We start from the raw sequence: 72,089 nt of genomic DNA on the forward strand, positions 1-72,089 counted from the left end.
TCTGAGCTCGGCGCTCTTTCCTACAAGTCGCCTTACCGCGTCTTCCATCAAGACAGAGCGGTCCTTCGTACCATACCATCCTTCCTACCTAAGGTGGTCTCGGATTTTCATATAAACCAAGAGATCGTGGTTCCTTCCTTCTGCCCGTCTCCAGCAAATCAGAAGGAACGGGCGCTGCACACTCTGGACCCAGTGCGGGCCTTAAAGTTTTACCTCTTCAGAGTTCAAGACTTTCGCAAGTCCGATTCCCTGCTGGTACTTCCCTCAGGCTCCCGTCGAGGCGCATCGGCTACCAAACAATCCATTTCTCGCTGGATCAAACAAGCTATACAAGGTGCATACAAAGCCCGGGGTCGATCACCTCCGTCCAGGGTCACTGCCCATTCGACCAGGGGTGTGAGTACGTCCTGGGCCTTCAGAAACCAGGCATCAGCTGACCAGCTATGCAAAGCAGCGACTTGGACCTCTGTCCATTCTTTTGCAAACTTCTATCATTTTGACACCTTTGCGGCATCTGACACTCGCTTTGGCAGAAAAGTGCTTCAGGCCGCGGTGGCTGACACCACATAAACCTCTTTTTTCCCACCCGGTTGTTAGGGGACAGCTTTGGTAGGTCCCCATTGTCCCTGTGTCCCCCAAGCTGACTTTGAGAAAAGGAGATTTTGTGTACTCACCGTTAAATCTTTTTCTCTTCAGTCACTTGGGGGACACAGGGCTTCCCTCCCTGGATTGAGGTTTTCACTTCCGTCAGACAAGTTACCTTTTTCTTGTTAGCAGTTATTGGCTTTTTTGAAAAGTTTTCATTGCGTTATGTCATATCCTGTTGACTTTGGTACAAACTGAGCTCTTCTCCAGCCTGCTGGGGGTATAGCCAGTGGGGGAGGAGCCAGTTGTCTTTTTTGTAGTTGTGTCCTGCCTCCTAATGGTACTAGCTATACCCCATTGTCCCTGTGTCCCCCAAGTGACTGAAGAGATTTAACGGTGAGTACACAAAATCTCCTTTTTTAAGGCCACTTTCTGGATCCAAACCAATAATATAACTTCTTATTTAAAGGTCTGTATTTCAAATTATTCTTAAAGTGATACTGACACTAAAAATTTTCTTTTCAAAAGATAAATCTACATTAAAAGTTACCTATAGGTCATGTTGATCGTTTCTCACGCATAGTTCTGCTTTTGTAAGTAATTGTTATTTGAAGTTCCTGAACCTGACTGTCCCATCTCAGCCTGTCAGAGTTTCTAATGCTAACGACTCCTGCTGCACAAATATGGCAGCCTCCTTATACAGGGGCATGGGGGTAAGAAAGGTAATGTAAAAGCATCTGGCGAATACCTTTATGGCAAAATTATAAATTGTATGCAAAGACAATATTATGAGAAATATAAAAAAAAGGTTATTTTCTGGTGTCTGTATCTCTTTAAGCACAAAAGTGCATTCAAAAACAAACTAAAATGTTAACATCTCCTTCAAAACAAATTTCCCCAAATGCCAGCCAATCCACTTCATGCTGCTGCTCTCCTATGCTGTACGGGGGAGCTTGAGGCTTTCTGTCTGTCTTTCCACTGTACAATTCCAACCAATCAGCAGCTAGATGGACCAGAGGGCCCCGTGCTGGGGCAGGAGCAAACTCTATAGTAGTCAAACAACAGCAGTTTATATTAGTTTGTAGGAAATTAAAGAAAACTCTGCTGCACTTATGCAATGCAGCATCTATGTTAGAAGTAATTTTTGAACTCCAACACTGCCCCCCACCCACCATTGCTTTTGTGTTTTTTTTAAATTTCAACACTTTTTAGATCCCCATTTGTTCACCTTCCAAACACTTTTTTTTAGTTTAGTTGTTTTCAGACTGTTCCCCAGAAATAAAGACTTTTTTCAATCACTTTCCATTATTTATTTTTTTACTGTTTTTCCAAAATCTAAGTTTAACATTCTTGTCTCCGGTTTTTCAGTCTGGCAGCTCAGTAATTCAGGTACAGACTCTAAACTGTTACAATTTTGCAACATTTAGTTGATACATTTCTCAGCAGCATCTCTGGAGTATTAGCAACTATTGTATCAATTCTAACAGCCGCCTGTAATGTTAGAAATGTATCAACTAAATGTATCAATTTAGAGTACTTTACAGGGTCGGCGACCCACCTCCTAGAGCTGCTTTAGAAGCTGAAAATGATACTAAACTTCAATATTAGAAAAACAGTGACACATAGAAAATAGTAACTGGAAAAAGTCGTTATTTCTGGGGATCTATCTGAAAACAACTAGTTTGAAGGTGAACAACCCCTTTAACAGGAATATTGTATTATTGTGTTTGAACACTAGGTGGCACTGATGTGCTTTGCTTTGTTCATTTTCATTCTCTCGCTCACTCTATACTCTAAATATAAATGGAGTGTGCACATAGATTGAGATACAAACTTGCATCTGCCTGGGCCTCTATGAGGCCTGACCCAATGCTACAACAGTGAAGTCCTGCACACATGAGACGCAGCACATAGCATCTCAGATGAAGCACTTTCTTCAATGTTCCTCAGTACTCTCCCTATTAGGGAATAATGGGGTCTCAAGTCTAATCAGCCAGTGGAACACATAGAACACTTCCACATTGGACTGCAACTGTAAATGGTACAAGATACCCTGTAGAAAGTGCTTCACACTGCTAGGATTGTAACTAGACGTTTACTGAGCATTTAGCCTTAAAATGATCTACTAGCGATAACATTTTTCTTTAGGATCCATAAAACAACCAATATGTTTTCTAATATTCTCCATTCTGTAATGAGTTTAAGTTACATTGTGCAACAGGGAAGGGGCAGTCAGAACAAGGTAAGAGACGTATTTAAGAACAACAGCAGATGGACTATGAATAGGCTGGAAATGTGCCTGTGTTTACACTCAGTCCTTTATAGCTACAGCTGATTATAAATAAGCTGATAAGGGCAATGAAATATGAGTCTGTGTCTGCAGACCAAAGCACTCGCTCATATACAAGTTTGCTCCTGCCTATCTTTTGCTTACCTAATTAAATTGTGAAGAAATTGATAAGCTGCCTTTGTAAATAAGTTAGCTGTAATCATTGGGGCAAAGTTAAGCTGGCCATAGATGTTGAGATTTTTAAAAGATCAGATGTTGATCGCGAGACCATGATCTTCTCCGAAGATCGTACGAATTTACCATCAACTAAAAAGACCAATTTGGCAGGAAAACAAAGGGGAGCTGCCTGCTTGGCCCTGCAAACATAGATAGATTGCACTGGGACCGACAAAGATTTTTTGACCTGGCCGATCAATTTCCTGACAGAAAAATCGTAAGATGTACGATCGTTCGAATCCCACTAACCGCACGATAATTTTGAAGGATTGGTCGGACTTCCCTAAAATCGGTCGTTCGGCAAGAAGAATCATCGCGTCTATGGGGAGATTAAGGGTTAGTCCACACGAGGAGATTCGGGGAGATTTAGTCTCCTGGCAACTAATCACCTCTTCTTCTGGGCGACAATCTCCCCAAACTGCCTTCGCGTGTCTTCCCATCCGCTATAATGAAAAGTCGCCTGCGCTGAAGCACACGTGGCGTTTTCCGAAGTCGTCCGAAGTTGCCTCACGAGGAAACCTCGGGCGACTTCAGAAAACAAAGCGCACCATGACTGGTGAAACGTCTTCAAGAAAAAAACACCGCAAGTCCAGTTGATTTGACTTATTTCTTCAGCTATACCATGACCTGGATGCATTAGAATCATCACAAACATTAACCAGGTGGCAGTTTAAGGCCAAGAGAGATACCATGCAAACAGTTCACCTAACAGCTTCCAGATTGAGCACAGATGTCCCAGTAGCTGAACTGCTGATAAATGCATCTGCACTTACTGTATAACATGAATTGCAATCTGGAAGTTCGTTCCAGCAACTGAAGATTCCAGAGAGATGGGCAATAACATTGAGGTATTCTAGTATGTCATGTTAAAGTGTAGCCTCCATGGTACTGTTAAATATCTGTGACATAGTTGCATGACATAAGGTATATTAACCTTCTGGGTTGATCTTGCCAAGACTCCTAGGGGCACATTTACTAAGCTTGAGTGAAGGATTCGAATGAAAATAAATTTCGAAGTAATTTTTTGGGTACTTCAACCATCGAATAGGCTACTACGACCTTCGACTTCGATTCTAAGTAAAAATCGTTTAACTATTCAACCATTCGATAGTCGAAGTACTGTCTCTTTAAAAGATACTTTGACTACATACTTCGCCAGTTTACACCTACCGAGGTTCAATGTTAGCCTTTGGGGACCTTCCCCAACACTTTTATACGTTTTTTATGATCAAATAAAAATCCTTCGATCGATCGATTAAAATCTTCGAATCAAAGGATTTTATCGTTTGATTGAACAATTTTTATTTGATCGTTCGTTCGACGTATTTGCGCTAAAATCCTTCGAATTCAATATTCAAATTAGAAGGATTTTACTTCGAGGGTTTATTAAACCTCGAAATTCGACCCTTGATAAATGTGCCCCCTATTGTAGTATGCATACTAAATAGAAAAGCATCAGGATAATTACATGAATTTAGATTTCAAATATTTTCTTTGTTAACTAGGGATAATTTGAATTGCATGTTGCTGAGAATATTTTCATGTGTGACCTAAACCGTTGTATTCTCTTTGTGCCTCAGTCAAGTTCACTCATCAGCTAACTACTGCTGAAATTCAAAGGTCACCATGGGATGCTAACAAATACTATACTGTATTTCTTCATACAAAAAACACCACTGTAGTCACTTTGGCAGTTGATATATGAATTGGATCCCATTGCTTTTCCACTTCACTCATTTTTGCACTAACCCATTGATGCTCTTTTTCCCTCGGGCATCTTGAATGACAGATTTCATTGAGAGAGTCGCAAATAAAAGGCTTCAATGTTACAGAGATCACTTCCAAGGGAAGTTCATTGCAAGGTGCCAAGAGCTCCAGAATAGTTTTGACCCACACAACATACAGAAACAAATTTATGGCAAAATCTATTCAATCTGTGGCAAACTGCATATACTTTTGCAGAAAATTATGTGAAAAGCCATTGAATTTGTAATCTAATTGTAATTCAGTTTGAGTCATCTACTTTGAAGTTCTAAGGAGAGCACTGAGTAGCTTTTTATAGTCGAAGAATCACAAAAATGAAATATAAGCTTCAGCATACTGAAATATGAAATTTTCTAAATACAATCAATTAAAGTATCTGAAATAATCAAGTTTATGTTCACTATTCCTCTCTCAGCATCTGTTTCTCTTCATTCTGTCTTCATGCAGCAGTTGGGTGTCAGATAGTCATTGACAGTTATAGCCAGTATATCTTAAAGGGGGGCTCTTTTGCCTAGAAGATGTATTAGAGCTCACTCTATTAAGATAGATTACATCATGTCTCTCTACATGCAGGATTTGTGCAAAGGGCAGTTATTTTGTTAGATTTTGTTTGTACTGGAATCAGTTATTTAAGTGAGCTCTAATTTACTGGAAAACAGTGATTTGGCCCATATCTAGAGTTGCCACCCGGCCGGTATTTTTCCGGCCTAGCCGGTAAAACACCTGCCAAGGCCGGGGCCGGTATTACAAATTTAATTTGTAATACTCTTTAAAAAAAGCCCCTTTTTTCCAGCGCTGTGCGATGTTGCTCCGCCCATTTTGTGGCACACCGCGTAGCTCCGCCCCTTTTAGCATCTCGGACCACCCCCACTGGCCAGTAAAATTTTTAATAAAGGTGGCAACCCTACCCATATCCACTGTGTATCTGTGCGAATTGACAGGACTGGAATCTACTTAGCAGAGTGCACACAAGCATTTGTTCTGTGTGTGCACTTAAAGGCAGATTCCAGTGTCCTTACTGCCATTTTTAACACAGAGGAAAAAGATAAAAATGTTCCCTAGGCCTAAGACCCATGTCCTCCATTTCTAAGCACAAATTTTTCTTTTAACAGGGGTGAAAAGCTTCAACTCATAAAAGTAACTTTTTTGTCTGCAGTATTATTCATCCTTGTTTGTTTTGAACTAAAAACATAGTGGAAATCAATATTTTAATTTCTAGAAGAGGTGAAGAATTGTTGTGTTCTTCTGTACAACTCCAATCTTATTACTAAGTGCAATGTACCAAATCAGAGCTTTTATTTGCTGTTTCTTCAGGCCACAGAGCGACTGTATATCCCTGTGCACACGCAAGCTATTAGTGTTCTGCCCATCAGCAAGTCAAGCAAAAGAGGAAACAAAAAAATTTCTTCACAAGAAATAACCTCTAAATTTGGAAAGGAAAGTGATGCAAATTAAAAAGGAAATCATAATCACCATTAAGCAATCCCCAAATGTATCCAACTGTAATCTTTTTGTTATATAGTGACACTTACCTGTTAAATATTATTACTGTGCAAATACATTTATTTGCAAATATCATTTACATCTGGAAGTAATGGATTAGACCAATACTATTATTTGCTTTTTTGCTAATGTGTTTAAAGGGACCAGTCCATAGCTGCATACAAACATAGTAATTATGCCTAGGAGGAGCCAAGAAAGCTCCAAATTACTGAAAGGCTGACTCCCATAGACTCCATTATAATCAAAAAATCCAGATTTTTAAATTGATTTTCTTTTTCTCTGTAATAATAAAACAGTAGCTTGTACTTGATCCAAACTGGATGCAATTAATCCTTATTGGAATCAGAAGCAGCCTATTGGGTTTATTTAATATTTACATGATTTTCTAGTAGACTTAAGCGGTATGAAGATCCAAATTACAGAAAGATCCATTATCAAGAATACCCCAGGTCCTGAGTATGCTGGATAACAGGTCCCATATCTGTATGGTATATATGGTAACATGGCTCTGGATAAGGGTGACATCAGTATCAGTTTCTTGATCAAAAGAGTAGTTACCTAACCCCTTATAGATAAAGTTGATATAGATACTCACCATTTACCCTAAGAGCTTTACAGGGTGCCATTTTGAGGTATCGTCTGTATCACCCACAAGATGCATAAACGATGTTACCGTTTACCACGCTGCAAGTCTAGAATTCAATCAAAAGAGACACTATTTTCACACTTTTTCCACAGATCCAAGTAGATCTGACACTTGAAAGTACACAGTAGAAATATTCTTATCCATGCTCAGATAGCTAGGGGAACTTGCATATAGCGATAAGGCTGATAAATCCACTACAAGTCTATCATTCCTGGGTATAGAAATAGACAGCTAAAAACATTCTAAAAGCATAAATGTAGGTTATCTGGTTCCCAATTAAATGAAGTGCACTGTGTGTTATCGGAACCTTAGATTTCCTATAGGGTCAGAATTTTTTATAGGGTTTTCTTTACACTAGAGCACATCATGGGGATTGAGAGGGAGGCAATGCCTGCAAGTTTAGGGGGCTTTTGGTAGGGGGGGGGGTTGTAGTTCTCCTTTAAGCTCCACTGGAGCAGGTAAAGGATGTATGATCTCTGTAAAGTGCTGCAGAATGTGAATATATCAGTCTTTTAAAAATGAAAGAAAATTAATAAAAAGGTAGAGCAAGGCGATAATGCTAAGGAGATAATTCCCTTCTTGTCACCTGCTGTGACATTATGTAATGTGACAGGATGGTTCCCTATCTAAGCACTGCACAGCAATCAGACTGACATTCGGAGAACTTTGCAAGCTCACATAGGTGCCAAAGGCATCTCCTATAGCCAAATGTCTTGGTTAATCCATTTCAGGCTTCTTCATGTGTAAAAGTCTGCTAACTTGCGAACGGCCCACTCAGGACAGGGAACAAATTATGGAGTGCAGAAAATTATATTGTGCTACATTGTTATTTATTTCAGAAGAAAGAATACCCAGTATAACAGGGCCCCTAGTGGCTAGTATGCTCCTGTCACGTAGAACGTAGATGTTTAAAGGGATACTGTCATGGGAAAAAAAAATATTTTCAAAATGAATCAGTTAATAGTGCTGCTCCAGCAGAATTCTGCACTGAAATCCATTTCTCAAAAGAGCAAACAGATTTTTTTATATTCAATTTTGAAATCTGACATGGGGCTAGACATATTGTCAATTTCCCAGCTGCCCCATGTCATGTGACTTGTGCTTTGATAAACTTCAATCACTCTTTACTGCTGTACTGCAAGTTGGAGTGATTATCACCCCCCCCCTTTCCCCCCCCAGCAGCCAAACAAAAGAACAATGGGAAGGTAACCAGATAACAGCTCCCTAACACAAGATAACAGCTGCCTGGTAGATCTAAGAACAACACTCAATCGTAAAAACCCATGTCCCACTGAGACTCCTTCAGTTACATTGAGAAGGAGAAACAGCAGCCTGCCAAAAAGCATTACTCTCCTGAAGTGCAGGCACAAGTCACATGACATGGGGCAGCTGGGAAATTGACAAAATGTCTAGCCCCATGTCAGATTTCAAAATTGAATATAAAAAAATCTGTTTGCTCTTTTGAGAAATGGATTTCAGTGCAGAATTCTGCTGGAGCAGCACTATTAACTGATTCATTTTGAAAAAAAATTTTTTTCCCATGACAGTATCCCTTTAACAGTATTGGGCCTTTGTAGAAGGAGACACTTCAGAGTGGATGTGGTGAAGACTGGAATGGCGTGGAAGAATGGGCCAAAATAACACCCGAGCAATGCATGTATTAAATAAGTTTCAGTATGCGTGTTCAATATGTATTCCCTGTGTCATAACACTTTATTACACATAATTTATGGATTCATTTGTTTTGAGTTCTTTGTATGTGTGGCTTACTTGGGTTGTTGCCGTCAATTTCAGGTCAGTAGTCCCATTAGAAATATATTTACTGAGAAAAATGTTGACATGATCAATACTTATTTTCCCTGCTGTGTATGGGCACTTGTAAATTGTGGTCACCTTTACACTTTGCAGGTAATGATTAAAGTCTATATTAAATCATTAACTGGCTCTGACATTAAATGACCCTGGGAAATTGAACTGAAATGAAAGCAGATTTTTTTTTAATTGAGGAATAAAAAAATGACAGCACTTGCAGTCTTATGACAGAGTAGTCATTGGAACTATAGCCTGCTTATTTTATAAGATCTAATGTAGCAAATCAAATACCACAGATGTACAGGGCCAATTTGCCACATTTACAGATGAATCAGAACATAGGATGATTTTGAGACAATGGAAGGCAACTTCTGGCATATGGACTACTAAATGTAGCGGGAAAAAGATCTCTCAGTTGTCCATAATTTTGTTTTGAAAAACACTATCAGCATATAAAATATGAGTGTAAATAATGTACTGGCACAGTATAAGTCTTGAGCACAGTGACATTTACAGGCCATTTGTATAAACACCACATATTCCCCCTTTAATAGGAAATCATTTGTAGAGCTATAATAAACAGCAGCAATTAAACAGTATGCATTTTAAAACAATATTATACATTCTTCACATCACAAAGTCCTTGGTCCATGCAGATGCAGGTAACCAGATAGCAGCTCCCTAACACAAGATAACAGCTGCCTAAGTAGATCTAAGAACAACACTCAATAGTAAACTTCAGGTCCCACTGAGTCACATTCTGTTACATTGAGTAGGAGAAACAACAGCCTGCCAGAAAGCAGTTCCATCCTAAAGTGTTGGCTCTTTCTGAAAGCACATGACCAGGCAAAATGACCTGAGATGGGGCCTACACACCAATATTACAACTAAACAAAAATACACTTGCTGGTTCAGGAATTAAATTTTAAATGGTAGAGTGAATTATTTGCAGTGTCATTTAGTAATAAAAACAACACCATAAAAATCATGGAGCTGTAGCACCGTGCAATGCATACAGTACAATATATTAAAGTACACACAGGGAGGACAAGTCACATAATAAATACAATCACTATACACGTTACACAGAGCTTATATAGGGTAGGAGGCACTGTAGGAAGGAGGTCCCTGTCCTGTAGAGCTTACAATCTAAGTGCCGATGTGATTAACTAGTGATTGAATAGTTGGGAAAAACATACAATTAGAGAAGATATCAGGCAATCTGAACTAATTAACAGGGTCCCTCACTAGCCACAACCTACATATTTCATAATTCTTGTCTGAGATTCATAGAAAGGCAGATTATGTCAGATTCTGCAAATTGTTCTTATTCTCACTCTCTGTCAATTCTGAATGAAATAGCCCCAGAAGCCCTTGCCTCTCATGTACTGATGTTACAGATAGAAAGAGATTCCCTTCAGTGAAAGGACATAAGTGCAAGCAGCTCTGTGTGTGAGTGTGTGTAAGTATATGTGTGGGGGCGGAGGCAGGACACAGACTGGGAGGGAAAATACATGAAAGCTCCAGAAAAGCAGAGACATCCCCATCAGAAAGTGCACAGCTCCATTGCCCTAATGACTCTCACAGGATGAACAGGACACCGTAGTGTCTAACTGCTGTGGCTGAAGAAAGCTTTCACTGGAGCTGTATGCAATTGCAAATGATGGGTAATGAAATCTGTGACTCTCTGTAGAGGCTGAAGTAGTCATGGTTGCTGGAGTGCCTGTGTAACTTTAGAAACTTGATTTTTGGATTGTACAAATTCTGCTTTGTCCTGGCATTATTAGCTGTACTCACTGGACTGTACACCCCTGAGAGAATCTACAAGCCCTTTGGTGTGATGAGGAGATCCTCTGAGTGATCGTTTAAGGGGCTGCAAGCGGCTGCCACCTACTCAACCTGGAACTGTGGATAAAGTGATTGGAGGAGGCTTGGTTGTTCCTGTCCAACATGAAGTCTTTGGGGATCATCTTGCTCATTTCAGGGACTGGTAAATGTCTATTTTAATCCATTCATTGGAATTTGCTTTGAACAAAGTCCACTCAAAAGAAAGCTAGAAACATATTTGGGTTAGTGGGGAACTAGTCCTAACAGTCAATTCTGAGTATTTGTCTTAATTGGTGACTTGAGGTCTGGAAAAGTTTTAAGCATTGCTTATTTTAGGATCTGATCAAGGCAATCAGACCACCTGCTTTGCAGGGAGAGTCTCCCACATGAACAGGCGGATCACTCAAGGACTGGCACTTTGACAGTTCCACCTGTGTTACTAGGATTATAACCTGCACCGGTGTCAGACTTTCCCAGCACTATTCAGGCGTATCCTGATCAGTCTGGCACAAACAAAACAACTCAGCAGTTGGCACAAACAAAATCTTATGCTGGGTAGTGTGTGTTGCTCAATAATGTATCATTTACATTTAAATGCTATTCGGTCTCTGCTATTAGCAGCTGTGACCAAAATGACTAAGATTTGTTCTAGTTGCTGCCAATTAAAATAGCAATAGTGCTATATAGTGCTCATACAGTGTTACCTTAACTTTTTCTCAGGCGGCCAAGAATTATTTGTAAAATTACCTTGGTGACGCAAACTTTGGTTTATATACTTTGTTTTCATTACTTTTTTTCTAAAATTTCACTATTTTCATGGAGATCATGGTGACCTACCCTTAACAGCTTGTGTATAATGTTTGGAAGGGAAACTGCACAATTCTTACAAAATATTTTTACAAGAGGTTCTGCAGTAGCTTAGTTTGCCTTAGCTGAGTAAGCTACTGGATTTGCTTTCCTACCATCTCTGTATAAGAAAACATAACATTTGTTATAATATTGATGCACACTGAATAATTTTTCAGCCCAAAAATCTTTGTCAACATGTCTGTTGGTCCTGTTTTATATCACAGACAACCAAAGGCTGATAAGAATGTTAAGAGTTGTAGTTCACCTTTATCTGAAGGGTTACAGGCTGCCCATCCCTGTTTTATAGTGAGCAAAGCATCTCTTACATTTAAACTTACAGAATGAGCTCATGTAATGTCACCCTGTGTTCTACTCATTCAGTAAAAGGTAAAATAATCTATTAACAGACAGTTTGGCTAATTACATTTGGCATTAGGAAATGTGATAATATACTGCCAATATGCCCAATGAGGTTAGATTGGCCTTTCGTTGCTTACAGAAGCCAGGACGTAGCCCCATGGGTATTGTTTCCTTTAATTGCCAGTGGATAATATGGAAAATGTACTGTGGAGCTCAAATACCCCACTGGGAATACCATCTCTAGATACTATGTTAATATGTTTTGTCAAGTAACATATGTCAGAAGCTAAGAATGTGGATGGGAAGATGCCCTGGAGAATAGCAAAATGGATTTACAGTATAGCAGTATATTGGTTTCACTATACCAGTAAATGTAAATACACAGGTATTACAGAGCTTAGTGCAGTTCCCCAGAACACTTGGATCACTAGGAATCTCAGACATATACGAGTTATCCAATATTTGTGGCCATCCCTCTAGCAATGGATGGGGGGTGTACTCGTACAGATCTTCTTATGAGCACCTTCCAGACTAAGACAGCTATGCCAAGTATGATGTTTCAGGTATCTAAGTGGTTAAAATGTTATTACTGTAAAAAGAGAAGCAGTAGTAACATATTGTTAGAAGGTTATTATGGACAAGACACCTTTTTATCTGGATTATTGTGTTTATTCAAATGAGAGGTAGCTCAACCACAGACTGTCCCATTTACATATCTCTGTTCATTAATATGTCTAAGAGCTGTTACTATGTAAGACTTTTAGGCAATTCTTAGACAATGGAGAATCCTAGCTCTGCAAGCCAAAAATTATTTAGAACCCATTACTGAATTACTGACCCATAATCTATTTGCAGGGCTATCTAACCTGAGAACTGGGGGTAAAATAAGGAATATTATAGCCCCCAAACTGCCCATAGACTTCATAGACTTTTTTGTATACAGATCCAGGGCAATTACGTAGCTTTGGCACATAAGGCAAGGTTTGCAGTCTGTACCATCACCCACCCATATAACCACACTTTTACTTGCTATCTGGCAGTATTAGTACTAGACCACACCAACTTACACAAGAAGGAAAAGGAGCTGTTATTCATAGATAATTGTATTGTGGACAATCAACTATAATTAATAATTGATGAAATTGGTCCCCACCTTCCAAATATGGTTGGGCTCTAGGCACATGCCTCTGGTTCCTACCCATAGTTGCAGCCCTAGTATCAAATCATCTGGCCAGAGAACATTCCCTGTACTGGATTGTTTTTTCCTTATCCTGTAGGATAACTACACGCCATGTTTCTACTCCATCATGCAGTGGTTGTGTTTTTGAATTAACAATTGCAAAAAATCTTACCCGAAAACAATCTAACTAAAATATAGAAGTCCAACTGACATTAAATGACCTGTAGAAAATCCCAACTCTGTTGTCGTTCGATTAAAATGGAACTGGGGCAACAAGCCTACAGGAATGAAGATTGGCCCAATCTTAACTTTTAGCAAGAAGGCTAAGCATTATTTGTGAGCTATTCATGAATATGGGACCTAACAACTTTACATCATTCAGTCACTGGGCCCATTGGACAGCCAGGTCAGCCATGCCAGTTGTCACGAAATACATGAGCAATATAGCAGGACTGGGTGCAACTGTCCCACCACCTGCAGATGTGGCAATTCTCTCAAAGAAATATTCAGCACATATACAGATAAAATATAAAGATAAAATAAATAACACAATGATAAATGTATATTTTGTATAATAAGAGGCTTTAAATAACTAGCACTAATAACATGCAACTAGCTGGTCAGTGTTCTGTAATAACAATAGATTACGACTTGTTCTTCATATTGCCTAGGAGTAGAGATGCTGAGCCCATAAACAATAATGAAGTTCCTTTTCCTGAATATTTGGCTAAAATGTTTATTGATTGTAAAGATTCTGCTGTTTTTAGCTACACTGTATATATATGGTACAGGTTATAGATGGTAGAGGTGCCATTCCTATTCAATAAGAAGCAGGCAGAGACTGATGTTAAAAGAGCACCTTATTCTGTTTATATATTTTCAGGGATACTGACATATACTATTTTCTATGTATACAAAGTTATCTGCTGTACCTTACTTACAGGAACAGTCTCTGTTTTAAACCTCTTTTCTAATAAGTGCTTGTTTTTAAATCCAACCAACTACATTTAAGTATTTTATCTATCTATCTATCTATCTATCTATCTATCTATCTATCTATCTATCTATCTATCTATCTATCTATCTATCTATCTATCTATCTATCTATCTATCTTTCTATCTATCTCTCTATCATCTGTGTGTGTGTCTGTGTGTCTATTTGCCTGTCTACTTGTGAGTTTGTCTCCAAATCTTTATCAGTCATCTTCCATCTTTGTATTTGCCTGTCTGTTTATCGCTTAAGGTTTATGGATAAAGTCACTGGACTCAGGAATGTTACTGAGTTGGAAATTATCCCAGAATGAACAGAGAACTGTTCCAGTGCCTACTTAGAAATTTCTGTAAATCCTGCCCCCCCCCAAGCACAGATAGAGTCTGGGAACTGCTAATTCCATAGAAAGGATGTTTCCACTTCCAACAAATGGAGGGGGGACTAACACCCCATGCTAAAAGGATTGTAGTGATCAAAACACACCATGTGCCAATGTCTTTAGGGGTTAATTTGTGCATCCTTTTTGTGGCATAAGTGCAGCTTGCAAATTGCTCTGCATCATGTAAGCAAGGATGTTTTGCCTTTTTTTAGTATACTAACCTGAGATGAAATCTATTTTTTCATTTTATCCTGTTTAGGATAATTTGCCCTTCAGATGACTGGACTACCCTTTTAGTAAAACAGTTCTTTATTCCATCTTACAGTTATTGATTTGGCAGTGCTACATACATTGCTTAACCACACACCAGCCACTCCCATCCATTTAACATTTCCATGTCCTTGACCTCTTGCCTACCAAAAGAAGCAAAAGAAAAGCATGGTAATTACTTACCTCATCTTTCTATGAGGTCTTATGAACAGATTTAACTTGCATATTAAAAACGTTATCCTGAAGTACAGATCCTCATTCATTCTGTAGATTGTACAGTTTCTCACTGAAGAGGCAGTCCTAACACTCAGGGAGCTGCCCCTGCTATTAAAGGGCACCTGTTGTCAGATATATTATCCCCAACCAAAGGTGTGGGCTAATAGAGCCTGCATTCCAGTTGGGGGTAACAGTAGTTTTTTTTAAAATAATTTCCCCCCACCAGCGCTAGAACATTTCCAACGTGAGTCGGTCTGAATGCATGCGCACATCACGCTTCTATTGTCACGCACATGCACAGAAAGAGCAAATTGTGGCTTTTGCTCATTATGTGCATGCATGTGCTCCAACATGGCCGCTTGAACTGGGAGCTCCCTCCTGATGCAGGTGTCCTAGCGCTGGCGGGGGACAATTTAAAAAAATAAAACAAAAAACTACTGTTACCCCCAACCAGAGAAAGGCCTTTTAGCTTCACCTTTAGTTGGGGATAATATTTTTTGGCAACCAGCCCCCTTTAAGCATTTCATTTACAGCCCCATCTAGGTGCTGATTCACACAATATCCCTGGGCTATGCCCCCACTGCTGCTTTGTGTAATTGCAACATTATGTGGGGGCTGTGATAGCGGATTGTAAGCCTGTGACTAGCCTGACATAAACAATGGTAGCTAAACAAAACTAAAGAATGCCATAGAGGACTTAAAAGACCAGTAACAAAAAAAAAAATTAAATTCTCCTCTTCAGAAATGGCGACAGGGCGACGATCCATCGTGCGGAGCTCGATTTTTCCTCCCTGACTATCTCCTATAGAAGGCAGGGAGGAGAAATCGAGCACCGCACAATGTATTGTCGCCCTGTCGCCGTTTCTGAAGAGGAGCACAAGCAGAGATTCGGTAAGTTATTTCTTAATAAAGACTTTGCAAATTTGAAGTTAAAAGTGTTTTTTTTCCGTTAAGTACAAACAAATTTTTTTTTATGTTAATGGTCCTTTAAGCTGCCCATATCCATGCAGATTCTCATGTATCGGTGTATGGTGAATGATCATCCATAGCAATCTACCGACCTACCACTAACCATTACAAAAGTTATGTCCAACAAATAGTAGTGAGTCACCCAATGATATTGTCAGATAGGCCATATATGCAGAGATATTATCGTTAGCTGACAGAAATCTTCTAAACTATCGATTTAAGCTGGCCATAGACGCACAGATTAAATCATACAAAACAAATTTTCGTTCGATATTCGGGGCGTGTATGGTGGGAAAAGAGCCGACCAATATCGGCAGAAGACTTGGATATCAGTAGGCTCAAAGATCGGGCTGGACGGAAAATTTTGATCGGGCACCCAAACATCAGCCATTGTTAGTGCTGAATCGTCAGATACACTTCATCCTATTTGTTGCCTGCATTTTTTCGTCCTGAAATGATCCAATGGAAAAAGTTTGTATAGTTCAGCCATAAACCACTGATTGCCATGGAACGAAAATTGTGGGGATGATCCACACGGTCCGAAAATTGTACAAATGCAAACCTTCATTGTATACAACTTTTGTTTGTATCTATGGCCAGCTTTATTGTACAATTTAGTACTTGTATTCTGGCCTGACAATTGCAACCAGTATCTGTGTACCATAGATATATATAAAAAAGAAAATTCCAAGTCTTAATTTGCTAGGAGAGGCTCACTAACTAGCAAGATGCCTCTCCTCTGAGTGAAAGCTATCCAGTGCTAGAACAGCCCCACGGAGACTCTTTAAAAGGTGCCTGAAAACCTTTTACCTTGATTAGAAACAATATAGAATTCCACTCATCACTGACAGTCTTCTTTTAGTTCTCTGATTTGCAACTCCCATTGCATTTGAAGTTTCCATTAGGTTCAAATAGACACAGTGGAATTCAAGAAATACAGGTATGGGTCCTGTTATCCAGAATGACCTGGGGGTTTCTGGATAAGGGATCTTTCTGCAATTCGGCTCTCCCTACTTTAAGTCTACAAAAAATTAGTTAAACAATACATAAACCTAAAAGCACTATTTTATCTCAAATAAGGATTCATTATATCTTAGTTAGGATCAAATACAAGGCACTGTTTTATTATTACAGAAAAATAAGAAACAATTTTAAAATGTAAATTATTTTATTAAAATGGAGTCGATTGGAGATTACCTTCCCGTAATTTGGAACTTTCCGTATAATGAATTTCGAGATAACACTTTATATATTACTTTATTATTATAAGGATTTTTATATAAAGCCTCAATTTACAGAGCTGCAAAGTTGAAATTAAAGATGCACTGAGCAAATATGGTTAATAACACAAATATTTGGCTGATGGCTTTAAATGTGGACAGCAATCTTAGGAAGTATATGGTATTTTCAGCCTTGGAGGTTCATTTACATTGAACGATTTGATCCAGTCTGCCCAGTATGTTTGACTCATGAGATCTCTACTATTTTTTCATGGTTGGAAGCAAATAACAAGCAGCTGTACGGGGGCCAGAAAGGATCATCTGCATAGTATGAGCTGCACACTATAAGGTGATGCGACATATCTTGTACTGTATATATTAATTGACTTGGAATGAAAACTTGTATGCTATTTATCACGAGTTTAACAAAGGTGGTATAAAGTAAAATCTATTAAGGAAGATTAACGGCATAACATTGTAGTAAAGATAAGAACATATTCAGAAAAGTCTTACTCCAGTTTATGAGTTTCTTGCATGCACAGTGTGTTCTTTGTGTCACTTTTATACAGCTGTAGCCAAATTCTAGAATAAGAACAAGACAACCTTGATTTGTTTTGGAGCATAATCACAAATATTCAGATACTTCAAGCAAACTATCGCCTGCTGCTCCAGATGTCATATCAGCAAAGGTCACTTTTGCTCAAAGCTCAGGGCAAATATGCACAACACGCAGATCACAGGTTATAAATTAACCCTATTGTTTTCCCGATAAGGGCAGTTTAACCAATATATATGAAGGCTACAGCTGATTACTGTTAAGCAAATGAAAGCTTCTCCATCTGGAGTGATGTGGTGACTGATCCTTCCATCTGGCCTGTAGGGAGTGGGTGGCTTGCAGTTCAAGTGACATTAAGAAAGGTGCCTGTCACCAGCACATAATGTTATTTACATAGCTATTAGCGGAAGGTGAGATCTGCCCTGAACATGGCTTCCAAAAACAGCAACATTTGATTTCGATGACAGAAAAAGGATTTGAAAGCACTGAAGCACGTATAGGTATTAATGCATTACATTTATACAAGTCCATGGTTTAAATCTGCCAGAGTCTGAGCTAACCAGGTGTGTGCAGTGACAGCCACGTGGGACTCCACTGATTTATTGGCCAGGTACATAAATTTCCTCAGTGTCAGTGGAATGAGTATGGACAAAGCTTACTTCATAAAATGCATTGATCTACTTTGGAAAATGAATGACTGCCAAGGGTACAGGCACTGAGCAGATATCACATATGTGTCTCCTTGTTAAGTTAAATAAAATTGGGACACAAGATTTTAAAGCATCAGTTCTCAATCTTTTATTTCTCAAGGCCTTACCTGTTGATCACTCAGGCCTTACCTATGTGTAGCATCATAAATTACAATTAGAGTTACAGATGCAGAGGCATCAGCAAGTGCCATATATGAAGAACAAGGACTCCATTCAGGCATTCAGCTATAGCTTCATTCCTTTTAACTTCTTCTGTCATATCATTATGAACTATAATATTATATTATTAATATTATCCTGTCTAGATTTTTGTTTATGCCAGCAGAAACCTACAAAGCTGTCCTTTTCTAATTTCTAAAGGATACTTGTACAAGTAGGGTTGCCAACTTTTCTAGATAAAAATACCGGCCTTCCTATATATTAATCTTTTTTCCCTATTAATAATATTGGGATCCGCCATCATTTTTACCAGGAAGGCCGGTAAAATACTGGCCAGGTGGCAACCCTATGTACAAGGTGCCTTGGATGGCTGTTTGCCATCTGTGACTTAACTGATCATATTCCTTTCTAAACCCAGCCCCCTCTTTTCATTTAACATTAAAGTCAAGTTAGTAAACAACATCATCCTACCTACATCCAGTTTCCTATGTCAGGTGTCTTAGATGTCACTTTATACTCCTCCCTCACCTTCTGATCTCACATTGGATCCCTGACCAGGATCTGTTGTTTCTTTATTTGGAAAGACTAAAGTCTTGCACGTAGCCCCCTGTCAAGAGGTTCACAAATACATTGTATCCTGTCCTTAAAGCCCTGCATTCCTCTGCTGCCAGTGGCATAACTAGATATAACTAGGCCCCACAGCAAATTATTGTCTAAAGGCTGACCAGTTTTACCAATATATATTAAAATTGTATATGAATTAGGGCCTCATGGGCCCCCCTGCAGCTGCAGGGTCTGCTTCCTCTGTAGTCGCTGTCTGCTGCTATCTTTATATCTCCCCATGCTCTACCTCACAGCCCTTTAATTGGCCATACACGAGCCAATAAAAATTCAGCAGCTTATTGGTGTGTGGGGCCCTCCGAACGATATCTGGGCCAGGGTTAAAAATCCTGTCGGATCGTGGACCATATCTGTTCGTTGATGCTGTCCCGCGATCCGACCGTCCGTATTCGATACATTATGATCCGATCATTGGGCCCTAGGACCCACGATCAGATAAGCCGATATTGCCCACCTCAATGTAGGCATATCAGGGAGAGATTGCCAAATGAGTGGATCTCTATGTGCATGGCCACCTTTAAGTTCAGATTTGGACAATCTATTGACCAAACAGTTCTACCATCTTGACTAGAAAAGCTTGATTGTTCTATTTTTAAACCTCCTTAACAATCACTTTCTATATAAAGCAATTCTTAGGCCAAAGCCACATGGAGAAATGTACGAAATTGGCAGCACTCCCAATTGTAGTATAAAACCGCCTTTATTCTTTCATATATATCATAGCAGCAGCAACGTTTCGACAATGGTCCTTTTTCAAGCTGACAAAGCTTTGTCAGCTTGAAAAAGGACCATTGTGGGTCCGAAACGTTGCTGCTGCCATGATATATATGAAAGAATAAAGGCGGTTTTATACTACAATTGGGAGTGCTGCCAATTCTGTACATTTGTTCTGTAAAAGCATGTGAAGGTGAACACATGATGTGGCGTGCACCCTTCTAATAAGAAAAGGGACTATTGAGGAGCTGGGCCAACAAAGAAATTCTAAGCCACATGGAGCACTGACTCCTTGAGAGAAGGAGATTCGCTCTTTGCCCCAGCTCCATTCATTAGAATAATTTCCACTTGCATGCAGTCACACAGAGTAAAGGCAGGCGGAGCTTCTTCTGCAACAACACGCCCCTGACATACAGTGTGCACTTGTTCCTTACCTATTCATTTCTTCTATTTGTCCCCTATATATATTGTAAGCTCCAAGGGGCTTTAACGACCTTATTCCAATGGTGTACTGAAACTCCTATCTTATATTTATTTTCGCTATCTAATTTATAGTAACTGTATCCCTTTTTCTGGTTTATGAAGCACCTTCAACAATTGTGGTGCTATATATATATAAATATATTACAGTACAAAAAGGCCTTATGTGTTCATTCATTCAAAATGTATGCATTATATTTGTTTCAAAAAGTAAGCAGTGATATCTGTTTCTGTTACAGTTACCTTCTTGTATGCAAATACACCAGTACGAAGTGATTGCTTACAAGAGGAGCAAGCGTGCGTGCAAGATCTACAGTGCAATTCCAGTTACTATATTTTCCAGGACTGCTCACGTGGCAAGATGTCTAGTTCTAGGTGTCAGAATGCTGCTTTGGTTCTTCAGCAAACCCCTTTGTTGAACTGCAAGTGCCAGCATCGCATGAAAAGGGAAGATCATTGCTTGAATGTCTACTGGTCCGTCCATCCTGTACAGGGTAATTTGTGCTCATGTTCAGCTTCCTAGCAACTGAAGTTGCTACATATTAGTATTAATGTATCACATTTACAGAGTTGTTTATCTTTAAATTAACTTTTAGCATGATGCAGACAATTACATTTTTTATTATTTGTGTTGTTTTTTAATTATTAAGCTTTTTGTCAACAGTTCACCAGTTTTGAATTTCAGCTGCCCCGTTGCAATTTACCCCAGCAAGGAGGCAGTGATTTGAATGCTGGACTGCAATATGAATAGGAGAGGGCCTGCATAGAAAAATAACTTAAATAATAAGTTTCAATAACAATAAAATTCTAGCCTCAGAGAGCAAAGGTTTTTGGCTGCTGTGGGCAGTGACACCCATTTGAGACCTGGCCACAAAAAAAAACAGAAGAGTAAAGCAAATAATCCCAAACTATAAAGTATAAAAAATGAGGACCAATGGAAAAGTTGCTAAGACTTGGCTATTCTATAACGTACTAAAAGTTAACTTAAAGGTGAGCAACCCCTTTAAGTAAGAAGCTGTTGGATTTGTTTTAGTTTTAAGCTCCCTTTTGTAATTCAACAGTAATGGAACTATCTGTGAGGCCTGATTTTCTGTAAGTAAGGATCATACTAAACAAGTGACATCTAGCAGACAGCTTGTAGCAGCTTGAAACTGATTCTTGAATAGTTACAATAGGTCAGTGTATGCTTAAAAGATGTGTAGTCCATGGGATGTACAGTGAAACCCACTAGAACCATATACTGCATATCCCTGTTATTTAGAAATGTCAATCCTGTATATAACCATGTCTTTCTATCTTTTATCACTTAGATGACTTGGTCTTTGATGAGTCTCCTTATGAAGAATCAGAGTTTGAAAACATGGTAACTTCAGATTATAGTCGTGTAGTTGAGAATGGTAGGTTTCCTCCCACTGAAGAATTTTGGTTAAATTGTTATAAATGCTGGTAAATAAAGAAACCACTGAAAGTGGTTAGGCTAATGCTACTGGCAGTCACCAAAACTAAATGCCAAGGATTATCTCAGAGTAAAGTATAGGATAATAATTCTGCTCATTTAATATACATGCAATAATTTCCCCAATCTATCACAATACCTGTTAATTTTAGCAGATTATCACCTCTATATAGAGATTGTTTTAGAATTTTCTTTGAACCAATTCTTAAGGTTTCCTTATGAGAAGCTTCTGAACAAAACACCACAAAGTGATGTGTGGGCCTCTAGTCTAAAGATGTCCACATGTGGATAACAGATACAATTGAAATTAGATGGCTATCCAGTGGCATAACTACCAGGCGAGCAGGGGGTGCGATTAGGCCAGGGCCCGCACCCCCTCAGGGCCCCCCCCGGCAGCTCGCACACCATTAATTTTGCCGGTTCTGGGTGTACAGAGGGTGGGGGGGGGGCCCGGTTGCACGTCCAGTGCCAGGGCCCACCCCCCTCTAGTTACGTTACTGTACAGTACAGTACAATTTGGAGTCACAATTACTTTGATTTTACCAATCAGTGTGAAAAATGGCTAAATTGTTTTAAAAACATTATGCATGTGTGGCCAACCTGGAACCCAGGGAAAATTGCAATTAGTTAAATAAAGACCAGTCCTGGAGATAAAAGAATAGATTGAATAGAGAGTTATTTGCTTATTTGAGAAGAAGCCTGTCTCTGTCCCTAATCTCTGTTTACAGACATCTGTGTTTGTGCACTACCTGCTTGATAAGGAATATTCCACATATCTATTTTCACTTTCTAGTGCTATCGGTTAGGGATGCCACCACCGGTTTTAGACAAAAGGTGGCCATACACTTCCTGATCCACCACAATATTTGTTACCTGCAGGCTGATTGGGTAGATAGTTCCATTAGTTCTGCCCAACAGAATAAACAAATAAAACTGCATGAATTGAAGAGGAGCTGTGACACAACATACTGGTAGATGGCAAATAATCTAGGATCCAGTAGGATCACAATGGTTTGTCAAAAGCCATTACATATGGTCAAGAAACATGGTCAGGCACTATAGTCAAAATTTATCAGACCGTATGTACACATTTGGCCATGTATGGTTAATATTGACTCCAGAAATTAACCCATTTCAAAACATTGTCTTTACATGATCTTTATCGTTACATTACCTATCAGATTCCCCACTGTCCATCTTTAATTGGGCTGCCATATTTGTGTCTCTTACTGTTGAAGTGACAGTCCAGTTGTCTAACAATCAGGTTTTAGCAATTACAAAAGCAAAAAATAATGTAGCCTAACATAAAATCCCCTTTAGCCAGGAAGAATCCCAGCAACCAATGACTCATGCTTTGTTGCCTGTCCTTCAACTCTGGCCCTTGATATCACTAGTACAGGAATGCTGTCCTACACAACTCCTGTACTTGGTGATGTATGAGCATTTGCCTAAAATGGATGAAAACAGACACTTGTCTATACAGAGCCCATTGTCTGATTTCAGGGGCAGTCAGGGGTAGTGTTAAGAATGAATATCCTAACCCGGGCCTCAAAGTCAGGTCAAGCTGACAAAGTTGTCTAGTAAGGGTTTAAGCTTAAAGTCCTTGCTTGCTAGTGTACAAAACTTTTATAGGAACTGGAATGTGCTTGGCACATAAAAAGCCCCTAGAATTCAGACAATTAGGGGCCCATTTACTTAGCTCGAGTGAAGGAATAGAGGAAAAAAAGACTTCGAATTTCGAATGTTTTTTATGGGTACTTCGACCATCAAATGGGCTACTTCGACCTTCGAATTGAACGATTCAAACTAAAAATCGTTTGACTATTCGACCATTCGATATTCGAAGTACTGTCTCTTTAAAAAAAAACTTTGACCCCCTAGTTCGCCACCTTAAATCTACCGAAGTCAATGTTAGCCTATGGGGAAGGTCCCCATAGGCTTAGCTATCTTTTTTTGGTCGAACAAAAATCGTTCGATCGATGGATTAAAATCCATCGATTTGAAGGATTTAATCGTTCGACCGATATTCGAAGTCTAAGGATTTAACTTCGACAGTCGAATATTGAGGGTTAATTAACCCTCGATATTCGACCTCAAGTAAATTCGCCCCTTAATCATATAAGAAAAAGGAGAAGTTATGTCTAAACAAATCTTTACATTCTAGCCGGCTGGATGCAGTTCTGGGAGATTAGTCGCCCCGAAGAAGTCGCTGGGCGACTAATCTCCCTGAATCTGAGCGTCTGTCTCTGCTCTAAATCTGCAGTTTGGTGCACCTTGCAAATAAATGTATCTTCCGAGTTGGAGCATTATCCATATGTCGAGATGTGGCGATTGCCTGAGAGATAAACTACCAAACTCTTCAGTAGTAAGGGTAGAAAAAAGCAATGATATAGAATTTTTTATTTAAAAAAGACATCTTAGTACAAGCCTTGTGTATTGTGTCATGCTGAACATACTGGTCGAATGCCCCTTTAAGACTGGTTTATATTAGAAATATATTCCTGAGAAAAAGAGTAGCTGGAACAAGAGAAAACATTATGAAGCACTGAAATTGAATTCCCAGTACATGTGTGGGAAGAGAGAGAATAAAAAACAGAATAAACTGGCAATACATGTGATGAAGTCTTGGAAGATCATTTAGAGTACATAATAATTTATTCTGAGCTTACTAATAGGAAAGCATGGTTAATTGCACTTACTATACATGTAGTCAGACTCAGACCTCAACAGTTTCAAGGGAAGATACATTTCACACACACACTCACACATATTATAACCTTATAACCTTGATCATTACAGATCCCACTCTCCTAATGGACACCAGTAATGTCTGCTTACAACAAGCCAATATTTGTAGCTCCAACAACAAGTGCAGTCGCCACAAGACCTTGTATGCAAGCCTCTGCAGCCAGCGCAATGCTGATGGATCCTGTGACAGACGCAAATGCCACCGGCACCTAAGAAACTTCTTTGACAAAGTCTCTGAGGATTTTACTAAGCGTCTCCTCTTCTGTCCATGTGAACACAGTTATTGTGCAGAACGCAGAAGGCGAACTATCGTACCTGAGTGCTCCTTTGAAGAAAAGTCCAAGAAAAATTGTCTGCAGCTCCAACACTCCTGCGTTGCAGACATAGTATGCAGGTAAATGATGCCTGGCACTATCTGAAAACAATGCAAAGTCAATCTTAAGGGACAACCAAAAAGGTTGGCATGGCTACACATGATGCTATTGTTACTTTTACTTTATTGTTACTATTGTAACTTTTTAGTGTGAAAAATAGGAACAGGCTTAGGGTTGACGAGCAGATTCGGAGAGATTCTGCTCGACTAATCGCCTCTTCTGCGTGGCGACAATCTCCCCGAACTGCCTTCCGTCTGCTTGAATGAAGAATCACCTACGTTAATTCACTCGCTTTGATTTCCGAAGTCGCCTGAAGTGCTAGTCTATTAGTGCAGGTGATTCTTCATTCAAGGCGACTAAATCTCCCCGAATCTGGTCGTCTGCCCCAACCCTAAGACTATTGTTACAGGCCAAGAGAAGTGGTAATGACCATTTGTTAAATAGAAGAGTTAATGCTAGTAAAACTGGAATTTAATTGACTCACAGCAGTAAATCTGTCCATGAGGATTTGCCTGGGATTCTCACACAGCTTGTTGTGCGTCTCAGACACATTTCAATATGTTTTTAAGCAGAGAAACCAACCTAGTTACGATGGGATGGGTTAAAAGGAGCCAAAAAGCCCTTCACAATCCAAGACATAGTATAAAGCCTTCACATGCCTCATGCTATGTATGTTTTTATTAAGACAAATTGTTTAATGATTTGAGAGCCAGCTGCTTCATTCATTTCTACTGGTAAATATTAAATCCTTGAAAGAAAAAAAAATCCCTGGGGTAACATTTCCAAAAACAGCTATTAGTAACAGCTGCTGGGAAAATAGCAAATGTGCTAGGATCTCTCTCATGCTACCTAAACAGTATACATGGGTAATATGGGGAGATAATAGCCTGAGCTACTAAGGTGAGGTAGGTAACATATCCCCTTCTCAAAAATAGGTAATATATTAAATAATCAATTAACAATTGTTAAAACTATGCATGGATAAGTGTAACACACACATATATACAGGTCTGGATGAGATTCAAAATAGGCCTTGACATGTCAGTTAACACAGAGGCCCAAACAGTCCCCTAGATGCTCAGTGAATAGCGACTGTCTCTGGCATACAGTGTGCCAGATTCTACAGATTGCCAGTCTAGGCCTGTAAATTTACAGTACATACATATTCTTGTACAGCAGTTGGGTGACTAAAGAGGAAGCAGACCCCTGGGCCTAGACTAAGGGGTCAGCTTCTTTGATATCCATTCATTGAAAATTTGTCTGCTAAAAAAAAGTTGGGTAGTTGGTGGCCGGGCCCCCCCACAAAAAATAATCAATGTGGTTGAGCACATTTTTTGCAACAGCATTATTCACTAATTCCTTTTTTCATTTTAGATCGCATTTGGCAGATTTCCAGAAAAACTGCTATCTTTTTGACAAAACCTCAGAAGACTGTCCCCCTGACAAGTATGGTTCCTGCCTGCAGTCCTACATTAGGATGATTGGTAACCATTTTCTTCCTTTATAATATAAAAAACTAAATTATGACAAACTAATGAGTATGACATACAGTAAGTGGCAGCAGAAGTGGTGTGATTTGTGCAAAGTTATCCCCACTATTGGTTCTCATTCTGCTGCAATAGGAATGTGTAATATGGCTGATATTATCCAATCCTATGCACATAAACCACAATTCTAATCAGCTCATGGAATGCAATCTAATACCAGTGTTGTTAATGACTGTATTATTAAACTTTGCATAAAGATACCAAATTTACCAGAAATGACCAGGATTCTTTAAAAAAAATGTAAACTATAAAAATTCAGCCTATGGGGCAAATTCGCTAAAGTGCTACCGCAAATTCACCAGTGTGACGTCATTTCGTTACTTCGCCGATTTACTAACGGGTGCTGGCGTAAATTCGCTAGCGAAGTGGACCTACTCTAGCGCTACTTCGCACCCTTACGCCGGGCGAAGTTGCGCTATGGCGAAGGGACGTAACTACGCTAATTCACTAACTTGCGCATTTTATTGAACGTTACCTCTTGCGCCAGACTTGCCTTCACCACCTCAGACCAGGCGAAGTGCAATAAAGTAGATAGGGATTGCTTCAAAAAAAGTTTAAATTTTTTCTAAGTCCCAAAAAACGCTGGCATCTTTTCCTTTTTTAAGGGTGATAGGCTGAAAAAGATCATACATTTTTTTGGGGGCACCCTCCTTCCCCCCTACATTTCCTAACATATGGCACCTAAACTATACAGTGGGCACACATATAGGCCAATATAACAACTCTATTTTATCTTATGAAGCTTTCCCAGGCTTGTGTAGTGTAATGTATTTGTTGCTACATATACGTCCATTGTACTTTAACTTGGCGCCGTATGCAAATTAGGCATTGCTATCGTAACTTTGCTTTCCTTGACGAATTAACGCTTGTGCAACTTCGCTACCGTTCGCCTCCCTGAGCACAACTTCGGATTTTAGTGAATTAGCAATGCCCTGGCGAAACTTCGTCTGGCGAAGTGTGGCGAAGTGTGGTGAAGCCTGCGCTAGCGCAACTCCGCAGGTTAGTGAATTTGCCCCTATGAGTTGGTAGTTGCTAAGGAACACTCCATTATCCATCACCCTTAGATCCAAAAACATGTGAAATATCAGTTATCCTATAATCTTGTCAGTAATTAGAATTATTTCAAGTTTGCAGGGAGTTAAGGGTTGAGTAAAATAGTTCCCAGATATCTTTCTGCAACAGGTACACATTTTTAACCCGCATTTTTTTCATTGCATGACCCATTTTTTAAAGCCTGCGTTTCTTAAAATAGGAACTGTGATGACTCCAAATTACATTAACAACTCTAGCATGGATGTGTCTCTGTGGTGCACCTGTGATGGAAGCGGCAACCAGCGAGAAGACTGTAACATGGTGCTTGGAATGTTTACCAACAACAGGTGCTTCAGTAAGTTAAACCACCAGCAAACTCTTACTCAACTATACACACAAAAGCATCGTCAGAACCTTTAAAAAGAAGGGAGGAGGTTGAGTTTATGATCTGCCTGTCCAAGAGATGCAGAATGTTGAAAGACTGCATTACAGTAGTGACCTGCTCAGCTGCTGTGGGCTCAGTAACATTCCTACTTGTCTGGGAAAGTCTTACTCAAGCTCATATAACAATGCAAAATGCACTGCATTTTTCAGGCCAGTGTGTCCTCTTAGCTTTAGGGACTCTCAGTTGTCTTGATAGCAGTTATTATTTTGTTGGATCAGACATGCACAGCTGTTCATGGCTAATAAAGTAGCAGCTGTGTTATCTGAAAAGTGAGACATAAGCTACATGAATGTTAGAACCCTCGTTTGTAATTAATTCTGCAGATTTATGTCAAAGTCCTCTACCTAGAAGGGATTTATATTGTCTAAGGATTATCATGCCACTCTTGTAGGATTATTAGCTATTAATTAAGAAAAATAATATTTTGGGAGGGAGAACTGAATGAATTTGGCTTGGGCTCTACATATTTATTGCCTGATGTTAAAATCACAAAACAAATTATGTTTTTTTGTTATTTCTAAACCAAGCTAAGAGGGGAATTAAAGCTACTCCATGCGGTATATTTATCAAAGAGTGAAGTTAAAGATAACCACAGTCCGCTAGAGTGAAATACCGCCTCTCTCAATTTCTTTCTATGGGATTGTGAAAGGCGTATTTATCAAAGGGTGAACGTTCACTCTTTTATAAATACGCCTTTAAAAATCCCATAGAAATGAATGGACAGTCAGGTTTAGGAACTTCAAGTGAAAATTACTCACAAAAGCAGAACGATCAGCGAAAAACGATTAACATGACCTATAGGTAACTTTTAATGTAGATGAATATTTTGAAAACATTTTTTTGTGTCATTATCACTTTAAGCTAAAACCATAGGTTTTTTGAGATTATAACAATAGGTAAAAAAGCATGTTTAAGATAAGCCCTATTATTGCACTCGTATATACCTATTTAATATGTATTTTTATAAGTAACAGGTATATTTTTGCATGTCTTTAAGTATAATCTGGACATTTTGTCATTGTCTTCTGGAGTCTCGGGGCTATAGACTGATACACTAGGCTGCTGTTTGCATTGTTTTCTACCCTAGAATAGAATGTTTCTGCTGAGCTTTGAGGGTACTGTGGTTAAAATTCCAGACCTTCAATTAACCAGACAGTAGTATCTTCCACTTTAAGTCTAGTTAGCAAGCAATTGGACTACAGACACACATCCGTGGCACGTTTTTTTTTAAAAAAAAGCTGACTGCTGCATAAATACGCTTGTAGTTTCAACTATCGGCAATGACATGCTACACTAGCGCATTTACGCTGTGGTCAGCTAGTGGCATGAGCCGCGCCAAAAACGTGGCAAGTATCCTCATGTTTGTCTGTAGCCTTAAGCTGGCCACAGACGCAAAGATCCGATCGTACAAATCAATGTGCAATCGGACTTTCCCATCTCCCGACCTGCCACTAACCATTCAGAAACCATTCAGATCAAAGCCTTACCATTCCGACCAAATCAGCAGTTCAGAAGTTCTGCCCCTGACAGCAATCGTACGATAGACAAAGCTAGTGACAGTCTCCCACTGAAAATCGTACGATCGGCAATACACGCAGAGATATTACCCGCAGCCGACAGAAATTTTCTAACCTGTCCGATAGACCAAACGACCAATCTCCGTCAGACAAAAAATGTCGGGACGCTCCACACATGTTCTGAAAATCATACGAATCCTCAATTCGTACGATGAGATCTTTGCATCTACGCAGGGGCTTAACTACAGAGGAAGCAGACCCTGCCGCTGCAGGGGGTCCCAGGAGATACAGGGGGCCCCATGAGGCTCTCATTGATGAGCAATTTGAACATACAGTATATTGGTAAAACAGGACAAACTCTGGATATGTTGGGGGCCCTAAAATTAATTTGCTGTGGGGCCCAGCAACATCTAGTTACGCCACTGCGTCTACGGCCAGCTTTAGGCTAAATCAACTGGTGTATTTTTTTAAAGACATTTCACTAGTCATACAGCAAGTCCAGCTGATTTGACTTATCACTTTAGACTTAACAAACATATTAGATTTTTTATAGATGTAACACCTATTTGGGCTGCATAGCACACAAATAGTTAAACTGTCCAGCTAGCAGTAGAAGCATGGGTTACACGCGACTTCACACAACAGGGTCAGGGCCTTCACCATGTGGAAGTGTTCCCTCTATGGTGTAGTGCAACTACATCCCCCCAGGCTACTGTGCATACAACAAAAGATGGGCGCCAGGAGGTTCTTGCAGTAAAACAGAAAACGGTTTATTTAACTATGCACGAGGCAAGTGACCACAGGTTTAGTACTCACGCAGGAGCTGAGGCAATAGCACATTTCTCACACAGAGCTGCAGGCATTAGGCATTTCTCACAGAGGAAAGGTCTCCATTAGGCATTTGCAGTATTCACACACATTCCCTCCTGGAAGTTGTCAGGAAAGCAGCTTCTACCCTACAGTCCCTCTTCACTGAGGTCCCTGACTGGAGGCAACACATAAAGCCTCTGGGAAGCTACTCCCTTACTGCAAATCCTTGTTGGAGCTTCAGCTGCTCTTTCTCTCTCACCTCTCTGCCTTTCTCTCCTAGAGAGACTATAACAAGTCTGCCCTAGTGCAACTATTCCTCATTCACGGGGTTACCTGGTCCCCGACTTCTTCTTCCAAAGCACATGGGCCTTTCTGGGCCTAGCTGTGCCCAGGCTCCCCTGAGCACACCCAGCTGGATCACCATCCACAGGCCAAAGAGGAAGTGGCCACTCCCTACACACACTATATAGCAGTGTAGCAGGGGAGTGTCATTCTCTCCTGGCAGATCACTCTAAGAAAAAAGGTGGGGGCCTTAAAGCTGCAGGGCAGATTACCCAGTAGGGGTCCCTACATACACCCGGGGGAAAAACCCATTTCGTCCCGACAATGGTTTAAACATCCCCAACATATATCAACTTACAGTACCATCACATCCACTTCTGGTATCCTCTCCTAAGGCATACCTGGTAACAATGGTCACTGTAAAGGAAACACAGCATGCACAATACTGTATCAAACATTTTCAATTGCATAATAAACATTGCAGTTGGTCAACTTTATTACACATCAGCAAAAATACTTCTCCCCCTCCCAAGGGTCCACACAGGCCAGTCCTTGGGTGCAGAAACACTACTCAGCGAGTAGGTGAAGGCAGAAGAAATGGTGGTGGGGATCAATAGTCCTGAATTAGAACCCACTTAGTCCAGCAGTCCTTCCAGCCACAAAAACAAGCAAGCAGCACTCTAGGCATCTCACTCTGCAGGAGTCCATAGAAGAGCTGTAGCAAACACAGAAGAATCCATCCTCCAGGTTCTCCTCTTCCAGATCCATGATCCGGGATCACACATGAGCAGGAAATGGCTCCATCCGGGACATCCATCTTCCTCTCATCCAACTGACATCCGCAGGCCTTCGTGAAATTCGGGGCGAACCTCCAAGCCCGAACCCACGGCCAAATACTTCGAAGGAAATCCATACGATTCGAAGAATTCGTACGTTCCGTTTATCCACTTCGAAAAATTCGTACGATCCATTCGTACACTCCGACAAATTCGTACATCCATTCGTACGATTCGAACAAAACAATGCACAGCCTGGTTTTAGGGAATCGAGCCCCACGTTGGGCAGCCAAATGTAACACCTATTTGGGCTGCATAGCACACAAATAGTTAAACTGTCCAGCTAGCAGTAGAAGCATGGGTTACACGCGACTTCACACAACAGGGTCAGGGCCTTCGCCATGTGGAAGTGTTCCCTCTATGGTGTAGTGCAACTACATCCCCCCAGGCTACTGTGCACACAACAAAAGATGGGCGCCAGGAGGTTCTTGCAGTAAAACAGAAAACGGTTTATTTAACTATGCACGAGGCAAGTGACCACAGGTTTAGTACTCACACAGGAGCTGAGGCAATAGCACATTTCTCACACAGAGCTGCAGGCATTAGGCATTTCTCACAGAGGAAAGGTCTCCATTAGGCATTTGCAGTATTCACACACATTCCCTCCTGGAAGTTGTCAGGAAAGCAGCTTCTAACCCTACAGTCCCTCTTCACTGAGGTCCCTGACTGGAGGCAACACATAAAGCCTCTGGGAAGCTACTCCCTTACTGCAAATCCTTGTTGGAGCTTCAGCTGCTCTTTCTCTCTCACCTCTCTGCCTTTCTCTCCTAGAGAGACTATGACAAGTCTGCCCTAGTGCAACTATTCCTCATTCACGGGGTTACCTGGTCCCCGACTTCTTCTTCCAAAGCACATGGGCCTTTCTGGGCCTAGCTGTGCCCAGGCTCCCCTGAGCACACCCAGCTGGATCACCATCCACAGGCCAAAGAGGAAGTGGCCACTCCCTACACACACTATATAGCAGTGTAGCAGGGGAGTGTCATTCTCTCCTGGCAGATCACTCTAAGAAAAAAGGTGGGGCCTTAAAGCTGCAGGGCAGATTACCCAGTAGGGGTCCCTACATAGATTTGTTTTCTCTAAACCTCTAAGATAAATTCTAACTTGCTGTATAGCACTCCAGTCATAGGAGCTTCTGATCATCTATATTAATAGAGTTGCAGGCTAGATTCTGTAACAGAAAAGATTTCATTTTCAATCTCAAACATATTTTTACAATTTTACAATCCAAATATATATTCTTTTATTTCCAATATTCTTTAATCCATCGGAGTCAGGGGTTACATCTGCAACAAATCATGCATTTATCTCATCTTGGCAAGTGTACAGGACATGAAACCTGTGTCAGGATCTCACACTGTGTAAATGATTAGAAACAGACTACATTAAGCATCACTGTTTATTCCTGCCCTTCCACAGCAATAGCATGTATTATGATTTGAATATTTCATGACTATAAAAAGCTTCCTTTCTTCCTTTTAATTTCCACTCTTTGCTAGCAGAGCTCAGGGCAGCAGCAATCCATACATTACAAAATGGGTGTGTAATGCTGCATTAAATCAAAACATCTGATAAATGACTACACAATCCCCACTTTATGTAGAACATGAGAATAAAATCACTGTAGCTTTTAAATTTGAGCATTTATTTTCCACATAAACAACTAAAGTAACCGTATCAGAATCTAAATAAAAACTAACATGTTTTAGGGCTGGATTGCATGAATATGATAATGATTTACATGCCCTGTGAAGCCGATGAGTGGGCAGTAGGCAATGAAAAATATTAATGGAGTCAGAAGAAAGCAGACAGCATGCACTTTTTTGTATGAACATGCAAGCTGCTTTTAGATAGGAAACTAGACTGGAAATCTGCCTCCTTGCAGACCTTTACTTCCATGAATGATCATTAGCCATATGTTAAAGGACATTGGTGGTGCAGTCATTTCTTACTGATAAACGCTAACATTTGTTGCTAAGGTGGATAGGCGGATTGATGCTAGTTATGCTTATTTAGTCCAATCTTGTCTCCAACTGATAAGAATTACTAATAAAGTCAGTTTTATTGGCCAGTGCTTGATTTATTAATATAGATCTAACATGACCTGGATGAATTGAGAACCTTCATAAATCAAGAGTCTAAAACCATCTGTTCCCAAAATCTTGACACACCTCAATATTAATACAGTGTTACCTTTTCTGTTCACAATGTTAGCGAGGAATTCATTTTTGATAAACTGTCATATTTACATGATCTGGTAGATTAAAGTTTGTTGAAATGACAAATTCTCTTTCCCTACAGAAAACGCCATTGCTGCAGAGATAAATCGTTATCAACCACAAGTCATACTGCCTGTTCTCCCACAACCTAATATACACGTGCCTCTTATTTCAGCACCTGTAAAGGTAAAAATCATTTTACACTGAGATTCTTGCTGTATGAAATAACATAAATACTGCATTGGGAATAACAAGGATTTGATAGAGGGGGGGGGTCTGAAATATGTGACAATGAAGTGTAGGAGAACTCAAAAGCAAAAAAATAGCAATGCAGATTCTAAGAAGGTGGAATCTTGTATATCAGATATATATAGAATCAGCTACTGCCTGTTTGTGTAGGATAAATGTTGTATGGAAGGCAACACCTGTCCTAACTAAGAGTAAGGCAGGGCCTGGAAAAATATAAAAGAAGATTTGGGGTGGGGTTGAAGGTTTCAGAAAAATAATAAAATCATGTTTAAAATGCATTAAATCTTGAAGGAGAAGGAAAGCTACAGAAGAAGTTTACTGCTAATAGATTAACAACAGTTCAAGCTATATTTATTTTGTAGAATGCTTTGCCATACCTGAGTAAACAGCTCTAGAAGCTCTCTTTGTTAGTTTACTATAGTAGCTTCCATATTAATTTGTTGTGACATTACTTCCTGCCTGAGGGGAGGAGGGAGGAAGGAGAACGGAGGAAGGAGAAGGGAGGGGAGAGAGGAGCAAACTGAGCATGCTCAAACCCAAGCCCTGGAGGTTTAAGCTGAAAACAAGAAGTCTGATACAGAAGCCCATGTGTACACAATAGAAGGAAAGAAATGCTGTGTTTATTTTGACAGAGGACTCAGAGCAGCCATTGAGGGTTTACTGGAGTATTCATATAGACCTTTCTGATAACGTTTACTTAGTTTTAACCATTCCTTCTACTTTAAAGTAATGTGTATCTGTCCATACAGATGGAATGTTAGGAAGTGACAATGGTATCTTGCAAGAAAGAAAGATGTTGTGTAGTTTTGTCTGTAAATGATCTAGGAGAAGAAGATGCATTGTTTAGCTGTTGGTCTGAGAACTGAGCTTTATATGTTTAAAAGTGCAATTAAAATAAAATCATAAATACCTCCATTTTTATAGGCAAATGATCAAAATAGTATTGAAGTGGATGGGTCGACAAAAGTGCTGATTCATAACAGAAATGAAGAATCATATGGAAAGAGAAATCCATCATCAGGGGTATCTTGCCCATCCTTGGCTTTGACCCTGCTAAGTTCACCATTACTCCTTTGGCTCTTAAATGCATTCTGTTCATTGTAAATGATCCCATACAAACTCACATACATACATAGCACAATGGTATGAACTTCACAGAAATGCTACATTAATGGCTTTTCATTCAATTCATAAGACGATGGGCTGACAGAGGACATTCCTGCTTGAGAAGCCTGGTAGAACTTTGAAGATGTCATTTATAATTCAGCTTTATTGCTGTGATTTACTGTAGGTACGCTAATAGACTGATGAAAGCTGCCTGTCCAGCTTAACTTTGTAAAGAACCACCAACTGCCATCTTTCTTCAGCTGCGGAGACTTCTGGTAAATCGATGGAGACAAATAACTGCCTTTCATCGCGGAAAATGTAAGACTGGTGACATCGGATTGGGATTGAATAAAAGAATGAAATGCTTCTCACATCAATGTAAAATGTTTCTCAATACAATGGAAAGGACTGTTGTAGTTTCAATGTTCCAGAAACAGACAGATCACATTGTCATTTAAGAAATAACCCTTAAAGGCTTACATATTCAGTGTTTGTTGTAGCGTTGAAACTTGTGTAAGCTACTGCTGGTTACAGTGTGCTGTATCCCATGTGATCCAATCTACTGGCTGCAGGCCGGCCGGCCATTTGTATTGCTTTAGATTTGTAGAACAAATATTTCACAATGGAAGCAGGATAGCAGTCCAGTCCTTGTCACTATTTATAACTGATTGAAGTCTGATTGGAGCATAGACAAGTCAATCCAAAGTGTTGACCTACGCTTGGGGCCATGATTACACACAAAAGTTGCTTTTCACATTACACCCGTATGGCTGGGATAAGCAAAGTTAATGTCACTATTTTCTCTAGTCAAGGAATGTACTTTTTAAAACTAACTTGTACGGGGTTGTGTGACAAGGAACTGGCTTCGGAAATGCTTCTGCTGGGGGTGAAATTACATTATTAGCATATATTTTGCCATTTTCTACATTTCAAATACAACATTCCTGTTTAAAGCGAAAATATACTCTATGTATAGGCTTATGGCTTATGTTCATGTTATTTTCCTTTATAGCTATTTTTATAAGATATTTCAGTAATACCAAAAGGGATAGGTTAAGTTGCTCCAAGCCCCTTGCTTATCTGTGTATTTGTATGTGCTGCAATACTTCTTGTTCTGCTGTGGTAAAATTGAATGTGCCCCCAACCATCCACATTTTGAGTCAACAGTTGTGAATATGTGCTGTACTAGTGGTGCTTCAAATTCCATGTATTATATTGCCACTCCTTTTAGCAAGTAGTAGAAACAGACAAATCTGGTGTGATATGAGCCTGAAGATGGCCACACACGTTCACGTTTAGCTGGACATAGAGGGTAGACACACAGCAAGGACACCTTTCTATTGCTATAATATTTACAATCATATCTGCGGGTGTATGGCTAACTTTACAGGGCAAAATTGTTTAGATAGAAATATAGGCATGCCATTGTTTATCTCAATAGAAAAGTCAGGTAAAACTTTAGAATTCAGCTTTTCCAGTGCAAATAGTAAGGATATATGAACATCTAATATTTGCAATTAATAGCTGCAAATAGATATAGGTTCTACTGTAGTTGCTATTTTTCAACTATGAAATCACCCAGACCAACCTCTGGAGAGTTTTCTTACTGTTATTACAGTGCATTGGTTTGACCCCATTTCTTTAAAGACTTTGCCCTATTGCTCTGTAATACTAGAAGAGGCGAGAATTAGAGGTACTGAAAGGAGAAAGCTGGACAGCAACATACTGTGACTCATTAACAATTTCCAGGTTCAGCATACCTCCCAACTGTCCAGTATTTTGCGGCACAGACATGATTTTGACAGCTCAACCCACAGTCCCGAATTGTTACTGAAATGTCCTGACTTTCTCTTTGATCTCCTGCACTGAACAGCCAAAAAAATATACAATGTAAAACGGAGGCTTTTGGCAGAGAGCCCAGAATGGCAGATACATTTGTAACAATTTAAGATAAGCAAAGATACAATTGTAGCTATTTAAGATACGCAGGTCTCTTGGGGAAACTGTGACTTGCAGCTTAAAGGGCAACGCACCTTCATTAGCAAAACTGTAATAACACATAAAACCTAAAACCCGTGAGCAGGATCAACCCCATAGATGCTGCTCCCAGTGGCCTCGGAGCAGGTGATTATTTTTTTATTCCTGACTTGGTTGCATAAAAACCAGATGTACCGCCAAACAGAGCCTCCTGTAGCTGCCAGTTCACATAGGGGCTACCAAATAGCCAATCACAGCACTTACAGGTACCCCAAGGAATTTCATGCTTATTTTGCTCCCCAACTCTTTTTAGTAGTGGCTTGCAGGTAAAAAAAAAGGTTGGGACTCCTGCTCTATGTGTTACTTGCTACTTGTGTCAATTCAAGCTTGTATGTTCACTACTTGCACCTTGCGTCAAAGTGGCAGTTAATTGTGCATTGCTGAATAAAGTGCAAGGTACAAAGTACAGGAAACAGATGCAAGGGAGTTAATCAGATTAATGCTGTTTCCATTGCTGGGATTATCTCCATGCTGGAAATGGCACAATTTGAACATAAAATGATGCCACAAAAACACGTGTAAAACTTGTGTACAACTGTTGCTGATGTATGCCTGCAAGCTGCTGTGTAAGCTACTAAAGAGCATTTTAAAACATGAACGGGGCTGCTGCTTGTTAAGAGGAAAGAAGTTAAAGCTAACATAACCATTTTGTTCTGTTTCATTATGCAGTACAAAAGGGGTTACAGTCTTTTCATATTTAAAGGGAAACACTACCTAAATTATAAACATAAAAATTGTAGAGATTTAAAGAAAATTTATTTCTAAGCAACTTTCCAACAAATACTAAAGGGGTAGTTCATCGTTACAGTAAATTTTAGTATGTTATAGACTGTCCTATTCCTAGTAAATTTGTAATTGATCTTCATTATTTATTTTATATAATATTCAAATTATTTGCCTGTCCCCTGACAGCCAAATACGATTACTCAGTGAGCTTACAATTTTATTATTCTTGTTATTTCTTACGACTTGTCTATTCAGCCCCTCTCCTATTCATATTCCAGTCTCTCATTTAAACCATTGACTTTTTTTAAGGTAAACAAGACCCTGGCAACCAAATAGCTGCTTAAGTTCCAAACTGAGCTGCTGAGATAAAAAGCTACAGAAATGAAAAACCACAAAATTAAATAAAAAATTAAAACCAACTGGAAATTGTCTTAGAATATCAATGTCTACAACCTACTAAAAGTCGATTTAAAGATGTCAAGGCAGTGGCGTAACTAGAATTTGGGGTACCAGGGCCAGGGCCTTATTTACGTCACTGTGTCAAGGTTGATACCTATTCTGGAAAAAAATACCTATATTTTATTGTTTTAGTAATATTTAGTAACCCTATTGTCAGGACATGCCAGGCAAAGCACAGAAACTGTGGACAGATAATGCTTTCAATAATCCGTGCTCTCTGTACTTTGCCCTGTTTAGATTGGCTGTTTGAGCCTTGAGGTACAACTCTTTACACTCCTAGAATAGAGCAGAAAAGAGATGTGTCATACTCTTCATGAAGTGCTGCCTACATTCAGCCTCATTCCATATAGGAGGGGAGGTGGATTGTAAAGTACAGGGTTCCTCCAGCAGCAATCTGCTTGTGATGGATTTTTCAAACAGCAGAAAGTGCAGAACACAATTTAACACACAGTGTAAGCGCACTGTGTACCAGCCAAGTGCCTATAGCATTGATAAATGAACCCTATAGAGTCATCTCCAATAATTGACTTAACAGACCCAGTCTTTAGCATCAGTCATGTGCAGTAAGCACTGGAAGGATCAGTTCAGCAGCACTAACTGACTTGTTTTGCTTGAAGCTGTTCTTGTTACTTTGCTACACCCCATCAGGTCTGCACTGGGATTCAAAGTAGGCCCTGGCGTTTTAAGTACACAAAGGCCCAATCAGTCCCCCACCAGCCCAATAAATCACAGATTGCCAGACTGGGCCTGCACCCCATCTCCACTGAAATGAGAGAACAGAGGTTATGTTTAACATACACAAGAATGGAAACTGTGACTGGTTCACAGTAGGGATACACAAGAATGGGAATTCAAGATGTTGCAGAACTACTGCTCAGAGACAGTCTGCACTAGTGGTTAGAGGAATGCTGGAAATTGCATTTCTGCAAAGACTGGACTGAAAAGGTTTGTCTATAGCTGATTTACTTTATGTTTTTGGAAATAACACAGGTATGCATTATGAACAACCTATATCTGTAAAGCACCTACCACTATTATAAGGCAAGTTACATGCATATGACAATATAATAACAGCTGGAAACATATGAGATGCTGCAGTTTCTCGTTTAATAACTGTATAAACTAAGTGCCGAAAATTGTTTGTCTCAAAACATAGTGTGTTTTCATTGGTACAAGCCCACCTTTGCTTCCCTTTTTAAGCAGTTGGAGCTCTTATTAGGATATGTAAATTAAAATATTGACCCTAAGGTTTAAGAAAATCTGAGTATTGGAAATTATTATTAAAGCCATTGACACTGGAACAACATAAGGCATATGGTGTGCCATTGATCCAATTCATGTATGTTCCCAAAGAAAACAATTAAATAAAACAATTTCATTGTCAAGAACAAGTATCAGCTACAAATCTTATTCTGTTTCATATGCTGTGGCTTGTGTTGGATCATATAAGTACCAAAAACACAGGAAACCACAATGCACTGATTGAAACAGCATGAAGTGAAAAGCGTCTCCTAACTTCCTTTTGACTGAATGATAGAACTGATCATTCTTGATACACCAAGATTATTGGCCTAAAATGATAAACAGTATGACTGGCCATACATGTTCAGATGGTTGTGTAATATGGTTAAATGAGCCAAACAGCCCGATAAAATCTGGAAATGTGTGGCCATCTTTAGTAAGGCATCCACTTGTTTACAATAATAGAATGCTATATTATTATATTTATAATTTAGCAATGCACAATGAGTGTCATAAACACACAGAAGGAGTTTTTTCTTTGCAGTACACTACATTGCTACAGCAACCAATGTCCTCACACATCAACATTTGATTTGTTATTTTCTCAGCCTGATTGAGCCCCATTCTGCCCCAAGGACTGACATTAGATTTAGTCCATAAAGTCCTGATTTGCCTGTACACACCCTTGTGTTGTGTGCTTGGAAACCCAGTACAGAAATATAGGGCTTTCTGATGTGTGAGGGCACCTGCAAGGTATTGTTTGGGTGGCAGAAAGGGGAGTTAATATTGACTCCTAGCCTAATATTAAGGAGTATATGTGTAAAGAGCTGGTACTCTGAACTTGCAAATCAAAGATAAATCAGATGGTATTGGTGGTGTGAACAGCTGGCCATACACTATAAGATCCTCTCATTTGGCGACATCGCCAAATGAGCGGATCTTTCCCCGATATGCCCACCAACGCAGGGCTATATTCCCTAAGGCTGAACGATCAGATTACAATGAGGATCAATGGGCTCCAACGTGTCGATCGCCTGAAAAACTAAACTTTCCCAAAGGATATTGTGGCTAGATATCGACCGGGAAGACCCGTCGGAAGCCCCCATACATGGGCAGATAAGCTGCTGAATTGGTCTAAAGGACTGATATCGGCAGCTTTAATCTACCCGTTTATGGCCATTAGACTCTCTGTTGCATTGCTTCTGGATGAGGAATAATAGCCTGATGGCCCCAAGGAAATACAATAAAACTTAATTCTAGTTCATATGAGTAACTGCTACTAACCTTCTCTAACCATTCATTTTATCAAAATCATGTTTAACACCCAACTAGCTTTCAGTGGAGCCTTGTTAATGTGCATGTATAAAGTTAATAACTTACAAAAGCAGTCTTGATGTAACCACTTAAAAACTAACCGTGCTATCTGTGCACCTCTCCACAGGATATCTAATGATTTCTGATCAGCATTACTTGCCTGCAAATCCTAATAAGACTCTTAAAACTATTCAAGCAACGAATGCTAAAGCTGAATTCTGCTTGACCACAAATGACTGCACTTTCCTAACTCCTGGAGGCACAAGAGAGGGATATCATTTTATATAGGGCTATTAGGTAAGGCTGCTATATAGATATTATTGCTTGTTCTCAATCACTCAATCACCCAGCATACAATGGATTTCACAAACAGTTAACTCTCAGTGGTGTTTCAAAGTTTTATTATAGCAGCAGAAGTGCAGCCACCTTATTTTATGACTAGTGGCCCTGCTCATTAATCTGTAGCAGAAACAGTTATTATGGATCTACAGCTCTAACCATACATGTCTGCCTTCCATAATATTTTGAAAAACATATAATAATGTTAGTCTACTGTGGATTATCGTTCTTTCATTGTCTGGCCAGGAAGATCTCCTTGAATACATGTTGTATTGCTTCTTTACACAAGCTCTGATATAACTTAAGGTGGCCATAGACGCACAGATAATATCATACGAAACAAATTTTAGTACAATATTCGGTGCTTGTATGGTGGGAAAATAGTCGACCGATATCGGCAGAAGACTTGAATATTGGTCGGCTCGTTGATCGGGCTGGACAGAAAATTTCGATTGGGTGCCTTTGAAGGCACCCAAACATTGCCCATTGTTAGGGCTGAATTGTCAGATACAGGTAGAATTCTATTGTTTCTTCCCGTATATCTACCTGTATATCTGACGATTCAGCCGTACACGTGTGTATTGAAACAAACTATCTTTCTTGGAAAGATCTTTTCCTAGAAAGATCATAATTGTTACGTCTATGGCCACCTTTACTGGGGACAGCCCTTGTAATCATTCCATAGTGTATTTTGCTTTATATGAACTATTTTCATGCTGTTAAACGTTGCAACAATGCTATGGTATCTCAAGTTTATTACGTGCCTTTAGAGAGATGTATACTTCATAATTTTTCATGACTGCAGGACAATAAATGTATGTTACCTTGCAAAGTTTGAAAAGAATAATAAAATCTATATTACAGTGCCAAGCTGTATTAGTCTTTATTGCTTATAAATGGTTGGAAAGTGTGTATTTTTTGTTAAGGACCCATGTGTGTGTCTACCTGTGGACATGGAGGAATAAAGCAGATATTAAAGGAATTCTGGAAGAAAACGGGTGACTTTCTGTTGAGCTTACTAGACGTGACTGTGCTTTTTAGAATAAAAAAAATAAACTGATTCTGAAAGGAACCTTTAATTGAGCAATGGATTTGCTTTAATAGAAATAATTTCTGAGCAAAATGACCAGATAGATTCAATTAGGAATATCAGTTCTGTGAAGTGCTCTTGTGATCAACCATACTGGAAACCAAAGTGACCAGGGCTGGGAAATATGTGAATTGAGTTATATCCAGTGTGGGAAGTAATATAGGTAATTACTTCTCTAAGCAACACTGAGTGAGACTTTATGAAGAAATGGCCAGACCAAAGAGTGAGCAAAAACACATCCAACCTGTGCTTATTTAGATAACATTTCCAGTCTGCATATACTAATATCATATAATGGAATCATATTCTAAATTAATCATTAAGCTATTTAGTGTGCATTTTGAGCCCTGGTATAATGCCCCCTGCTGCTAAGCAACCCATTTCTATTAATGATTTTATATAGTGTAAAGAAAACAGAATTACAAATAGTTGTGGGGGGAGATGGCTTCACATACTGTACCTTAGAATAGCAAGATTGGAGATGTACCAGATCCAGCCTTTGGTTTGGGATTTGACTGAATCTCAGCAGTTTTTTGGTGAACCTTTAAAAAGACTTTGAACACTTCGAAGTTCGGGATAACTGAAAGTGACAATATTCTGATTGCAAACAAAAATGTATACAGTTAGGTGAGGATGTTCAGTACAGTATTGGGTATACCTAGTATGAATGCTTCAACTAATATATATATTTAATGCACTTGGTAACAACCAAGTCACTGACAAATGTCCTTTTCCTAGTGCTGATACATATTAATTCTAGTAAAGTTACAGGCACTTTAACTAAGTATAAGAAAATACATTTTATTCTATTATTTTTCTTATCTCCTTCCAGCTGCTATCTTTTTAGCACATAACATGGTTTTATCAGTGGCAATTATCTAAGTCACTAAGTTTTACTGCTTTAGGGCTCGTACTGACAAGTGCTCAAACCTGTGCTACCCATGCATTTCGTTTTAAAGCACTCAGCCACAAGGGAGCGCAGTAAGGAATGCACACAACTCGAATTATGCTCCGAACACAACTTGTAAGCACCGAACACAGGTGGAACACAACATGCTGCGTTCCACCTGCCTTTGGCACTTAAATGTGCCTGGTTCAGTACAGGACCCTTTAAATTACTTTGATGTGTTCCATCCTGTGTTCCCCTGCAGCCAGGCCTGGACTGGGAATCAAAATAGGCCCTGCCATTCCAAGTACGCAGAAGCCCAAACAGCCCCCTACCAGCCCACTCTCTGGTAACTTTCTATGGAACCATACAGCAGCCCGTCTGGCATTTGCCAGAACCCACAGATTGCCAGTCCGGGCCTGCCTGCAGCTGAGCACTTTAAAACGGAATGCAGGTTTCAGCGCTCATCAGTGTGAGACAGGCCATTAGTTACTTATGGTGGCCATACATGCACCAATATTATCATAACTAAACAAATTTTCACACGATGTTCGGTGTGTGCATGGCAGGAGATGAGCCAACCAATATCGGCAGAAGGCTTGGATGTCGGTTTACTCGATTGATCGGCCCAGGTGGAATATTTTGATTGGGTGCCTTTGAAGGTACCCAAACATTGGCCACTGTTAGTTTAATTGTCAGATAGAATTCTATTGTTTCTACCTGTATAACTGACGATTCAGCTCTACACGTGTGCATTGTAATGAATAATCTTTCTTGTAAAGATCTTTTCCAGGAAAGATTGTAATGGTTATGTCTCTGGCCACCTATAGAAGTTACCCTGGGTTCCTTTCTAACCGGACTGTTAGGCACCTTGCAGTTGGAATTTTCTTTGATGCTCGGCATCAAACTTGTAGGGCAACAACATTTCCTCCATTTGTACGCAGTCTGTCCAACTGTTGATTTTTAGTGACAGTTTTGTAACAGTTTTCAGCTTTATGGGCATCAACAACTCTTTTTCTGAGGTTGTCAGACATCTCCTTTTTTTGAGCCATGATACACATCCACAAATGTTTTCTATCTGTGATCAGGCTTTCTGGATTCCGTTCTTTAAATAAACAGGGTCTCTCACTCACACCTGATTGTCATCCCATTGACTGAAAACGCCAGACTCTGATTTCACCTTCAAATTATATGATAACCCTAAGGATTCACTTACCTTTGCCACACGCAGATATGTTATTGGATCTTTTTTTTAATAAATGCATGACGAAATATAATATTTTTTTTTTCATTTGTTTAACTAGGTTTTCTACATCTACTTTTAGGGCTTATTTGAAAATCTGATGATGTTCTTATAAAAATATAGAACATTTTAAATGGTTCACAAACTTTCAAGCAACACTGTAGTCATTTTCCTTTTTTATTTGCATCAATAAAATACCCAGTGGAAGCAGAAAAAGCAGTGGAACACATAAAATATCCTCTGAGAGGAACACAGGTAAAAATACCTATGTGTATGGCTAATGCCTGATGGGGGCTGGAATTGGCCAAAAATCAGCCCTTACTCAGCCTCCTCTTCTACCTGCATTGTGTCTGTTGGATGCAGGCTAATTTTAGAATGAGAATGGAAAGTCTTGTGAAGTCACAAGGGTTCCGGGTGCAAGTAGAAAAGGATGTTAATCTGTCCTATATATGAAGTGACAGGAATGAATGTGATCAACTTACTGCACATGAGGTTGATTTTGGCCAGAAAATGCAAACACCTAGGGGCAGAAGGTCGAGCTGTAGAGTTTTTTTTACCTCTAAAGAACTCAAATGACCCCGTAACTCGTATAGTATCTTATTTAAGAGAAAAACTTGAACATCTAAAACTTAAACAGATATTACTGACCTGAAAACTCGAATCGAATTCGAGTTAATTTTCCTAAAAAAGCTTGAACGTCAGGAAGGCTATTAACATCATCAAATGGGTCACTGGACCTCTGCCATTGACTTCTACATGAACTCGGCGGGTTTTAAGTGGAGTAGCATTGAATTCAAGTTGTTTCTAGGGTCAGGGTATGATAAATCTTGAATTTAAATTGAATTTGAGTTTGCAGTATTCCCAACTTGAATTTTTGAGTTTTGACCAAAAATCCAAATTTTAACCTTAATAAATCAGCCTCCCCCAATGTTTTCTGGCTGAAATCCACAGTAGCAGGAAGACCACATCTATTCCTTGCATTCAGAACAGGTGTGCAACAGACTGGTTCTCCACCAGCCAGAAATATGTTTTATTCTGAATACTTAGGGCTGCTAAAATGATTTTGCTGTGAGGCCCAGTAACTTTTAGTAACTCCAATGACAGAAAGGAGACATTTGAACTTCTGCTTCTCTGCTCTTATGTGGCCCTCTGGTAATGTAAAAATAAATGTATAGATCTCTCGGTTGAGCTGCACAGAGAACAAATCATTAGTTTTGTTCCACAGTTAATTTGCCCCTTATTGGATGCATTTTACCCATCATTGAGGTTTTGCAATTTTTTTGACACTGAAAGAGAATGTGTGTGAAACTCAGCAAGTTCTCCAATGGAATTGGCAACATTTCTAATTGCCAATATTAGCTCTTCTCCAGGAAATGATTCCTGTGCCTGAGTTTATTCTCTCACAAACCCCAGGGTCAATACACTGTCGGTCTCCTTGGCACTTTCTCTATTTCTCTCCTGCACAATATGACCCCACATCATTTCCATTTGCAGCTGCTCCCAATGCATTATCTACCACCACCGAGGAGAAGATGGTCAGGGATAGTTAAGTGCATTAATCAGACTAACAGCTCACAGCTAATTCCCATTGTAATGTGTTTCTGAATTCCTGGTAAACAACTACTTGCTTTGCGCTCACAGGGAACAAAGCCAAAAGCCTTCCATTAGTAATGCAAAGATAAGACTCTTAGAGAAATTGGGTCCTTTTAAAGATTTTAATGACATTAAAGTGTGCACTAAATTATAAGAGCTCAGTTTAAAATAAAGACATTTTTATAATTAAAGGAGAAAAGGAAGAGTGATCGGTTTTGCAGGACTGTTTCTTTAGAAGAGGTAGGGTTAAATATGTATTTACACGAGTAGGGTCCTGTTTGCATTGTTTATAGATGCCGCTCTCTATGATCACTGCCAGTAAAAAGCACATGGTTTTGGCAGTCTATTAGTTTATCTATGTAAAATTGGTTCCCTTATCAGAAAGCAATGGTATCCTTAGATGCTCACTGACTTTATGGATCATGTTGGCATCAAAGAACATGATTCAGAGGGATTGTTTTCCCAACCTTCACCCTGTAAATAATAACAGCAGTACTATCCACAAGGGTACTGGGAGCTTTTTTAGAGTTTTAGATTATTTAACCAACCATTCTGATATGTTTTTACATGCAAATATAAGGGCTCATTTACTGAGTGCAGCTAGCCGCATCCTGAAAGATTTTTAGCACAAGTGTATCTGATTTGTATAGAGGCATATACGCTATTACATGTTTTAAAGCATTGGCCAATATTGGTCAAACGCATCACCACCTCACAGATTATGCTAGAATTGTGGGGTGGGGGAAATGCTGAATTTTAGGTAAAACATATGGTCAAAAAAATTGAACTTAAAACACTACATTTGTGCTTGTATATAAGCCCTTGAATATCTAGGTATAGCACATAACAGGCAGTACATGTTTGCCATTCGAGAAGGAGAAGAGAATATTGTTGAGTACATATTTGACCACATCGTAGGCTGGGGTGTCCGGAGCCCACCAGAGCTGCCTGCACATCTATCTCTAGGGGCCGTGCCCCAACCAAGACCACCTCCACCTCTGAGCCTATGTCTCAGCTGCAATCCTCCTCCACCCCACTGTGCATTTTATTTTATCTTGTTAAGGCCACAATCGGGAAGGTAACGATGCAGCACCCCAAGGTGGGGAGCAGTTCTGGATCAAAAGGGCACATGGGGGCCAGGGCCACTGTTTTTTTTCTGGTGTCCTGCTGGCCCAGTCCGAGCCTGTTTGATATTTTGGGTTTAGCACAAAATTTTGGAGTTTGTAAACTTTTGTAACATAGACATTTCATTTTTGTAGCTTTATATAGTTTGGTCTGTCAATGTAATTTTACACTTTAATAAAGATCACAACACAACTGGTGAATCATGGATTATCATTCTTTCTTCGTACCAAATGTTCCCTGGATGCACTACAACAGCTCGTGTTTCTCCTCATTCTTATTAGTTTGGACTCTTTAAGCTACAAACATATGACCTAAATATTTGCCTTAAAAAAGACCAGTTTACCAAGCTGTTGCAGGTCAGGCGCCACTAGCAAAAGAGAGGCCAACCTTGTTATGTTTAAAATTGACTGCAGTTATGATATACTTGTTCTATCCCAGGCTATTCCTACAATACACCAAAGCTGCACCCATACTGCACTCTCTGCTCTGTGGATTTTTGTGCAAATTAAAGGGGGTGGATAATTGTCCCAAACAATCAGTGTTAGTTGGCACGTTTTGTAGCAACCAAATAGAAATTTGTTAGGATTGGCATAACACAATTTCAAATCTGACTGCAAAAATCTGGTTTCTAAGAGTAACAGCACTGGTCCAAGTCAGTTCCTATTATACTACAATAAATCAATCCCATAAAGTACTGGTATGGGATCCATTATCCGGAAACCCAAGATAAAGAAAGCTCCAAATTACGGCTCCCATAGACTTCATTATAATGAAATAATCCAAATTTGTAAAAAATATTTCCTTTTTCTCTGTAATAATAAAACAGTACATTGTACTTGATCCAAACTAAGATATAATTAATCCTTATTGGAAGCAAAACCAGTTTTTGGGGTTTGTTTAATGTTTACATGATTTTCTAGTAGTCTTAAGGTATGAAGATCCAAATTACGGAAAGATCTGTTATCCGGAAAACCCCAGGTCCCGATTCTGGATAACAGGTCCCATATCTGTATTTGAATTCTATGTTTCAGGATATGCACAATTTCCATACCATACACCTGGCCTCAGCTAGTAAATAGTAGAGATGTTGGCTTTTATGAGAAAGCTGGATTGACAGTAATAACGGAAAATAAGTGGATTAAGGATACTCTATATTAATGGAACATACAGTACATGTACAGAATTCCTAGTGCATGTTATAGTCTTAGGATCATGTGATGTGTTGCTTGTCTCTCAAGTTGTATTCGGGTTTAGGATATGGACTGATGGACTATTTATTGTGACATTTGAAGCAAGGGTGTTCAAGACTGCAGCCAGAACAGCGGGTTGCACTAACGTGAATGAGTGGGAGCAGTGTATCCTCCAAGTGACAAACCCTAAGATCCCCTTGTATATAGCAGGCCCAACTGCCACCTCCCTGAACTCTACTGATGATAAGAAATAAACAGATACTACCGTTTCTACATTTGCTGCTAAATTATAACTGCCAATATTGTCACGTGTAGGACGGTGGGGTAAATGAGTAATATGGCAGCTGTTACACTATAAAGACAGAGTTATATGCTATAGGCCTCATTTATAGTGGGAGCCATTTCCTGAATTAGTGGCTATAGCCCTATGTATATGCCATTATGTCTGTTTTATAAAGGTAAACATTATAAAGAAGATCACAGAAAAGGCCTGTGCCTGCTCATTTCAGTCACTGTGCAAAATCATAGGGCAAATCAGCTTTAGCAGCCTTTCTGGCTATCCAAAGCAACTTTATAGAGAGATAGTTTTGGATAGCCTGAAATATTGCTAACGATAACATACCCTAGGATTTTGCACAATTAAATCCATTTACCAATTAGAAGTCAAGCAGAGACTATCCAAAAAAAAAACAAGCATTTAACTGTGGCTAGTGTAATGTTGCCATTCAGTTTCTGTAAGGATATGCCGATAGTAATAATAAACTAATAAATTATACATGTATAAATGGCATCATAGCTTATCCATAGATATAAATCTTTTTATCCATAACACAAATTTAACTCTGTACATGGAAACACGGAGGACAATAATGAAAGCATTTAATGATCATAGAGAGTAAAGATGAATCAATATTTAATTAATCAATTAATCAATTCTATAACAATATTTAAGGGGGTGACCCCTTTAGAAATAAACCCCTATATGTAACAAAATTCACTAATATTGTCCAGGAGCAGTAACCAATAAAATGTTTGCTTTAAAACAGATGACCAGAAAATTCTACCCTCTGATCGGTTGCTATATGTTATTGCTCTTACGCATTTTATGTTTTTTGTATTTCTTTAAAAATTTAAAAATTCAAGTTTTATTAAGTTTAAAAACAACAAAAAAATTTAATACAAAATTTGTCAGGTAAAAGTTGTTGAGGTCCCGTAGAAGTCTATGGGAGCTGCACTGATCTTATTGGACCATTTTTAATCAATTCGGACTTTTGGAAGTTTTCAGATATTTTTTTGCTAGTCACTTCCATAAAAATGCAAAGTTTTAGAGGTTTTTGTAATTTTTACAAAAAAAGAAGAAAAAAAATTGCCAGTACACGGTTTGCCTTTAAAAAGAATTATTACATAAAACGAGGTGTAAGTACCACACTTTGCCCAAATTATGTAAGCTCACGTGCCACGTCAAGGCCCCTCATTGTACATGAGTCCTCCTAGTGTAGGAAGGGAATTATTTACAGGTATATGTTAGTTGGCTTTCTTTGCTTTCTCACTTATTGAAAGGTAAGTGCACAATAGTCTAACTACTCAGTCACACGGTTTGCTGGATTTTATTTTTGGTTATTCCAGCCAGCACCACCAAGAAATCCTCTTCCAGTTCTTCTTTCTTCTCGCAGCTGTGCATTCGCATTCGAGCGAAAAGCCGAACTTAAACGAGAAAGCCGGCTATTTAATTTTACTGTGGATGCGTCTGCTCCGGGAAATTTGAAGAAAGAAGAAGCAGGAAGAGGATCGCTCACTGGACTGGTGCAGTTTTCTGCTGATAGAAGCACTGGCCTGGGGTTTCAGGTAAGTAAATACGTTCACTTGTGGTTGCCTAACATTCGGCATCCCCAAGTTTGATATGACTTTCCTTCTCCTTTAAATGCACTACAAACTTAGAATGCTAATAGATAGTGTAGGAAGGGAATTATTCATACCTCCCAACATTTTGGAAATAAAAAGAGGGACAAAAAAATTGATCTGAATGCGTTCCCACCAGCAATTCGCATTCTTGCAGGCAGGAAGGCATTTCAGGGAGATTAGTCGCCCGCAGTAGAGGAGATTTGTCGCTGGGCGACTTATCTCCCCGTGTGCCACCACCTCAAATGACCAATTAACATGGTATGAAAAATATCTGGACGATCTACACACAATACGAAAATCGTATGAAAGAAAGGATTGTAACTGATCTGTATAATTCTATTTAATAACAGCACGGAATGCTGTGTGACAGATAATTGTCATGCAATTCTCTTATTCATTTGAAAGTCTATTTATCTATTATTCTAGTCTGTGTCCCATGGGGCCTTCTTTGTTAATCTCACTCCCATATCTACTGAATTATTCTGACACCTCATCATTGGCCACTGTGTCAGTGGAATATTCCTCCTTAGAACGGAATGATCTTTTCTAATAATCCTGGGACAATCTATATCCACTTTTGCAGAACATGAGTCGCTGCCATCCTTAAAAGAAGTTGCATTGTAGTAACATGATATTTCACTGGCTGTGCAAACGCTACCCATGGTACACATCTGTACAACATCTATGTGTTTCGTGTTATTGGAGATGACCCTGAAGAAGCAAAAGTGGATTCTAAATTTGTTAATCAAGAAAGGGGTTAAACCTCAGCTCCTGCATAAATAAGAATTTTCCATATGTACACAGCAGCTGACTAAATAGACTGAAGCAATTAATGCCAAGCTCCCAGTTTATACTGGGACAGATTTTCACTCTCACACTCGGACTGCAAACACCTGTCTGCTGTTTTCATGAAAGTGAAATGAGAAAAACGGCAATTAAATACTTTTCAAAATGTTATCAAAATTTGGGCATTATTTATCACAATCAAAAAAAAGAGTTTTTAAATTAAAAAAGTCTGACCAAACAAGAATCAATGATTGGACCTTATTTATTATTAAAAAATCACAATTTAATCAAATCAGGTAAAAACCTTGATAAAGAACATTTTTTTGGACTTTTTCCCGAAAAGTCAGAATTTTTCTGATTTTTGCCTGAAAAGCCCGAAATAGTCGGATTTTCTGGCTAATTCCAGCGCAGACCACAGAAACTTCCAAATAGGATATGGACCTCTTCCATTAACTTATATACAACCTCGACAGGTCTGAGATGGAGTATTTTCGGATTTTGACTTTTTCCATCCTCTGGGAATATTAAATCTTGAAAAATTTTGTTTTTTTTCCATAAAACGATTTTATAGTTAAAAAACCTCAAATTTTTCTAGTTTTTTGGATTCGGACTTTAATAAATAACCCCCTTCCAGTTGTTTCTTGAAACACAAGCAGATAAAAAATTCCCAGACATTAAAAAAAATCATTGCAGTGAAATATATATATATATATATATATATATATATATATATATATATACGTACATTTAAATGTTGTCAACCCTGAGGCAGAAGGGGTGATGTGTGCGGTATTGTAATCTAAGACACACCAGGTCTAGTAACCCCTAGCAACCAATCAATCATATGCTTGCCTTCAAACATGCAACCACTACATGATAACAGGCTGCTTGAATTACTATAACTGTAGCAAAATTTTTTATTTTTGGGTGGATTATATCATGTAGGTTGAATTGCCAAGAATCAACTTTAAAACAAGACATCTGTGAATCATGCACCATGTTGGGTATTCACAGTTTAGGATTCTCTACTCTAAAGGTGGTTTTAAAAATTATATAAATTAAGTAAAAAATACAGAATGTAATGTAATAGCAATAATTAATGTTGTAGTTTATTTAAAATAGGCTTGAAAAAGGTAAAAATGTATTTAGTGTATATTAAACTGTAAGGGGCACATTTACTTAGCTCGAGTGAAGGATTAGAATATAAAATACTTCGAATTTCAAAGTATTTTTTTGGCTACTTCGATCATCGAATTGGCTACTTCGACTTCGAATCGAACGATTCCAACTAAAAATCGTTCGACTATTCGACCATTCGATAGTCAAAGTACTGTCTCTTTAAAAAAAAACTTCGACCACCTACTTCGCCACCTAAAACCTACCGAGCACCAATGTTAGCATATGGGGAAGGTCCCCATAGGCTTTCCTAGCAATTTCTGATCCAAAGAAAATCGTTCGATCGATGGATTAAAATCCTTTGATCCGAAGGATTTAATCGTTCGATCGAACGATTTTTCCTTTGATTGTTCAATCGAACGAATTGCGGTAAATCCTTCGACTTCGATATTCGAGGGTTAATTAACCCTCGATATTCGACCCATAGTAGATGTGTTACATGATCTATCTTTGTGGTCACTATTATTGCAAATGGCTCAAAGGCAAAACATTCAGGTCTAGAGAATTATTAATAACACGTGAGAATGCCTCCTTTTCTTGATGACATTTGGAAAAACATGTATTTTATTACATGGAAGCTGTACACCGTTTAATTAAAATGCGCAGGTAAATATAATCACAGGCTCCGTGGCATGCATGATTACAATGAGGATGCTGGTTTATTTGGTAGAATAAATCTAATTTGTGCAAAGCCTAGTCCACATAACAATATACATTTGCTGTCTACATGGCAATAATATTTAAGGCCAGCACGTTAAACAATAACTTTAATGTCTGCGATTGTTTATTGGAAAGGTGACCGCTTGAAATTGATTGTTTTCAGTGTTACACACCCCCTCAGATGCGAGAGGTTTGTTAGTCGTAAAGCCTAATGGCAGATGTGATCTACAGCTGCCCCATAAAACTATGTTAGGCAAATTATTGTTGCTATTTTTAGTGATCTGCCCACCGACTGGCTGGTTGCTCTATAGAAAGTAGTGGGAGGAGGAATGTTGCTGAAAATATATTTACAAATACAGTTTATTGCAATTGGTTACTTCGTTAGCATAAAAATGCCACATTAAAAAAACACCTGTGCCCATGTTTTCTTGTGGCTAGAATCAACAAATCTGTTGTGCCATTTTCTAGAGCTGTGGTGCAAAATGCTGTGTTGTCATACATAAGCTGCACAGGCATCAAGTACAGGGCTGTCTGTGTATTTTACCTCCCCGCTCTCTTATTTTTTGCATACATGTTCCGTCAAAGTACACGCAAGTGAAAGTTCATGCCCTTCTTGCGTGATGTCCACACTTAAAGGGTGTTTTAATTGTAAAAAAAAACATTGAAACATCCTATAGCCCTAAACCTGTGCATTAAGATTATTCATTTACCGTACCGTCATTATCAGTGAGCAAACTTGCTGTGTTTTACTTTGCATAAAATTTAGTAAAACTGTGTAAAATTTAGCAAAACCTTGAAATTTCACTAAAAAAAAAGTTTATCAGAGAGCAATGGCTGAAGGCATCTGGGAAACTAACACCATGTTTAGTTCCATGTCAGATAAAGGCAAAACAAATCTGTTTGTTCTTTTGAAAAACTGATTTAAATGTTGAATTTTACTGGAGCAGCACTATTAATTGATGTATTTTGGAAAAATGAATGTTTTCATGTGACAGAATCCCTTTAAAGGAGAAGGAAAGTTGTTTAGACCTTGGGGGAGCCAAGTGTTAGGCACCCCCAAATGAATGTATTTACTTACCTGAAACCCAGGGCCGGTGCTCCTATCAGCAGAAAACCGGAGTTCTTCCAGTGAGCACCATGGAGCACTTCTCTTCTGGCTTCTTCTGGCTTCAAAACTCCCAGGGCAGACGAATGTGCAGTAGAATGAAAAAGCTGAATTTTTAGTTAAAGTTCGGCTTTTCACTCTAATGTGCATGCGTAGCTGCGAGGAGACAGAAGAATCTGGAAGAGAAGCGATCTGTGGTGCTCACTGGAAGAACTCCGGCCGGTGCAGTTTTCTGCTGATAGGAGTACCGGCCCGGGGTTTCAGGTAAGTAAATACATTCACTTAGGGGTGCCTCAAATTTGACACTTCCTTCTCCTTTAAGTTCTCTATATTAAAGGGATACTGTCATGGGAAAATTTTTTTTTTCAAAATGAATCAGTTAATAGTGCTGCTCCAGCAGAATTCTGCACTGAAATCCATTTCTCAAAAAAGCAAACAGATTTTTTTATATTTAATTTTGAAATCTGACATGGGGCTAGACATATTGTCAATTTCCCAGCTGCCCCAAGTCATGTGACTTGTGCTCTGATAAACCTCAATCACTCTTTACTGCTGTACTGCAAGTTAGAGTGATATCACCCCCCTCCCTTTTCCCCCCAGCAGCCAAACAAAAGAACAATGAGAAGGTAACCAGATAGCAGCTCCCTAAAGGTGGCCATACACGGGCCGATAAAAGCTGCCGACAGACCGTGTCGCCAGCTTATTGGCCCGTGTATGGGGCCCCCCGACGGGCTTCACCGATCGAGATCTGGCCGAAAGTCGGGCAGATCTCGATCGGATGGGACAGAAAATCCCATCGGATCGCGGCCGCGTCTATTCGTTGATGCGGTCCCGCGATCCGACCGCCCATTAGGCATGGTTAGGATCCCATCGTTGGGCCCTAGGGCCCACGATCGGATCAGCCCGATATTGCCCACCTCAAGTTGGGCATATCGGAGGGAGATCCGCTCGTTTGGCGACATCGCCAAACGAGCGGATCTCTCCATGTATGGCCACCTTAACACAAGATAACAGCTGCCTGGAACAACACTCAATAGTAAAAACCCATGTCCCACTGAGACACATTCAGTTACATTGAGAAGGAAAAACAGCAGCCTGCCAGAAAGCATTTCTGTCCTAAAGTGCAGGCACAAGTCACATGACCAGGGGCAGCTGGAAAATTGACAATATATCTAGCCCCATGTCAGATTTCAAAATTGAATATAAAAAAATCTGTTTGTTCTTTTGAGAAATGGATTTCAGTGCAGAATTCTGCTGGAGCAGCACTATTAACTTCATTTTGAAAAAAAAATGTTTTCCCGTGACAGTATCCCTTTAAGGACATTTAAATAATTGTTTGAGTAGAGTTCCTCAACACACAGCTGATCACAACAGTTCTATGAAAAACAAAAAGAGCTGCTAATGGCTAAAACTTGGTCTAGAGAATTAAGTGGGGTGCAACAGTGGTTTAGGAGGAATTTCAAATATGTGTGAATCTGCTCTTCAGCTGGTGGCGATGAAAGTCATAGATATGATGCTTCAGTAAAGTGGTGGGGAGAAAATCCTTCTTTTCAGGCTGACACTGCCCCCTCTAACTTTTGTCTTATTCATTATATACCTTTTAAGAACCTTTGGTTTTGCTTTATTTATTACACCTATTGTTCCAGTATATATATTTTCTAGTACATACATTGAACATTTCCAGTAAAAAAACACAAGGGGTCATATATGAACACCATATATATAGGGTTGCCACCTGGCTGGTATTTTACTGGGCAATGAAGTGCCCTAAGGGGAATGTCACATGTGGCTCCTATGTTTTGTCCTTGCAATTATGGGTGCTGAGATTTGCTGTAGGGTAAAACACTCACATTGTGTAATCGTGCCATTCACAGCACAATGGCAAGGTGTTTTCTGGCAGGAGACAAACGCCAGTTGTGTCATTGGCCTTCTGTAATTGATTTGACTTTCATTCCCACAATCACCGTATGTAAAGCTTTAAGGTAGAACTCCATGAGTGTTTTTCGTCAGATAGACGCCTGGAGACAAAACGCACGCGACAAGTCGGATGGAGTCGAACGCGTGAAGATATAATTGGACTGAATGAAAAGTTGGAGGTAACAACTACACGAGCCGACTGTCGGATGAAGAAGCTGCTCTCTGCGTCCACATCCGACAGTCATGTCCAGTCGGATGTAAGGTTGTTTTTACCTGCGACTTTTCATTCAGTCCAATTAGAATCTCGACACCTGCTTCTCCATCCGACTTGTCGCGTGCATTTTGTCGCCAGGCGTCGTTCCAACGAAAAGCGCTGGTGGAGTTCTACCCTAAACATCATCTTCAATGACCCTCCAGGTGCTTCATGTCCATAAGTTTATCACTAGTCATAATCACCAGAATCGGAAAGACAGCTGATCAATAGTTCAGTGTGGATATCAATAGGTCTTCTGGGTGCATTTAATATGATTCCTCCCTTAAGTGAAGACACCATTCACTTCAATCAGTCATAGTCTTGCCCCTTAGTCTTGGCTTTTTGTATTAATCACACTGTCGACTATTTGTAGAAAGGAGCCTTACATGTAGATATACAAACACGCAGAGAGCTGTTATTGTATGGAGTTCAAAAAAGGCCTGTTATGAGTAAGGGATTTATGTAGAAACAAGATATTTTTATGGAACATACTCCTAATGCGGTTGATGGATCCAGTACGTTGTGGTTTTTCAGACAATGGCATCACGTCTTTCTGCTTCAGCCCCCGTCTGCACCTCTCTGAATAGGTCACATGACTGGCACTCCATGACGTAATGGAATATTATATTGTTACTACTTAGAAATTAATCATAAGAGCTTTGAGCCTGCCATTAACCTGAGGTGACGGGGCGATTATGCAGACAGTGTCTCTTGAATGAGTCAAATGAGATGGATTCAAATTGAATCAAGTCTGGTTGGTTTGCTTTATGAGCTCATTAACCCTCTGGCTGCTTTTAACTCCTGTACTCCCAGCTGGAGTTGAACAGATGTTAGGAGTTAATTATTTTTAGCCAGATTGATCAGAGTGAGAAGGGTTACAAAAGAGCAAAGTAAAAGGGAGCAATGATGGAGGGTGGCTCATTTAATTCCACCTTGCTTTGCCCTTGCAGTTACAATACTACAACATGCTCATAAATGTAATGAAAAACATGTATTATGTATGCATACAGCTCTGACATACAGTAGGTACTTATACATACCTTATAGTAAGAGCACCATTAATTGTGTTGTGTCCCATCCATACAGCTATTTACATGAAGCATGAATAATGGACACAAGGATTTCTACCTGCAATGAAGTTCTACATACCATCATGATCAGCAGGTGTTTGTCAGTTGCAGTTCTGCAACAACTGGAACGTTACAACTGCACTACAACAAATGGAACGCTAAACATTTAACAGAGAGCAGCTCTTGGGCCCTACTGTATTGCAAAAGAGAATAGAATACTGAGTATAGGTATTGGATCCATTCTCCAGAAACCCGTTACCAATTATGGAAAGGCCATCTCTAATAGTCTCCATATAATCAAGTAACTCTATTTTTTAAAAATGATCTCCTTTTCTCTGTGTAAATAAAAATATAAATGTTCCTTGTACTTGATCCCAACTAATATATAATACTAACAGGTTTATTCAATGTTCAAATGTTTTTTTAGGAGACTTAAGTTATGGAGATCCAAATTACTTATCCAGAAAACCCCAGGTCCCTAGCATTCTGGATAACACGTCTAATACCTGTACAGAGGAGCTGCATCTAGAAGATGATAAATGATTAGTAAGGTGAGAATGAGGGTACTGCTTTATATAGTCTGTATTTGGATTACAGACTAAAAAGGTGCCTTTTCAGGACACTTAAGATATGGAGATCCAAATTAGGCAAAGACTCCTTATCCGGAAGACCCCAGGTCCAGAGCTTTCTGGATAACAGGTCTCATACCTGTACAGAGAAGCTGCATCTAGATGATAAATGATTAGTTAGTTGGGTGTAAGGGTAATGTTTTATATAGTCTATATTTGGATTACAGACTAAAAGGGTGACCTGCATTAAGTTTTAACATGTATTCACAAGACTATTTTATAGTAGAAAGTAGACTATTTCAATGTTTCTATTGACTAACTGTAGAAAACCCCAACTATTAGTGCTCTATTAATAATTTATTATCAGATACAAAGTGCAGCTGAAAAAAAAGGAAAAGAATGCTGTTAGTGTTGTGAATGAATTATTAAAAATTGCTAAACCACAACATTGTCAGGCTTGTTTGCGGTAATTTAGGTCTGTGGCTTCAGTATTCTGCCTCACTTTTGTCCACCTCTCTGAACATTAGGAGGCAATTTAAGGGAGTTATTTGAAAATACAGATTGCTGGAGGAGTTGCTTGATGCAAAATATTTAGGGTTGTGACAGCTTGAAAGAAAACTTTCAGTGGGCAGCACTTGGTGAATTATATATATTTTTTCAGTTTCTTTCACAGAAGGCATTGAGACTTTAGTGAAACTTGGAGGGGAAATCCAAATGTAGAATCCCATATTTGTGGGGCTGCTGTTAGAATCTCACTTTTCTCCTATTTGCTCCTAACTGCATAACATATAGCATCTCCTATAGCACGTCCCATTTCGAGGCACACTACTTGTATAGTAGGGGTACTGCCCTGGTTGCCATACATGCCTAAATTAAGACATCACTGCATCATTGCTAAATGCATAAACGGATATATCATAGAAAGAAATATTTACTTTTTATGGGTTTTCTTCTTTGGCCACGTTGGACTGGGGGGCCTGGGGCCCAACGGGGGCAGTCACAACCCCCATCCAACACCCCCGCACCTATCTTCTTCTTATAGTGGTCATTTGGGGGGACTAGGGAGGAGGGTCAGAAGCTGCAGTAGGCTTTGCGCAGGGAGCGGGTCTGGGCCGGCGGGGCCCAGTCCGACCCTGATCATGGGAAAGGTACTCCAACCAAAATGGCAAAGCATTCCAACACTTTGGGACCCATTCATCAAGTTCGAGTGAAGAAATAGAAGAAAAAAAACTTTGAATTTCGAAGTGGTTTTTTGGCTACTTCGACCATCGAATGGGCTACTTCGACCTTCGACTACGACTTTGAATCGAACAATTCATACTAAAAATCGTTCGACTATTCGATAGTCGAAGTACTGTCTCTTTAAGAAAAAACTTCGACCCCCTAGTTCACCACCTAAAAGCTACCGAACTCAATGTTAGCCTATGGGGCAATTTTTTTGGTCGAAGGATAATCCTTCGATCGTTGGATTAAAATCCTTCGAATCGTTCCCTCGATATTCGACCCTTGATGAATTTGCCCCTTTATGTACTGTGATCAATGAAAGGTTGTTTTTTTCATGATGTACACTCATCAGAACTTTCACACCAAAATCTACATTTCTACCAACAATACAATGTTTTAGGGGTTATTTATTAAAGTTCAAATGCCAAAAACTTGACATTTTTTATTTTTTTTGTTTACTATAAAATCTAAATTTTTAGTGGGAAACAAAACTTGAATTTTCCGGAATTTATTAAACCCAGAGGGTGTTAAAAGTCAGAATAAAAATGTAATCCAACTCAGACCTGCCGAGTTCATGTAGAAGTCGGTGGGAGAAGTCCCAAAGATATCCTGATCTGTGCTGGGTTTCGCGCAAGAGAGTTTTCGGGTATAAAATCTGAAAAATTTGTACGATTTTAAATTTTTTCATGATTTTATCACAGCAAAATGTTGGGAAAATGTATTGAAAAATAAGGGAAAAAACCCCATGCAGATTTGGTCGGAGTTGTTTTTCAGATTTTGATAAATAACCCCCTTTATGTACATATGTATATCAGAAATGCTTATAAAAACATTTCAATTCCTTTTTTTGGATTTGAATAAAATATCTTGGTTTAAAAAGTCTAAATCAGAAACAATAAGAAGCCTTCAGCATTGAGAATAAGGGGGAAGTGAATTTTTTTTAAAAAAAGCTCAGTTCATTACCTGAAACCTTTAATGGAAAAATCATCTAAACATCATTCATGGTGTCATCACAATGACTTAGCGTTCACTTCCGACAAGTTTGTTCAGTCATCTATGGAGCCAAGCCATTCCTTCATTTTAATATAATTAGGTTTTCGTGTCTGCTTCAGTCCCTTAAAATACATTTGATCAATCTTATTAACTCCCAAACATCCTCTTTTAGTTGCTCAGCAGTTTCTTGCTGCACTTGCTATAAAAGGGAAGACCTTCAGGAATATAAAGTTTATATAGAAAAACATTATTTTCTCCTCCTATGCAGCATTCCTATATTGATGCTAAACAAACAACGGCAAATAAAACTCTATGTCACATATGATTTGTATTTTCACTTCCCAAAGGGACCTGGATCAATAGCAGAGAAACATTTCAGGAAGGTAAAAGACACATTGAATTTAAAGGGACAGAGAGTGGTCAATTCATTTAGTAAAATGGAGATGCAAATTGACATTTTGAGTAAGAGAAGGTTCCATCAATCTTGTATGTTGTCTCTTGCATTATGCATGCATTTTTACTAGAGTGTCCTCCAGAGAAATCCTATACTATACATTGAAAATTCCATGGAGAAAAAAAAAATACTTGCTCTTTGACTGATGAAGATTAAATAATTTTGTGATGTGCGCTAAAACTCTACCTGAAACATGGCCGTACTTACTCAAGTCAGATAAAACTACACTGACACTGACAAATGCTACTAATCGGTAGTGTCAAGAGACATTACACTATTCAACTTGTCAATGTCCTAATTAAACACCCTGGGCCTAATGATGATATCAAGATGTGTTCTTTTGTATATGCTAAGCACAGTTGGTTTCACAGTTTAATTTTAGGCGGCACTGGCATTTATCTGGATAAATGAGCCTGGTACAGATATTTTTTTCTATATGTGAGATCACACCCTAAATGGAAACCTACACCATAGCTAGCAGGGATCAATAGCTAAAAAAACACATATTCCTTATCTGATCATTATACTAAGTGCTCAATTTTATTGTCTTGGCCAGGCAAACATTTTAATTATATTCTATGTTGGACACACTTGTAGATTGGGGCCCAGAGACAGATGCATTCATTTTTTGTGTCACACAACAATAAGAGAGCTAAAAAGATGCCAGTACTTATGCCACTGTGGGACCTACACTTTTGGCTGTAACACCATATAAAATCTAACCAATGTTGAAGTTTGTAGACTAGCTAGACAAAGAGTAAGGACAGGAGGCAGATACAAAAAATCAAGGTCAAGCAGAAAGCTAGGGCAAGAGGCAAGTTTCCCAATCTACAAGCAGTTGAGGGTTTAGTAACTGGAGAAGTCCCGAAGATATCCTGATCTGCGCTGGGAATAGAGTTTTTGGGTATCAAATCTGAAAAATTTGTACGATTTGAATTTTTTCATTATTTTATCAAGTTTTTTCCCACACAGGAAAATTTCGGAAAAATGTATTGAAAAATAATGGAAAAAAACCCATGCAGATTTGGTCGGAGTAGTTTTCGGATTTTGATAAATAACCCCCTTTATGTACATATTGCCAATTACCCTGATTGCACTTTTTTGGTGTATGGTAGGAATTCAGAATGCCTAGAGAAAACCCACACAGATATGGGGAAGAAATACAAAGACCCCTGTCCTTGGGCGACTCCCACATTGTTGCAGGTGCAATCCGAAATTCTACACTGGTTTTTGCCAGATGCCATTACACTGAAAAGTGACACAATGATTTTTTGCATGTTGTTCCTATTAGTAAAAAAGGTCCAATATGTCTATGAGCATAAATGACTTGATTCCAATCAATGGGTATGGCAGCAATTTGCTTCCTGAAGAGAAAGCAAGCATATACCTGAACACTTGGTTTACAGGTGCACTAAAAGGTTTTTTTATCAGTGCTCTGATAAGCTTCATGGCAGCAGTGAATAATCACTTCTAGGCAGTTACTAGCTAGAAATAGTTAAGTGCTTATCCTCATTTTATCCATTAATATTCATGATTTTGACACATTTGATATAATAAATATACTGTGTGACTTTTCTTGCTGAGTAAGTAGATTGAACCCCATGCTTGTGAGAATTCCTGTCGTAAGGCCCTCCTTGGAAAATCCAAGAAAGCAAGAATGAAACACATTTTTTGACAGTTTCAAAAAGTTGTCAAGGTCAACGGCCAATAAATTCTAAACCTTTTCTCTGTAACTGGACTCTATATAAGTTAATATTCTGCTGGGGTATCTGTACAAGCTATGTGAAATCAAATGGGGCTGGTACTCTTTATTTTCAATTTAGAAGACTTATTTTGGGTTGGCCACGCCCCTTATGACTTCCGAGGTTCAGACCACTCTCCTCTTGTATAATAGAACATGCACACTAATGACTTCTGGTGTGGGGATTATGGCACAACAGGAAAACTATGAGAGGGACCACAAAGCTAGTGCTAAATAAGCTTCATCATACTGAAATAAGAAACTTTGTAAATACAATCAATTAAATATTCTGCATTGCTTCTGAAATAATCCAGTTTGTGTTCACCATTCCTCTCTCAGCATTTGTTTCTCTTCATTCTCTCTTCATTCAGTAATTGGGTGTCAGAAAGCCATTGCCAGTTATCCTAGCAGATATATTAGAGCACACTCAAATAAATTCCAGTACAAACAAAATATAACAAAATAACTGCCTTTTTCACAAATTCTGCATGTAGAGAGACATGATGTCTGGTGATTTTAATAGAGTGAGCTCTAATACATCTTCTAGGCAAAAAGAGCCCTTATAAGATATATTGGATCTAACTGTCAAAGAATATTTGACACCCAACTGCTGCATGAAGAGAAAATGATGAGAGACAGGTGCTGAGAGAGGAATAGTGAAGATGAAGTTGATTATTTCAGAAGCGATTTGATTGTATTTACAACGTTTCTTATTTCAGTATGATGAAGCTTATTTGGCAGAAAGGTTTATATAAAACACCAGTAAGCCCTCAAAGTAATGCTGCTCTGAGTCCTCTGTCAAAAGAAACACAGCATTTCTTTCCTTCTATTGTGTAAACATGGGCTTCTGTATTAGACTTCCTGTTTTCAGCATAAACCTCCAGGGCTAGGGCTTGAGCATGCTCAGTTTGCTCCTCTGTCATTCTCCCCCTCCCTTTACCCCCTCCCTTTATGCACCCATTTTACTAGCATGATCCAAAGGCAAATCAATCTGAGCACATTCTGACCAGCTCATTTGATTAGTGTTAGAGCTTATTAAGTAGAAAAAAAAAATTCAAACACATCTCTAAATACAAGCATTACAATATAAAAAGTTTTTCTTTTACTGTAAACTTCTGGCATGTTTGTACTTTCTGTAATAAACATATTAAAAGCATTAATACCATCTAATTACAGATTCAGTGTTATACCTTTTATTCTCTAATTGAGTTGCCTCCACCGCTTGCAATAGGCACTTTACTCTAACAAAAACCCTAAAGCTAAGTATTACATAATGGTCTGGCAAACGGTATAATGTAATTACTGTCTAATTAATGCCCAGAAAGCGGATTAGAATCATTTTCAAATTACTCACACAGCAATAAATTTGTTGTTTTGAAGTCTGAGAGAAAAGTGTCATTTTTACAGTATACTGTTATTTTTATAATAAATAAATAATGTTATTTTTGCCTTTATATTTCTTTTTATTTAAAGGCAAGTCTAAAATAGAATGATGTTAGAAATGCTGTTTTTTGTATACTAAATATAAATATGAACTTACTGCACCAGAAGCCCAATTAAACAAATGATTTATGCTTTTAAAGTTGGCACAGGGGGGTGTCATCTCATCTTGTAACTTTGTTAAACATCTGTGCAATACTAAGACTACGCACATGCTCAGTGTGGTCTGGGCTTCAGTTGGCAGCACAGGTCAAATAATATCTGCCGATACAGCAAAACTAATTATTAATCAGAATATACAGACTGCACTGGGTCTGTGGATACAAATCTACACAGTTGTTACAAGGAAACAAACAAAACTGCTTGAGTTCTGGGAAGTAAGGTAGGGGTTTGAAAGTATGATCATTTCCCTGCACAGCAGTTAGAAACTGTCTGAAGTTGCCTAATTGCAGCTGTCAGAGCAAGTAAAATGAAGGGTGAATTTCACTGCATACAGTCATGTTTCTTATAAAAACGGTACATGTTTTTTAATTAAAGTATATTGGAGATAGGTTTCTTTTTCGTTAAAGAAAGTAAAAATGGGATTTTATTTTTTTGCCTTTACATCCCCTTTAAAGCTGACAGCTCACTTTGTTTCCTTCAGGGCAGTGAAAGGAATTTGCCAGGATTTACCAATCTACTATAGTAGCTGTGGAATGGACAGATCCATCTTGTGCCTGCTGACAATGTGTTTTGCACCTTAAGTCACATTTCTCCGAAAAAAACAGAATGTCAGAAAGGCTGCAAACAACTCTATATCGCATGCGAAATTAGAAAATTTGAATTTCGATTTTCGAATTCTCAATTCGACCCTTGATAAATCTGTCCCTTAGTGTCTATGGTAGGTGATAAGGAAAGGGCTGCAGGAGTCAGAACCAGGAATGCAAAACATTCCATAAGAATTATACAGCTTTCTATAGTAATTAGTAACCTACAAACCACTGAAACTAACCGGGAATGGAAAGTTGACTTGAATTATATTTTCTTATATCGTGCAAATACTACTTTTGAGTGAGGATCTCTTTTATTCTCTACCTATAGCAAACTTAATGTATATAATCTAACATACTTGATTTATCATCATTATAACATTATACGGGGAAATGAAGCACATTGAATAGGTTATATGTTATTTTACTAGTAGTAATCCATGCTGGTGAGGATTTATGTGACTGTGCAGGTTCCATGAAGGTTTATTAGCATGCAAGTAATTGTGGTACATAGTTTATTAACCTCCATAATAAATGTTAACAAATGACGATTACATGTTCATTGTAACAAGGTTGGTAGTGTCTTGTGATGACTCTCTTTCCTTGCACTAAATGGGATGTATGTGATTCTTATCTGACCCTTTCTGCACTTTATAGCATATTTACATTATGCCCAGGCCCGGATTTGTGGAAAGACCACACTGTGGATAAGCAGGAGAGACAATCGTTTTTTAAATTTTCTGTGCGGTAATTCCTCCAGTCCCCATGTTGAAAATCTGCACAAATAAAAGGGAGGTAACGGCAGCGGGCCTATTGGCGCCGCTAAGTAAATCTGGCCCTGATTATGCACTGTTCTCTAGTTCTTGTTGCATTGCTGGCATGATCTGTCATGATTTTTATGATGTATTATTTATTTCTAAATTACACCGTTTACACTGCAAATAATTCACTCTACAATAAAACATTTTATTTCTGAACCAGCAAAAGTATTTTTTTTAGTTGTAATATTGGTGTGTAGGCAGCCATCTCAGGTCATTTTGCCTGGTCATGTGCTTTCAGAAAGAGCCAGCACTTTAGGATGGAACTGCTTTCTGGCAGGCTATTGTTTCTCCTACTCAATGTAACTGAATGTGTCGCAGTGGGACCTGGATTTTACTATTGAATGGTGTTCTTAGATTTTCCAGGCAGCTGTTATCTTGTGTTAGGGAACTGCTATCTGGTTATCTTTCTATTGTTCTGTTGTTAGGCTGCTGGGGGGAGGGGTGATGTCATTTCAACTTGCAGTACAGCAGTAAAGAGTGACTGAAGTTTATCAGAGCAAAAGTCACATGACTAGTGCAGCTGAGAAACTGATTATATGTCTAGCCCCATGTCAGATTTCAAAATTAAATATTAAAAAAATCAGTTTGCTGGAGTAGTACTATTAACTGATGCGCTTAAGTCCTTTGAACATCAGAAGTCATGCTATATAGGCCACCGTAAAAGAGACAGCTTTACTAGTCCTATATGTTTTACATCCGATTAATATGATGGGCATCATAGTTCAGTTTGTAAAGGACAGTATAATAGAATTGTAACAACAACAGTATTTTAACATATTTCCCCAAAATGTATTGTATGTGCACGCTTATGTGAATATGTATTGTGTGCTTGAAGATGGAGACAGTTTTAGAGGGGATTTAAATACGAAAAATCATGTTGCAGAACTTATAAGCAACACAATGATGCATTTAATGATATTGCTGGACATGCATTAGACATGCATTAGACATGAGAAATTTCAATGTGTGCAATTAAGAAGCCATAAATTTTGAAGTGTCCTTTTTCATGAAGAGGGTGTCTGAGGGCCTTTCTTTGAGAGAAATCAATGTGGAGAGTTCTAATTCACATTTTACAAACTGAGACAATAATGCTGCTTTTAATGGATCTGGAGTCTAAAGGAAATCAAACTACGAATAGAAATCATTCTTGATTGGCATTGTGGGCATGCACATGGTTTCTCACCAGCCAAGCTGTGACTCCTCGTTACTATTAACTGTAGCTGGATTTTTGTGAGTTGTCAGAAAGGTTTAGTTATGAAGCCATGCTCTGCGGATTATGAAAACCTATCCATCCTGCCACTGCGAAGAGCATGACAAAAAGGGCAATTTATAACCCTGAGTGCATAGTGCAATTTAAGACACAATTTGTCATGTTTAATCCAGAATGCAGTGTTGTCCCAGATCATTTCGAAGGAATTTGAAACAATGTACATGCATGCTGTTGTAAGTGACCCCTAAAATGTTTCTATCATCTACACGCATGTCCTGGGGTAAAGACAAGAATTTCTGGGGAAGCTTAAAGGGATACTGTCAAAATATTTTTTTTCAAAATGAATCAGTTAATAGTGCTGCTCCAGCAGAATTCTGTACTGAAATCCATTTCTCAAAAGAGCAAACAGATTTTTTTATATTCAATTTTGAAATCTGACATGGGGCTAGACATTTTGTCAATTTCCCAGCTGCCCCTGGTCATGTGACTTGTGCCTGCACTTTAGGAGAGAAATGCTTTTTGGCAGGCTGCTGTTTTTCATTCTCAATGTAACTGAATGTGTCTCAGTGGGACATGGGTTTTTACTAATGAGTGCTGTTCTTAGATCTACCAGGCAGCTGTTATCTTGTGTTAGGGAGCTGTTATCTGGTTACCTTCCCATTGTTCTTTTGTTTGGCTGCTGGGGGGAAAAAGGGAGGGGGTGATATCACTCCAACTTGCAGTACAGCAGTAAAGAGTGATTGAAATTTATCAGAGCACAAGTCACATGAGCTGGGAAATTGACAATATGTCTAGCCCCATGTCAGATTTCAAAATTGAATATAAAAAAATCTGTTTGCTCTTTTGAGAAATGGATTTCAGTGCAGAATTCTGCTGGAGAAGCTCTATTAACTGATTCATTTTGAAAAAAATGTTTTTTCCCATGACAGTATCCCTTTAAGAATGTATTTGTGGAGCACTTTACAGAGAAGCGAATCGGTCAAACAAATGTACACATACAAGGGATTGTTCTTTATCAGGAAATATTAAACTAACCAGTATGTTCTTGGACTGTGGGAAGAATCCAAATCCAAATTCAAGAAAACAAAAAACTACAATATAAAATAGTGCATTGGTTGGAACAGAACACAGGACATCAATGCTACAAGGGAGCAGTTAGCCAACTTGAATATATAACAGAATATGGACAGAAAAATCCCTGTTTCGTTTAAAAGGTAGGTCATGTTTTTGTCCAAGTGTTTTCTGCATGACACCAATGGGCAATGCAACATGATTTGTACAATTGATGTTCAGTTACATACCATTTAGGGTCCTTCACAATCTCCTTATCAGCCAAATACATATCTACATTGAACGCTGGGATCTGTAGATGGACAGCTGTCCCATTACATTTTTCAACCCCAACTAATGAAGCAACTAACTTAAATTCCATCAAAAAGGGGCAGTTGTGGGAGCACTCCACGGCCAAATAAAAATACAACGGAAGTGCAGCTGATCCAGCTAGGATAGTTACAAACATAAAAAAAAGAAAAAATTGATCAACGCACATTCCCAGGTCCCCTGTGTCACAAGTAATTTAGAATCTAAGCTAATGCATGTATTTAGCAAAACAGGTTTTTTTTATTAGTTACAAAATTATGATCATAAGATGTATAAGCCATCATAACACGTCAGGGTTAACCCCATATGGTGGTCCTAACTATTTTATCTCTGGTCAAGTTTTTTTCGGGGTTGACACCTCCCTGCATAGTTGCATGTCTTGTGGTCAGTGTCTCCAGACCAAGGCATTGGCTTAAAAGGGCTTGATCCTCTCTCATACCCGCAGCAAGGGGAGAGGTTGCCAATACCAAAGCATTGATTTTTTTACCTTTTTTTTTTGTTTGTAACTTAAATTCCAGTACAATATAGAAGTTTTCAAATAGTATACATTAGTAATTTTAAATGATTAACCCTCCTATTCTGACTATTTCCAAGCTGCAAGTGAAAATACTGTTGGTCAAGTACTACTGTATGTGCAGGACAGAGTGAAGAGTGGAAAGATAGATGCAATTTGCCATGTTTTTTGCACTTTGTGCCCTGCCCTGTAGGTAGAAGACTTTCTACAGGTCTCTATGATCCAAAACAGAGCACAAAGACCTATATTTGCCCAATGAATATGGTGCTGCCTGCATTCGGCAGCAATGTATTCATGATGGGCAGGCAGTGGGAAGCAGGAAGATTTAACCCCTAACCCAACAGGGGCACCCTAGTCCGGTACCCCCCTTTGTGTGCACGCGCACAATCGAGACTGCGCGTATGAGTGCGCGATCAGGACTGCTCTCATGAGCAAGTGCACATGCTCCATCAGAAGACAAAGCAGAATACTGTAGTAGAAGGGAAGGGCAGGGGAGGTGACGGAGGGAGCGGCAGAGGGACGGTAGAGGGGAGGAGAGGGGAGGGCCGGGGAGAGGAGGGGGGGCGAGTGCAGCAGGGGAGGGAGCCACCTGGACTAGGGGTAGGCAAAAAACTTTTGAATAGGTACCTGCCCAGCACCCCCACATCTTTGTACCTTAGGCAGGTGCCTCTTCTGCCTACCCCTAGTTCCGGCCCTGCTGCTGTGTAGGCATGGAGCAGCCATTCAAAGCTAGAAAAGGAGAAAATGCACTGGATACACAGCAGATATATTGTTTCTAAAGCAAACATGTCAGTTTTACCAGCATAGGGCAACAGTACATTATATTTTATGATGTAGTCATCTTGGTTAAGTGTGAGGAGGTCCATAGTTAATTATGTGCTCAAATCATTCATTCTCTGCATATTTAATATATATACAGTATGAGTGGGGAGCATATCATACCAGTCTTGTCTCCATGTTCCCCTGTATCATGACTTTTTTTTAGCAGTGTTTCTTGCTCAAAAACAGTTAACAGCTATACACGAGATCGAACCTGATGGACCTGTGCATTTGTTTTATTTTACAACATAGTGGACATTTATTGATCATACTGTTGGTAGAGGGATCTAATTTTTTTCACCATGTTCCCCCCCCCCCCACAATGTAGTTTTTGGTACAGGTGAGGGATCCAGAAACCTGTTATCCAGAAAGCACCAAATTATGTAAATAAGTCTGCCATAGACTCAATTATCATCAAATAATCCAGATTTTTAAAATGTATTTACTTTTTCTCTGTAATAATAAAACAGTACATTGCACTTGATCCAAACTAATATGTAATTAATCCTTATTGGAAGCAGAACCAGCCTAGTTTATTTAATGTTTACATGATTTTCTAGTAGAATAAAGATATTCCAAATTACGGAAAGATCCGTTATCTGGACAACCCCAGGTCCCGAGCATTCTGGATAACCCATACAGGTACTGCATACTGTGCCTTTCACCAAATACATTATTTGACCGATAGAAGAATAATGAATTGCTCTGAATTGGGATTTATTTAAAAGTACTGAGAGTGCTGAGCATTTATATCAACTTCATACATGACTCTTACAGTGGATTCTATTAGCCTTTATCATGATGCAATGGCAGATGACAATCCTACTTGATAGATACTAGATATTGGTCAGGATTACTATACAAGTACTGAAAAATGTCATATAATTTATTTGAATGTGTCTGACCAACATGTACCATTTCCCTGGTTTCACGTAGGGCCCAAGAACATTCAGAAGGCCCACACATATTTCATGTTTATGATAGAACCTGTTAATAAGGAAAGGCATCACACTCCAGCATAGTTGTGAATTAAAAATCTGCCCTCTCCATTAATTTATCCCTATGCCTATGCTCAGTTCAGCAGGGTGGGTCTGTCCGAGCAAGTACTGAATAAAAGATAATTCCTGAAAACAATTTCATATAATTGCACTGACTTTAAATTAAAGTTAAATTTGTGTGCAAAGAAAATGTATTTGTACTCTAAAGCCAGCAGACAAAGGGGTAAATTTACTAAAGGGCGAAGTGACTAACGCTGGCGAAAATTCGCCAGTGTGATGTCATTTTGGAACTTTGCCAATTAACTAACGGGCGATGGCGTAACTTCACTAGCAAAGGAGATAGACTCTAGTGATACTTTGCACCCTAACGCCAGGCGAAGTTGCTCTCTGGCGAACAAACGCAACTACGCAGGGGCACTTCGCCAATGAGGCGAGTTGAGGCTTTCGCCTCAGGCAGCAGCGCCCCACTAGATACCAGGGGCGGCAAAAATGCCGCTCCTGGTACTTTAAGAGCCGAATTTCCGGTTTTCTAGTGCAGAGAGCGCAGTTAGGCTCTCTGCGCTAGCATACTGGCCCTCTCTGGCGCTCTCGTGGACCCCCTCAGGGGCATAAAGGTAAGTGCATGGGGGAGGAGGGGTGGCAGCAACTGCTGCTGTCTCAGGCGGCGGAGGTGCCAGGATCGCCCCGTAAACTCCGGTAATTCACTAAGATTGAGATTTGACTGAACTTTACCTCTTGCGCCAGACTTGCCTTCGCCAGCTCAGGTGAAGTGCAATAGAGTAGATAGGAGTTGGTCAAAAAATTGTTGAAGAAAAAATAAATAGTTGAAATAGTTGAAAAACGCTGGCATCTTTTACTTTTTACAGGGTGATAGGCTGCAAAAGATTGTATTTTTTTTGGGGGGTACCTGGCTTCCCCCCTACATTTCCTAACATATGGCACATAAACTATACACTGGGCTCATGTGTAGAGCAATATATCAACTCTAGTTTATTTTATTAAGGTTCCCTGGGCTTGTGTAGTGTAATGTATTTGCTGCAACATATACGTCCATTCAACTTTAGCATAACTTCGCTTTGCTTGCCGCAGTAACACTAGCGCAACTTCGCAAGCGTTCAGTGTCCTGGACGCAACTTTGGATTTTTGTGAATTAGCGTTGTCCTGGCGAATCTATGCCTAGCGAAGTATTGCGATGTCAGCGAAGCCGTCAGTGGTGCAATTTCTGAGGTAAGTAAATTTGCCCCAAAGGCTTCTTGCTGGGTCTATTTGAATGGGTCTTTCTAGTAGGGATGCACCAAATCCACTATTTGGGATTCGGCCGAATCCCCGAATCCTTAGTGAAAGATTCAGCTAAATACCGAACCAAATCCAAATTCTAATTTGCATATGCAAATTAGGGGCAGGAAAGGAAAAAGTGGTAAAAAATACTCTTTTGTGAGGAAAATCACCTGATTTCCCTACCCGCCCCTAATTTACATATGCAAATTACGATTTGGTTCAGCGAGGCACAACGATTCGGCCGAATCCGAATCCTGCTGAAAAAAAGTCGAATGCGGGATTCGGTGCACCCCTACTTTCTAGCAAGATCAAAAATATGCCTTCAGGCTTTTGATCTTGCTGGAAACTAGATTGGTGAAGCAAAGCACGTGTGAATTTAATATATCACTAATGACAATATAATAATCAGTTTCTTAATACGAAACAAAGCTCAGGCAGTAGAGCATTGTGTTCCTGTGAATGTTTCTGCCAGTTAATTAGAAAAGAAGGTTATGTTATTAGCAGAAAAATCTATATAAAAGAGATTCAAAGCCCTTCAAGTGAGTTCTTGTTGCCATTGAACAAAGCACCAGAGGCCCCATTTAGGGAAAATCCAATACACATTAGTGGACAATCAATGGTTACTTGTGTTAGAATGTCTTCGAACAAATTCCTTTAAATGGAAGCTTCAGCACTGTTGTTGAAACTAGGAGAGGGAATGGATTTATAATAAAAAACATTCCTAAAGAGAGCTGGAAGCATATCTTACAAAATACACATCTGAGCAAATCATAGCTACTTTGTGGTAGTGTTTCAGGCCCTGTAAATAAATTGATGCTCAGCACCTGCCCTCAATAAATGGGATGTTCCA

At 39.2% G+C, this 72,089-nt stretch overlaps 1 protein-coding gene across 1 annotated transcript; it reads left to right on the forward strand.

Annotated features, from left to right (window-relative positions):
* The first annotated feature begins 10,336 nt into the window (after window positions 1-10,336).
* On the forward strand, window positions 10,337-35,900 carry gfra3.S (GDNF family receptor alpha 3 S homeolog). Its single transcript, XM_018256077.2, has 8 exons — window positions 10,337-10,806; window positions 20,557-20,811; window positions 21,628-21,714; window positions 24,573-24,915; window positions 26,270-26,379; window positions 27,695-27,829; window positions 33,663-33,766; window positions 34,754-35,900. Exons 1-8 carry the CDS (start codon window positions 10,767-10,769, stop codon window positions 34,931-34,933), a joined length of 1,254 nt encoding a protein of 417 aa, XP_018111566.1. The 5' UTR covers window positions 10,337-10,766; the 3' UTR covers window positions 34,934-35,900.
* Window positions 35,901-72,089: the final 36,189 nt, after the last annotated feature.

This window comes from Xenopus laevis, chromosome 3S, assembly GCF_017654675.1.
Source record: "Xenopus laevis strain J_2021 chromosome 3S, Xenopus_laevis_v10.1, whole genome shotgun sequence".
NCBI classification, from domain to species: domain Eukaryota; kingdom Metazoa; phylum Chordata; class Amphibia; order Anura; family Pipidae; genus Xenopus; species Xenopus laevis.

Bases quoted from the DNA above. Each gene is read 5' to 3' on its own strand.
- gfra3.S (XM_018256077.2), top strand. From the start codon at position 10,767: ATGAAGTCTTTGGGGATCATCTTGCTCATTTCAGGGACTG. The intron at 24,916-26,269 runs GTAAATGATGCC...TTTTCATTTTAG, and splicing joins GTTGCAGACATAGTATGCAG to ATCGCATTTGGCAGATTTCC. The intron at 26,380-27,694 runs GTAACCATTTTC...TTCTTAAAATAG, and splicing joins GTCCTACATTAGGATGATTG to GAACTGTGATGACTCCAAAT.